Source organism: Ursus americanus, chromosome 8 (genome assembly GCF_024610735.1).
Source record: "Ursus americanus isolate L20-20 chromosome 8, mUrsAme1.1.p, whole genome shotgun sequence".
In the NCBI taxonomy this organism is placed as follows: Eukaryota; Metazoa; Chordata; class Mammalia; order Carnivora; family Ursidae; genus Ursus; species Ursus americanus.
Window position 1 is genome coordinate 47530345 of NC_142134.1, and position 72089 is coordinate 47602433.

Sequence of the window (72089 nt, forward strand, 5' to 3'; positions counted from 1 at the left end):
GACTTGTGAGTTGCTCTACAGAGAGGCTCACACAGAAGGAACTGATGGTACTAGATAGCACCTAGTGAGGACCTAAGTTCTGCCAACAATTCTGCTTGGAAATGAGACTTTTCATATAGGACCTCAAACCCCATTCTTTCAGTCTTGCAAGACACCTTGAGACAAAGCTAAACAGTGCCCAGATTACTGACCCAGAGAAACTGTGAGAAACTGATAATAAATGTTTGTTTTAAGCCACTAATGCGAGGAGGGGTGATTTGTCACATAGCAATAGACAACTAGTATAAATCCCAGCTGAAGTGATATTTAATTTATAAATTCAAGATAAGTAACTTTGTGATATTCTAGATGGTGTTATTTTACTCTAATTCACTTGTGTTTGTTCCATGGCACATAATTCATGATCAGTAAATATCACTGATACTCACTAAAGCCAAAAAGCGTAGAGGGACTCGGTTTTACCATAAATTAGGCAATAATTATTCTGAAATGTAATGTTTATGTATGATATTTAAAAGGCTGAGCCAGTATATATTTAGAGACTGATATTAATTATGAGAATGGAATAGTATAAACTTTTAAAAGAAACAGGATACTACTAAGCAAATATTGGCTAGCAATAAAACTGTATTGCATTTAGAGTGGACATAATGAATGTCTCTGTAATTAGAAATTTTGTTTTATTTTCCTAGTATATTTTGGGATAGTGTGGTTTATTTATTAAACATACACAAAGGAGAAATGATACAATCAGATGTGCTTTCAAAATACATTATTACAGGAAAATATTAACAAGTGTGTGCTGTGCCATTTTTCCCTTGTGACTTATCAAAAATCGACTAATCATTATGACTGTGATGAGATATAAATACAAACTACTTGGAGGAACCAGGTTAAGGGTTAAGGTTTGCCCGAACCCTGCAAGCAATGCAGATATATTTCATGATCCTTTTTTCTCTCTGTGGGTTTATCCACATTTAAATTTTTAATATCAAAATATTTAAGTATTTTTAAGTATTTAAATCCACATTTAAGTTTTAAGTATCTAGTGTGTGCCATAAATTTCTTCTGTCTTTGTGTGTCCAGAACAAATCTCCCTAATTTACAGCTTTGATTTATGTAATGAGTTCAAATGTCTGTTTTCTACTTTCATGTTTTTAATGATATTATCATTTCTTAGTTTTATATGGTTAAATAACCAAACAGGTCATAATATGATGTGAAAAAACAGAAGTAAATTGTATAAATATCACCAGAACACCAATCTAAGATCATTAATTCTTTCCTATAACTCCATTATAAGTTTTTAAAATATCTGTATACTTTAAAAAATATACTATATGTTATGAATTTCATCAGTATTAGTCAAATTCATACTTTTAGATTTATAATACATGTATCATCTATTTACCATCATTCCCTTTTTAGTTCTCCAGATGAGGATGTAAGCCTAAGGAACCAGGGCTTATGAGTGGTAGAGACAGAAATTGAACCCATTTCACCTGCTCCCAATTTGGTGCATCCTATGCATGGCTTTTATTGTACCTTCTTTTAAATATCTGTTCCAGTAAGTCTCAGTAGATAAGGACCAAATCATATTTTTAGTAGAAAATCATATAAGGAACTGAGAATATAACATTTGCCAAGCGTTTCTCAACGTACTTACATGAAAAGATATGTATTCATGTAGCTTGAAATTAATCTTGAAAAGAAATTATGGGACATTTACTATAAACCAGAGCATGTTCTAAGTACTTTGCATGGTTAACTATTTAATCCTTACAACAACCCTATGATACACATACAAATGTTATGCACAGTTTTCAGGGAAAAAAAACCAAAACAGATAACTTAAACAACTCCGAGGGTTTGTCAGTTATTACATGGCAGCCACATACTTTGAGCCTGGAAGTCTGGCTCCAAAACCCATGACCTTAATCATCATACTGTTTTTCTCATTCTTGAGGGTATTAATTTCAGGGCAACGCATATGATAGCCTGAATAACTTAAGGGTCAAAGAAGTCAATATTTTCTTTTGTTTATTTTGCTTTACTATGTTGGTGTATGTGCCAACATAGTATTGTTATGTGTTATAATGCAAAAACTAGAATTGTTCAAAATTTCCTGAATTATGGGCTTAGAATTCTGTACTTTTTATGATTATGTCCTTTCACTCAAATTTATAGCACCTTGAAATAGCAACAAGAAAAGAAATACAATGAATACATATTTTATAAACAGTTTAGAAAATTGAGCTAAAATTACCTTCTGTTTTAATCTTTCTGGGTTCCTGATTAAAACAATGTGATTTGGGATTTTTCCCCTATTAGGAAGTAATTAGTCCTAATTTGAAGCAGTTACAGTGAATGCACATGGGAAACATGGGATTTTGTATTTACTCTTGATAAATACAGCTTCCTACTCAGCATGTATGATATATTTTTCAAATATTACTTTATGTAAACACTTATTATGCCTAATGACTATAGGTTTGAATCGTTTTCATTTAAATATGTAAAACAGAGACCACTATCTTTTAAAATATTAGTCCTAAATTAAAGAGAAATGACATTTAGATGGCTAAGGAGGGAATATTCTCAGTGAAATCTAGGTTGGATTCTTGTTAGAATAGACTATTTCATATAGAATGGAGCTGCTGGTGAAAGCCTAATGTGAACACATGGCATTTAATTTCTGTGAAAGTTTCAGTAGTCTGAGTAAAATGTGGCTATGAGTAAAATAATAAAATATAAGTGGAATGGCATGACAATAGTGCCCTTTTGGGATTCAGGCACCAACAGTGGAAGGGGCTGTTCCAAGAGCATCTGTCTCTTTGGCAGAATTCAAAGGCAGTTGCTCTGGTTACTTTCATAATGCTCCTGAGATTTCCATTTTATTACATAAATGATGTCTACCCTCTGTTGCTAGACCTGAGTCATTTGCATTTGCCCTACCTGTGATACTGGGTTATTTGTTTAATTGCTCTTGATGGTCAAAAAATATTTCCCAAGGAAGGCCCAGTGAAAAGCTTTAGCAAGCCCTTATAATTTAAACCCACTTTGCCTGCGCATATCCTTTTCCTAAATCTCATCCTTATTTTTATTCCCAATATGATAGATGACAACAGTTGCAAGCTCATAATATCCCTGTTCTTATCATGTCATGGTTTCTTGTAAATGCTGTCCTTTTCTGAGGTGACCTATTATATCTCTCTCTGCTGTTCAATTATTTTCTTGTAAAGGACTGATAAGGTAAATATATGCCTCTATTTTTCTTTCCAAGAGCAGATGGTCCTTTTAACAAATATTTAGAAACTCAGGACTTTCTTATCATACCAAAATTGAAGTCTTACTAATATGTTAACCTCTAAAACTGAATAAAAATCTGTATATATTCATCTTAAAATTTTATACAATGATGTGGATGCAAACTCTGAAGTAAATATGGGTGGAATTGCTATTTTGTCATTTTTTAGCTTATGATCTTGGACAATACATTTATGATTTCTGAGTCTCAATTTATTCACCTATAAAACACTGAGATAACACATATGTTGAGAAGATATAATATATACATGCATATTAAAATTTCTACAAAGAGAAAATATGTGCATTAATTTGCTGACATTTACTGTATTCCTGAGGACACTAAAGAAGTACAACAAACTACTAGGTAATAGAAATGACATATAAATGGTATGTCTTTTAGAGCACATTTTCTACCAAAATATCTCATTGCAGTTACCTAAAAAAAAAGTGACTTGTGAAAATATTATCTCTTGAAATATTTGTTTTGTTTTAGATTCACTATTTTTTTATGTGACAAAGGGAAAAATATGGGACAGATTAAAATTTATAAATAAAAGTGAGCATAACTAGTCAGAATTATAGGCAGAACATTACCCAATAGAGAAAATGAAAGTTAGTTATGGTACTTGAAAGAGCAACATGGGTACAGAGGTTAAGTGGAAATTATGCAGCTGAAATTTAAAAGAAACATGCAAGATATGTTTGAAAATTAATGGTGGTTATGGCAATTCAGCATGCTGATAAGAGTATGATCAGTGAACTCATTATATTATGTAAATTAAAGGATAATGAATAAAAGAAGGTTCTAAAGCTAGTTTATTTTCAAAGAATGTAAGAGGTGGTCTTTGGTGGATTATATGAAATGACATCATAAATGCATAAAGTATTGAGAGTATCACATCCCTGTAATTAGCAACTGTGTTGAGCATTTTTTATTTGCCCTTCCTGATCCATTTTCTACATTTCTCCTCTCTATTCTATGCTCTAGGAACACCGATCTCCATGGACCAGATAATTAAAACTCTCTTGCCCACTTCTAGTTAGATTTAGCAATAGGACTTGGCATGTTATCAGAGGATGGGAAGATGTGAGGTCAGAACGTGTTATTTACCCAGCTCCTTCTCTGCCATGTTGTAGGTTGGTAGTGGTTCCTCTCCTTGACTTCAGCCCTCAGTTATTGAGCTACAGTATTTAAAGCATGCATATGCAAAATGGGAGAAGCTACTTGCACTAATGTAATCATTGATATTATCCCATATGTGCTAGATTACCTTAATATATGTAAACCCAGAAACAAATATTACCATAACAATTTAAAAAGGTAAATAATAAATTAGAGGATATTAAGCAGGAAAATGACATAGTTAGATTTTTATTTTAGCAAAATATTGGCTAGATACCATTATCGTAGAGTGGAAAGATCACAGCTTTTGGATTTAACACACAAAAGTACAAACTGTTGCTACATTAATTACTTCCTATGCAACTTCCACATCTATTAACCTCAGTATTCTAATCTGTAAGAAAAGGCTAATAATATCAAATTTCCATATTACTGTGTAGAGATCATGTGAATAGGACTTAAGAATATAATACAGAGAGCTGGGAAGCATATTCTGGTGCACTGTAGGAAACCCTATGCCTGAAACTCCTAGGGCCCTTTTTACTTAAAATAATTTTAAAGAAATTAAATTCTCGTTTCTCTTTTCATTTCTTCCCTTTATTTCTCTTGGAAACTTATTTTTAATAATCTTATGTTAGGTATTTATTTGTTTTTTTGTTGTTGTCCTTTAAAACTATGTGAACAGTCATCAATTTTCCTCTAAAACTGGCTATATAGAATTTCTTTGAAATATACAATTCAAATTTTATTTACTTGTTTATTTATTTTTAAAAAGATTTTATTTAGTTGGCAGGGAGATAGAGAGCACACAAGCAGGGAGAGCAGAAGAGGGAGAAGCAGGCTCCCCACTGAGCAGGGAGCCCGACGTGGGGCTTGATCCCAGGACCCTGGGTCATGACCTGAACTAAAGGCAGCAGCTTAACTGACTGAGCCACCCAGGTGCCCCTACTACTCAAATTTTAATTCATTTACTCCCAGATTTTTTCCAAGATAAAATTACTTTTTATAAGATATATTTTTAGAATAGTATTTCTCATTTTAAATTATTTTTATGGATGAATTAGATACATTCATGGGATTATAATTTATTATGGCTGCCATAACTTTTTTTTTTTTTTTAAGTAATGATTTTTTATTATATTATGTTAGTCACCATACAGTACATCCCCGGTTTTCGATGTAAGGCTCGATGATTCATTAGTTGTGTATAACACCCAGTGCACCATGCAATATGTGCCCTCCTTACTACCCATCACCGGTCTATCCCATTCCCCCACCCCATTCCCCTCTGTAGCCCTCAGTTTGTTTCTCATAGTCCATAGTCTCTCATGTTTCATTCCCCCTTCTGATTACCCCCCCTTTCTTTATCCCTTTCTTCCCCTACTGATCATTCTAGTTCTTATGTTCCATAGATGAGAGAAATCATATGATAGTTGTCTTTCTCTGCTTGACTTATTTCACTAAGCATTATCTCCTCCAGTGCCGTCCATGTTGTAGCAAATGTTGAGAACTCATTCTTTCTGATAGCTGAGTAATATTCCATTGTATATATGGACCACAACTTCTTAATCCAGTCATCTGTTGCAGGGCATCTCGGCTCCTTCCACGATTTAGCTATTGTGGACATTGCTGCTATGAACATTGGGGTGCATATGGCCCTTCTCTTCACTACGTCTGTATCTTTGGGGTAAACACCCAGTAGTGCAATGGCTGGATCATAGGGTAGCTCAATTTTTAACTTTTTAAGGGACCTCCACACGGTCTTCCAGAGTGGCTGTACCAACTTGCATTCCCACCAACAATGTAGGAGGGATCCCCTTTCTCCACATCCTCTCCAACAATTGTTGTTTCTTGCCTTGTCTATTTTTGCCATTCTAACTGGCGTAAGGTGGTATCTCAGTGTGGTTTTGATTTGAATTTCCTTGATGGCTAATGATTTTGAACATTTTTTCATGTGTCTGTTAGCCATTTGTATGTCTTCATTGGAAAAGTGTCTGTTCATATCTTCTGCCCATTTTTTGATTTGTTTATTTGTTTCTCGTGTATTGAGTTTGAGAAGTTCTTTGTAGATCTTGGATACCAGTCCTTTATCCGTAGTGTCATTTGCAAATATCTTCTCCCATTCCGTGGGCTGCCTCTTAGTTTTTCTGACTGTTTCCTTGGATGTGCAGAAACTTTTAATCTTGATGAAGTCCCATAAATTCATTTTGTCTTTTGTTTCTCTTGCCTTTGGTGATGTATCATGAAAAAGGTTGCTTTGGCCGATGTCGTACAGGTTGCTGCCTATGTTCTCCTCTAGAATTTTGATGGATTCCTGTCTCACATCGAGGTCTTTCATCCATTTGGAGTTTATTTTTGTGTATGGTGTGAGATAGTGGTCAAATTTCATTCTTTTGCATGTAGCTGTCCAATTTTCCCAGCACCATTAATTGAAGAGACTGTCTTTTTCCCACCGGATGTTTTTTCCTGCTTTATCAAATATTAGTTGCCCAAAGAGCTGATGGTCCATTTCTGGGCTCTCTATTCTGTTCCATTGGTCTATGTGTCTGTTTTTGTGCCAGTACCATGCTGTCTTTGTGATCACAGCTTTGTAGTACAGTTTGAAATCCGGCATTGTGATGCCCCCAGCTTTGTTTTTCCTTTTCAACAGTTCCTTGGAGATTCGGGGTCTTTTCTGGTTCCATACAAATTTAAGGACTATTTGTTCCAGTTCTTTGAAAAACGTTCTCGGTATTTTGATCGGGATAGCATTGAAAGTGTAGATTGCTCTGGGTAGCATGGACATTTTAACTATGTTAATTCTTCCGATCCATGAGCATGGAATATCTTTCCATCTTTTTATGTCTTCCTCAATGTCTTTTAAGAGTGATTTATAGTTTGTAGAATAAAGGTCCTTTATGTCTCTGGTTAAGTTAATTCCAAGGTAACGTATGGTTTTTGGTGCTATTGTAAAAGGGATGGATTCCCTGATTTCTCTTTCTTCGTTCTCGTTATTCGTGTACAGAAATGCAACTGATTTCTGAGCATTGATTTTGTATCCCACCACGTTACTGAATTGCTCTATAACTTCTAATAGTTTGGGAGTGGCTTCTTTTGGGTTTTCCATATAGAGTATCATGTCGTCTGCGAAGAGAGACATTTTGACTTCTTCTTTGCCGATTTGAATACCTTTGATCCCTTTTTGTTGTCTGATTGCTGTTGCAAGGACTTCTAGTACTATGTTGAATAATAGTGGCGAGAGTGGGCATCCTTGTCATGTTCCTGATCTTAAGGGAAAGGCTTCCAGCTTTTCCCCATTGAGAATAATATTTGCAGTAGGCTTTTCATAGATGGCTTTTATGAGATTGAGAAATGTACCTTCTATTCCTACACTCTGAAGGGTTTTAATCAGGAAAGGATGCTGTATTTTGTCAAATGCTTTTTCGGCATCGATTGAGAGGATCATATGGTTCTTGAGTCTTTTCTTGTTGATATGATGTATCACGCTGATTGATTTGCGAATATTGAACCACGCTTGCATCCCAGGTATGAATCCCACTTGATTGTGGTGGATAATCCTTTTAATGAACTGTTGGATTCTATTAGCAAGTATCTTGTTGAGGATTTTGGCGTCCATATTCATTAGGGAAATCAGTCTGTAATTCTCCTTTTTGATGGGGTCTTTGCCTGGTTTGGGGATCAAGGTAATATTGGCCTCATAGAATGAGTTTGGTAGCTTTCCTTCTGTTTCTATTTTTTGAAATAGCTTTAGGAGAATAGGTATTATTTCTTCTTTGAATGTTTGGTAGAATTCCCCAGGAAAACCGTCCGGGCCTGGAGTTTTGTTATTTGGAAGGTTGTTTATCACTGACTCAATTTCTTCATAATTAATTGGCCTGTTTAAGAAATCAATTTCTTCCTGTTTCAATCTTGGTAGTTTATAGGTTTCCAGGAAGGATTCCATCTCTTCCAGATTGCTTAGTTTATTGGCATATAGCTGTTGATAAAATTTTCTACTAATCCTTCCAATTTCAATGGTGTTCGTCGTGACCTCTCCTTTTTCATTCATAATTTTAATAATCTGGGTCCTTTCTCTTTTCTTTTGGATAAGTCTTGCCAGTGGTCTGTCAATTTTATTGATTCTCTCCAAGAACCAGCTTCTAGTCCTGTTGATCTGCTCTACTGTACTTCTGGTTTCTGCTTGATTGATTTCAGCTTTAATTTTGGTCAACTGCTTCCTTGTGCATGGATTAGGCCTGTCCCTCTGTTGCTGTTCCAGCTTCTTGAGGTGAGAATATAAAAACTGCATTTTAGATTTTTCTATTCTTTTGAGTGAGGCTTGGATGGCTATGTATTTCCCCCTTAGGACTGCCTTTGCAGTATCCCATAGGTTTTGGACTGTTGTATTTTCATTCTCATTGGTCTCCATAAATTGTTTAATTTGATTTTTGATTTCCTGGTTTATCGAGTCATTCCTGAGCAGGATGGTTCTTAGTCTCCAAGTGTTTGAGTTTCTTCCAAATTTTTCCTTGTGGTTGAGTTCCAATTTCAGAGCGTTGTGGTCTGAGAATATGCAGGGGATAATTTCAATCTTTTGGTATCGGCTGAGACCTGTTTTGTGTCCCAGAACATGGTCTATTCTTGAAAATGTTCCATGGGCATTAGAATAGAATGAGTATTCTTTGGTTCTGGGGTGTAGTGTTCTATATATATCTAAGAGGTCCAACTCGTCGAGTATGGCATTCAAAGCCTTTGATTCTTTGCTTAGGTTTTGCCAGGGTGTTCTGTCTATTTCTGAGAGTGGAGTGTTGAGGTCCCCTACTATTAATGTATTTTTATCTATATGTCTCTTTATTCTGGTTAAGAGTTGGCTTGTGTATCTTGCTGCTCCCCTGTTGGGGGCATATATATTTATAATTGTCATATCCACTTGTTGAATACTTCCTTTAAGAATAATATAGTGCCCTTCTGCATCTCTAACTATAGTCTGTAGTTTAAAATCCAATTTATCTGATATGAGAATTGCTACCCCAGCTTTCTTTTGAGGTCCATTTGTGTGAAAGATGGTACTCCATCCCCTTACTCTCAGTCTGAATGCATCTTTGGGTTCGAAATGAGTCTCTTGTAGACAGCAAATGGATGGGTCATTTCTTTTTATCCAATCTGCAACCCTGTGGCGTTTGAAACCAGAATTTAAACCATTAATGTTCAGGCTGAGTACTGAGAGATATGCTTTTAATTCTGCCATGTTGTCAGTAAAGTCTTTGTTTGTATTGGCTGTGACTTTCTGTTTTGTATCACTCTTGGGGCCTTTTTACTTTTATAGAACCCCCCATAATACCTCCTGTAGGGCTGGTTTCGTGGTTACGAAATTGGTTAGTGACTGTCGATTCTGAAATGTCTTTATTTCTCCATCAATTCTGAATGACAGCCTTACTGGATAAAGGATCCTTGGCTGCATGTTTTTCTCCGAAAGAGCTTTAAAAATGCTCCCCCAACCCTTTCTCTCATTCCAGGTCTGTGTAGACAGGTCTGACGTAATTCTGATGCCTTTGCCTTGGTACGTGAGAAATTTCTTTGCCCTGGCCGCTTTCAATACTGTATCCTTGGATCTCATATTTGCGAATAGCACTATGACGTGACGTGGTGTAGGTCTGTCATGGTTGAGCTTGGGAGGGGTCCTCTCTGCCTCTTGGACACGAATGTTTGTTTCCCTTGCTAGATTAGGGAAGTTTTCAGCTACAATTTGTTCAAATATCTCTTCTAGACCTCTGTTTTTCTCCACCCCCTCGGGGATGCCGATGATTCTAACATTGGATCGTTTCGTTGAGTCAGTAATCTCCCGTAGCCAACATTCGTGGGCGTGGATTTTTTTAAGACCATCTTCTATTTTTATTTTTTGCTCTATTAACCCATCCTCCAATTCACTAACCATTTCCTCCGCTTCGGTGACCCTGGCTGTCAGAGCCTCTAGTTTTGCCTGCATTTGGCTCATAGAATTTTTAATTTCTGTCAAATTCGCTCTCATTTCCGCCCTTAGGGATTGTATATTCTCAGTAATATTTTCCTGAATACTTTTTTCAAGTCTACTCATTATCTTGACCATTGTTACTCTGAATTCCATTTCTGATAATTTGGTTACATCCATATCCGTTACTTCTGTGGCAGAGGCCACTGACTCACTGTCTTTTCTTTGCTGGGGGGGGGGGGGGGCTTCTCCTTCTTGTCATTTTAATGAGGGGAGGTTGCGGGGTTGTCCAGAGCCCAAAATTATTGACTGGGTCCCAGGCCGTGCCCCTTGTTTTATAGGGATCTTAGAGATGTGGGCTTCTTCTTTAAAGATTTTATTTATTTACTTATCTGAGAGAGGGAGACAGTCAGCAAGAACGGAACAGAAGCAGGGGAGTGAGAGAGGAAGACGCAGGCTCCCAGCGGAGGAGCCCGATGAGGGACTCCTTTCCGGAACGCTGGGATCACGCCCTAAGCCGGAGACAGGCGCTCAATGACTGCGCCACCCAGGCGCCCGGGTTGTGGGCTTCTTGATTTTTCAGCCTGCCTTCTGGGGGAGGGGCCTGCCGCGCCGATACTCAGGCAACCCTGTTTGGTTAGAGTCTCCGTGTCCCCTGCGAGGGAGGATGGGGATGGGCACTCTCTGAGCCGGTATTTCCAGGCTTTTGTTCTCTGGCGGCTTTCCCTGGCGGCCGGCTATGCCTCTTCTGAGGGTCAGAGCAGCAGAGGCTGCATTGTCTCAGAACAGAGGGATTGCGGCCCGTTCTCCACTGATGTTCTGGCCACTTTAACTCTATTACTGTTGGTGCTGCTCAACCCTGCAGCATCCCGGGATGTGCGCACCAACTCGGCGACCCTGCCCTCACTTCCAGGGCCGGCGCGTCTCTGTCCTTTGTGTTTCTAATGCCGCCAGCCACCGGCTGCCCCGCGCGCTCCCGGGTCTCCCGGTCTCAGTCTATGCCCGGTGAGCACACCGCGATTCCGGAGTTTCGTGAGAAGCCTGGTGGCGCGCGCACCCGGTTCAGGGTCTCAGTCTGCTGTTTCGCGGGTGCCGACCGCGAGTCCGCCCGCTCCCCCGTGCAGGTGGCCCGCCAGCCGCCAGCCGCCCCGCGCGCGCTCCGGGAGTTCCCGGTCTCAGTCTGGATCCCGTGAGCACACCGGGATTCCGGTGTTCCGGGAGATGCCTGGTGGCGCGCGCGTTCACGGCTCACCGGTCTCAGTCCGCTCTCTCGCGGGTGCCCTCTGTGAGTCCGCCCGCTCCCCCGTGCAGGTGGCTGCCGCTTCCCGGCGCCCAAACACGGCGGCTCCCTCCCCCTTCCGTTTATCTTCCGATATCCGTGCACGGTTTACAGCTCCCCTCTTCGTACCTCAATACTCAGCGCTGGAGCTGTTCATTTGTAGAGATCCAGATGCATCATCCTGCGTCTCAGGCTGATTCCGTGGTTATTTAGGCTGGTCTGGTACCTATCCAGCTCGACTCAGGGGACCGGCTGAAAAAGGGGTCCCCTGCTCCTCCGCCATCTTAACTCCCAACCTGGCTGCCATAACTTTTTGATTTTGAGTTACATACAGTTAATGAAAAAGCCAATATGTACTAGGATTTCCAATTCCATTCACCAATCAAAATAGGACTAAATCATTTCTGAATCTGGAATATCTACAAATGGAGCTATAACCCTAGCTTTCCAGTAATCGTAAGTGCAGTATCTAATTATTTTTTCTTCTTGATGTTTATAAAGGTAAATGATACTGCTATAACGTCTGAATACTAAAAATTTAGTGGTAAAACAGAAGTTCTAAAAAGATATTCAACTGTTGTGACAGCATGGATGTACCTAAAGGGTATTGTGCTAAGTGAAATAAGTCAGACAGAGAAAGACAAATACCATATAATTTCACTTATATGTTAAATCTAAAAAAGGAAACAAATGAATACACAAGCAAACAAACAAAAAGCACAATCAGACCTACAAATACAGAGAACAAACTAGTGGTTGCCAGAATGAAGGGCTCTGGGGGGTTTGGGCAAAATGGGTGAAGGGAGTGGGAGGTGCAGGCCTCCAGTAATAGAATGAATAAGTCATAGTAATGAAAGGCACAGCACGAGGAATATAGTCAATGATATTTTAATAGTGTTGTATGGTGACAGATGGTAGCTATACTTGTGACGAGGATGACTTAACATATAGAGGTTTTGAATCACTATGTTGTACACCTGAAACTAATGTAACATTGTGTGTCAACTATACTCAAATTTTTTAAAAAGATTTGTCTAAGAATAGTGCCAGAGGGAATATATTATGGGACCACTATTTTATTCTTCTAAATGGGCTCCTCTTCCCATGCTCCTCACTCAATGCATTTCTGTAGACTGTCTTATTTTTCTCCCCTTTTCTCTCCCTCTCTTTTCTTCCTTCATATTCAGACTGATCTCATCAATTTTCATGACCTCAATTGTCAACCATATATACATATGTATATATGTGTGTATGTATATATGTATACATGTGCACCCATAACATGGAGATATGTCTTCATCCAATGGTCTGTTTATCTATCTATATTCATCTCTTTCCTGATTCATGGACCTATAAATTGGTCTAACCAGTATCTCTACTTGAGGGTCCTTGGGGACCTCAAAGACTCAGCATGTGTCAAACTGAAATTATTCTACCTGAACTTATATTGTAATACCACTCTCACTTTACTGTCAAGCCAAAATCTAGTCTTCTTTCTTGATTTGCCCCTCTTCCTTATCTTTCCTGTTGCCAGTAAAGCACTCCAACACTCTAATCCCCCCATCCAAATACCCTTTTGAACCTGTGCACTGTCCTATCTCTCCCCCATCTCACCCAGTATTGCCACTGTCATGATTTAGATCACACTTGGAGTAATGCTTTAGACTTCGATTGATTCTTCCTACTCTAAGTTGTGTCCATGTCCACAAATTCTCCACACAGTAGGCCATTTTTGGTGTTACTCTTAAATTGCTGTTTGTTTTGAAGTTAAAAGGAAGCCACTATTGGACTTTAATATCTCCAGTTATTAAAAACTACTCTAACATTTGTATAGAAAAAAGAATTGGTCAAAACTTTTGCCTAAACTATTTTCCAATGATTCTCAGCATAAGAGATACCACAAAGCCTATCCAGAGGCTTTGCAAGGTGGGGTGGAGTGGTGGCAAAAGAATCTGAGCCTTTGAGGTACCCAGTCCTCCCTTCCTGATCAACTAGGACAGTTCTGAGTTTATCTGCTTTATATATCACAGTTTACATTATCTTCATAGAAAGAAAGTTGTAACAACGTTTGGAAGCCATTATTATATAATTTTTCCAAATAAAGATTTTTCATTATTGCAAATTCAATACAAATATTCTTACTACAGAATATCCTAATAAATAAATCCCTAAAAACATGCCCATCCCCCCAGAATCCAAAATTTCTCTGGAAAGTATTTTTGTTCTCAACAGAATGTAGTTTACTCATTTATTTGCCTGGGCTTTTCTCTCCAACTTCTGATAAGTAGGCTTAACAGACTGAGACAAAAGTCAACTTCCTAATCAAATTAAATAAGTAAAAAATAATATAACTTACTAAATGTGTTCTTAATAGGTAACATGAAGAGAAAAATTGTTTTAACTTTTTTCACACACATACACTCAAAATAGGAGTAATTGATTTTGTAGCTACAACCCTATAGTTAGTGCAGTGAGCTAATTTCTTATACTTTTTTCTCTTCTTCAAAACAAGAAATTTCTTCTTTTTTGTTTGGGTGTTTGTATATTGGTATTTTGGATGTGAATAACTTCAGGCTAGAAGCACTGGATTATACTAAATTGGTTGGGCTTTTAGAATCTTACGTACACCATTAGTTCAGTTTTGCTAGTTCGCATTGTTGAAGAGCCGTTTGATTCTTGTGTGCTTTCCCTGGCTCATGTCCCTAAAGCAGACAACAGGAATACTTGCACACTTGTTCCCCAGGATCAGTGACTTATCCCTTAACCATATTCTTCTCTACTGAATCTATAACAGGGGGCTGCATTACCATTTCAGGCATCCACAACCAAATCAATTAAGGATAGCACTCAAGATGAAATCTATTTGTCACCTCAGCTCAACTTTTAAACATTGATTAAGTATTTGCCCCATCACTTGAACTACATAGATTCAGAGTCACTTTCTGCTAATATTTGCTAGATTCAAAAAGAATTTTCCCATTTGTAATATCTTCAGATCCATCCCGACCTTCAATCTCTCCATCTTTTACTAGGACAGAAAAGTTGGCAAGCAGAAAGATTTCCAAAGATACCATCCTCTGTGGCCTGTGTTAATTCTGAGATATGTTCCTTTCAATCAACACCAGAGTAAATGTATCTCGTTACTATAGCAACTGTCTGCTTTCAGTTATTTCTACTATCTGATTTTCATTAGAGATTATATTTTAATTCTTTGCTAAATTAAGCCTGCCATATTTTGCATATTCTGAGTCCTCTTATTTCTTAAGTCTGTTACTTTCAGCTTTTAAGTAATTCTAAATCCAATTTTACCTAAGTAACTCAAGATTTTAAACAGAATTTTCTTAAAAGGTCAAATGCACTGTGCAATGACACGGAAATAGATGATACTTGGACTAAAAAAAAAAGATGGATTCAGTGTTTTGTTGGAAGTGAAGACATTCAAACTATGTCATATTGATTTCATTAAGTATTTCCACTAACTCCTACCCCAATTTTAGAGTAACATTGTCTCCTTCTCTAAGTGACATGGCTAGATTTATTGGCTATTTATCGATCGGTTAATAGCTGAAATTTACAGATGGTTTCTCAGAGGGAAAACTTAGAGATGCTTTATGGGAAGTACAAAATAGGAGTTAGTCAAGTAAAATTTAGAGAATAAATTATGTCCAATGAAAATACTTAATAATGGAATTAAGATATATATTTTAAAATATAAACAATCATGGATGTGAAGTGGTTTTATTTTTTTTTTTGAATGATCGATGAAGAAAAAGCAAAGGATAGTAATCAATGGATTTTATTACATGTAATTTTTATATAATTGTTTTCTTTTTAGAACCTCCATTTTCTCCAAGCTCAGCATCAATAGATGCGAAGATATTGCAATCTCTCTCTCTGTTACTACAAATGATCATGATTCTTAGTAGCATGACTTTGTTTTATAATGATTGGAAATCAAAATTTCCAATTCTATTTGAATGCTTCTTTTAAAAATTATTCAGCAAACACTGGGGCACCGGGGTGTCTCAGACAGTTAAGCATCCAACTCTTGGTTTTTAAACAGGTCATGATCTCAGGGTTGTGAGATTGAGCGCCGCCTTGGGATCCACACTGTTGTGGAGCCTACTTAAGATTCTCTCTCCCTCTCTCCTCCCCCCTTTCTCTCTCACCCTAAGAAAAACAAAATTAAAAATTTTAAAATAAAAATAAATAAATAAATAATCATTGAAACACTATAATACCCCATTTGGATTTTATGAGTCTAAATACAGTGTGATTTAACATTAATATTAGTTCATATATTACTCTCACTGGGTAATTCCTATGTACATTGGTACATCTGTAGCATTTTTAATTCTTGGATATATGTATTAGAATATGTTACATTTACAGCTAGAAATATGCCTTAGGCAAAAGTCAATGAGAAGCGAACAATTATATTGAATAAAAGATTATTGAATTCTATTTCTCTGAGCAGTGTTTGGGATATTTGACTTAATAAATAGTAGGGAAATCAATTAAGTGAATTATGTAAGTGACAGCAAGTTTCTTTAGCATGTGATTCTTATAGTTCTTATACAAAATTACATGCTTCTGTGCTTTTCTTCAATGTTAATGTGACTAGAAGGAATTAGCTCTATATGACTGTACTTCATAGCATGGTGTGCTATGGGAAATGATGCCAAATACATGACAAGTTGAATTAGTAATTAAAATTAGGCATATAACTCTCATAGTATGAATAAATATAGCTACATTTTAATGGACAAGCATCAATGAAGATAGCACTGGGAATAGGTGAAAAGTTTATCTCACAGTTTAAGACAAATATAGTCTTCACTGAGGTTTGCCTGTGTGTGTGTGTGTGTGTGTGTGTGTGTGTGTGTGTGTGTGTGAATGTTTGTGTCTTGATTTTCCTAGAGGAGAGCAATAAAAGTAGTTACCTGATTATGCTAATTTATGAAACCAACAAAGAGAAATCCTTCACACAAACTAAGTGTTGCATTCAGAAAACTTAATTTCTGTATGTTCATTTACTAGCTAAGTGGCAAATTCTGTCACACCACCTCCTGGCATTTACCAGTTGAATCTGTGCCTCAGCAGAAACAACAATCACTATAGGATTAGCAACTTTGGAGTTTCTCACAACAGTCAAACCCATGGAATATTAAATACCTGATTTCCACCACTGTCCTCTATCATCATTTTTGGCACTGCCTTAAACAAAACCCACAGTAGATACTATATCATATAGGAGAGAATGAGAAACAGAGAAAATATTAATGAAGTTCATTAATCTTTACACTATAATTTTTCAGGGGATATACTCAGCCAACTCTTCAGACTCACTTCAACACACCAAAAATATATGCTGTTTATGATGTGAAACTCAAAAGATTAGAACTTTGTTTCCCTTGGGTATTTTTATTTAACAAATATTAACCAAAGGCTTACCATAAGCCTTTATGTGAATTTATAGAGACCCTGAAAAAAAAATCTGTGAAAATATGTGAAAAGTAAACTGGTAGGAGCATTTATTTTCATATACCTATTACTGCACACATATACACACATAGAAACATACATAGACACACACCTCCATATGCACACATAAATATTGATACTTTACACTTTCTGTATTACTTTACTCTTTTAAAAAAAATCCCCATTACTGTATCATACATCTGATCTTCAGTCTGGTTTTGCTCTCTTTCTGGGGGTAATTGTTTTCTATTTCAAAAGAAGAGGTAGAACTTCTACTCACAGGTTGAACTCTTCAACGGGATTGTGGCCTAACCTTGGATACAACTGAGAGATAAGTACTAACAGAGAGACATACTTAAAAAAGAAATAAAACAACAGAAAAAGTTTCCTTTCTGTATGCCGTGGTAGTGTAGCTAAAATAATTTTCCTGTCAGCAGTAACTTGTTTAAAATACAATAGAAATAAAATCTAATGTATACCATTAACAGTATGTAAAATATCTAGAAAGAAAATAATAAGTTGCCTATATGATGAAAGCTATAAAAGTTTGAGGAACAGAAAAAAAAAAAGAAAAATGGCAGAATGCCAAGATAAATAATGTAGTAAATACATTAAAAGTATAAATCTGTAAATTTATTGCAATCTCAATAACAAAGGTATTTTTATTTATGTTTTCCAAAATTAATGCAGTAAAATACATATGTGAGAAACACCTCAAAGTCTGTGATTATTGAAAATGATGAGGTGCTTTTTCAATTATTTAAATATATTCTATATGATGATAAAATACAATCATTCTACCATCAAGATACATAATCAGTTTAAAAAATTCACATAAAGTCTAGAATCAAGACTAAGTACATGTAGAAATATAGGAAGCGAGGCATCTCTTTATAACATCTACATCAGAAATTAATATTAAAAATATATCCTTGCCTCATTTTAGGGAGTACTAAAATGCCTGATGGATTTAAAATATTAATATAAATATAAGCTTTGAAAAAGTTCTAAAAGATTAAACAGGTAGATGAGGGGCACCTGGGTGGCTCAGCTGGTTAAGTGTCTGCTTTTGGCTCAGGTCATGATCTCAGGGTCCTGGGATTAAGCCCTACATCTGGTTCCCTGCTCAGCGGGGAGTCTGCTTCTCGCTCTCCCTCTGTGTGCTCTCTCTGTCTCCCTCAAATAAAGAAATAAATCTTTTTAAAAAAACATAAACAGGTAGTTGAGATATGTATAGTATTAGTGAGAATGGGGACACAGAAGTAGAAAAAAATAAAAAACTGATATGTGTTCTACATAAAAAATTGAAGTTACTAAACAAGATTTAAATGACAAAAAATAATTTGGAAAAAAGTTTTGTAAATTATGACCCAAATAAAGAATTTATACACATAATACCTAACTCTTATAAATCAATACAAAACAGACACAGGAACTTCAAAAAAGGAGAAAAATAAAATGTTCAATAAGAATAAATTTAAAAAAAAAGAATAAATCCTAGAATAAATCAAATAAAGGTACAGATAAAACAATGACAGAACATTTACCCCATTAGTAAAGATTTACAGGGAATGAGAATAAGCACGCTGGTAAAGTGGGGAAATTGAATCCCTGTTAATCACTGGAAAAGATACAAGTTGCGGGTACCTTATAATTATCAATACATTTAAAATATACATGTATTTTTGTCTAATCATTACTGTTGTAGAAATGTGTCCTATTAGAAATACTGCTCAAATAAGGAAGCAAAATAAGCTAACTGAATTTTAATATTGGTGTATAAGCATAACTGTAAAGGATCAATAGTCAAATTATATAATTGTGTAAAGGAATAGTATGAAATTTTTAAAAGCTGGGCTGCTGTTAGAGGAGAACAGGAGAGATTGTACAGTGAGCACACATGAATAATAGATTCTTTCTATAATCAAGAGAATAACAATGTAAACCAAAACAGGGATAGGGATTTTATGTCTTTGCTTTCATTTACATTATGAATGGCCTCCATGGCATGAAGCAATAGATGGCACACAAAAGGATTAACATACCCACCATGAAAAACCAGTGACCATGGAAAAAACAGAAGGAAAATCAAGGGAAGTCATCTATAAAACTCAAAATTTGAATGGCTGTATATTTCATAGAAATCTAAACTGTACTTTATTAAAAGTATTTATTAGTAAGGATATAATAAACTTCTGGTTGCTACATTTACTAGGATATTTTCAGACTTTCATTTCCCACAATAGTTGACATGGTGAGAACATCCTACATCATAATATGGCTGTCCACCTTTCCAACAGTCTGCATCTCTGACACTTTTGTATTAAATATTTTATCCTCTTCTGTCACACCTTAGTCTTCTTTGTCCCTAATCTTCATCCAAATTTTTTATTTTTTTATTGTATTTATTTATTTTTGTTTGTTTCAAGTTTTTATTCAAATTCCAGGTAGTTAACATATTGTATAATATTAGTTTCAGGAGTAGAATTTAGTGATTCATCACTTACATACAACACCCAGTGCTTATCACATGTGCCCTCCTTAATACTCATCACCAGTTTAACCCATTCCCCTGACAACCTCCCCTCCAGTAACCCTCACTATAGAGTCTGTTCTATGGTTTGCCCCTCTTCTTTTCTGTTTTCCCCTATGTTCATCTGTTTTGTTTCTTAAATTCCACACATGAGTGAAATATGGTATTTGTCTTTCTCTGACTGACTTATTTCACTTACCATAATACACCCCTAGTTCCATCTACATCATTGCAAATGGCAATATATCATTCTCTTTGGTGGCTGAGTAATATTCTATTGTACATATCATTCATCAGTTAATGGATATTTGGGCTCTTTCCATAATTTGCATATTGTTGATAATATTGCTATAAATATTGGGGAGCATGTGTCCCTTCAGATCAGCATTTTTATATCCTTTGGGTAAATACCTAGCAGTGCAATTGCTGAGTAATAGGGCAGTTCTATTTTTAACTTTTTAAAAACTTTCTGAGGAATTTCCATACTTTTTTCCAGAGAGGCTACACCAGTTTGCATTCCCACCAACATTGCAAGAGGGTTCCCCTTTCTCTGCATCCTCACCAACATCTGTTGTTTCCTGTGTTGTTAATTTTAGCTATTCTAACGAATGTGAGATGGTATCTCATTGTGGTTTTGATTTTTATTTCCCTGATGATGAGTGATGTTGAGCATCTTTTCATATGTCTGTTTGACCATATGGATGTGTTCTTTGGAAAATGTCTATTCATGTCTTCTGCCCATTTCTTGACTGGATTATTTTTTTGGGGGGTGTGGACTTTAATAACTTCTTTATAGATTTTAGATACTAATCCCTCATCAGATATGTTGTTTGCAAATATCTTCTCCCATTCCAAAGGTTGCCTTTTAGTTTTGTTGACTGTTTCAACAAAAATCATCCAAAAATTTTTAAATTGATTTCCATAAGATTTCAACATAAAATATCCAAACCTAAAATATCGAAACTTTGCAACTATTCTACTTCCACAACTTTCTAACCACCTTTTTACCACTAATTATTCAATTGATTTCTTTGCTCTAGACTCACTAGTAAGAGTTGGTTATATATTTCCAACTACTGGTTTTTAAAACCCAGCTCAAAATTCTTTATTCTGAAAAGACTGACCCCCTAATTTTCATGTCTTATACTTTTAGTCTTTCTTTCTTCTGTGATACTATAATGCTTGGAACATATTTTAATATAGTCTCATATAACTTGAAAATTACACATCTATCTCCAAATTATATAAGATGACTTTTCTGAATGAAATGCCCTCCCCCCTTTTTTTGGTCCTATACACAGGCTCAGATCACATTAAGTCATTAATTTTTTAAACAAAAATAACTTCCTTAGTGAAATAATATCAGTGGATAACAGTCATTCAGAGACAACATAACTTCCTATGTTTATTTCACTAGAAGAAAACTTAAAATGAGTTTTTACCTGGGAATCAGATTCTTTGACATGTTAAAAGTAGAAGTGCTTTCCCAATAAATCATAGTTCAAGAATTTAAATTCATACAAAGGAATTTAATGCCCAGAACTATGGAATGAGAACAAAGAATATTTTCTTGCTAAAAACTACTTTTTATTGGTTTCTGGTGTAGAATTTAATGATTCATCACTTACATACAACACCCAGTGTTCATCAACACTACATCAGAAACCAATATTATACTGCATATTAACTAATTGGAATTTAAATAAAAATTTGTAGGAAAAAAAGAGACTAAAAAAAAGAAAATACAACTTTTTTTTTTTTTAGTGTCACATATAACTTGAGTTCCTTTCAGAATGCATAACTCTAAAAGAAAATGAATTTTGATTGTTGGAGAAGTATCATTCCAGTGATTTACTTCCAAAGTTTGTGATAATTATCATCAGTAGTGGTCACAGAGATCTGGGAAGGTAGCAAGGAGAGAAAATAGGTTTGCATAGTGAATGCTTAAAATGAATGCACCATGATGAATACAACCCCTGAAAAATACTAACTATAGTCTATTTTATAGCCAACCTTGAAGAAGTCAAAGCGGTGCTGTTAATCTTCTGCCAGATTCCACTTTCCTCTCCCTGGCTTTTGCTGGATGAGATAAGAGAACAGACTGGAGTGGGGGAGGGGGAAAAAGACAGTCTCCACTGGGCCAAGGACTGTACAATATTAAGAAATAGAGTGAGAAACAAAGGAGTACCCGTGCCTAATACTCTGCTTGCTAATAACATGTGCCAAATGTAATGGTCCATTAACTACCAAATAAAATTATTCCCAAATGGAGATATGTGTCATTTATAATGTAGAATTATATAATAGAGTAAGTACTCAAGCAATAAGAGTAATCAGCTGGAGAATTACTTGTAGGACCTATTGAAAGGCAGTCAAAAATGAAATAATATAAAATGGAAGAGAAAAGATCAGCACAAAATATTGCTTTTTCACCAATATTTTGGGACATTCTGATCAATTTTGTTTATATATTCTTCTAGTACCTATTACACAGATAAAATGAGCCAAAAAATATTAAGTGATCCCTTTACATTTTAGGTTTAATATTAAATCATCTTTTTAACTTTATCAGCCATTACAATCAAGTAAGTGATTCATGAACATTTGAACAAGTAAAAATCAAAGTCAGCATTCTGAAGAGTAGTTATATTCCTAGACATGATAATAGAGTCAAATAAAGAGAAAAAAATTGTGTTCACATATGTGCATGAACAATTCTTTAGCATATCAAATGTTGAGGGATTGAAAAGCAAAGTCATGTAGACTTGATTAGATTCATTGTCAAAGCATCTTGGAGTTATCTTTCACTTACAAATCATTACTTCAGGATCAATGTGGGATAAGGTTTCTGTCAATCATACTCTAGCAGAATTTCATCAGGCAACTGGGCTACCAAATAGGATATTATGCATAACTATTTCATGGCAATTAATGGAGAAAGCAAGTATAACATAAGCAGAGTCTTTATATAGTTTTTATTAAAGGACCACAACTGTGGTAGAAAATAAAAATGTGCTGGGTTCATTGGGGTATTTATACAGATATAGTCAAAGAATATAATAATTTTTTTACTTCCTAAGTGAAAAGTTTCATCTGGAACACATTAAAGAAGTAACCAGAAACTTAGTGGTGGTAAGATCCAAAAATTTTCACTAGAAAATAATCTGTAAAAAAAAAACATTATTGAATCTATTTAGAAATTAAAATAAATTGAGACACAAAACATTTAAATCTCCTATCTCAAAGAACTGCTCTATAAATGTGACTAAGATTATTGAAACAATGATCTCATGCTAAGTGGGTACTTATACATTTTCCTGACAAAGTTATAGCTTTTAACACTGTGCAAAGCACTCTGTAAAAATGGCAACTCAAAGATGAATAAAATCTATTTCTTGTTCTTACAGAGAGAAAAAGTAAGGTTAAATCCATATATTGTCACATTACTGTATCTAACTTGGAAATACGCTCATACATATGTAAGTTATAAAAATGAAAACTATCTCTTCCCTATTTTATGAATAAAAGAATCTATAAATATCACTTTTACGCCTGAGCATTTCTGAAGAAGCTCAATACTGTGGAGAGAAAGTACCCTTCAGTACTGCTTTTCATATTCCTGCAGATGTATAAAACCAACAAAAGCTTCAGCAGTAGAGGAATATCAATAGGTGACCAGGAAGAAACTGGCATGAGTGGAATACATGTCACATGACAGGAATTAGTGGGATTTGCTGTTCTTGAGAAATGGCAGGAAAAATAGAGAGGACTTTGAAGTCCATCTGCACAAGATTGTTTTATGTTTTATGTGGATTCTATGTTTTATAAATAAAATAGTGAGGTGGCTAGGGGGACATGCGATAGATTTGTTTTTGGCTGAATTTATTTCTAAATGCAGTGCCCCATCATTGTACATTTATTATTACTTTATTCTCATCCTGAATTTCTAAGTGTAGCCAATTTTTTCTTTTATTATTCAGACCTGTGGAGGGGAGGATTTGAATAGACACAGCAAATTCAAGAAATATAAGCTTTTTTTATACTTAGCTTTAATGTGATTTTGTTCCAGCCCTAAGCTGAAAGTTTCTTAATTTTATTTAGCTTAGACAATATTCAAATTATTTGACATTCATTGAAAACACATAAATCATCTATGGTAGCCATGATGCTTCCTGAGAGGCAGGAGAAAATCAGTTGTTGATATTTTATAGTTCGTTACATATTGATTTTTAAAGCAGAAAACAGAGCATTCTCTTTAACCACTAATATGAGCACACATTCTATTTGTGTGCCAGTTGCAAAAATATTGATAACATTAACAGTGTTTTACACAATATAAAATTTAAAAAATTGAGTTTTATATTGACTTTCATACCTGACCAACCTAAATTACCAGCAGCGGGTAACAATAAATTATGCTATCTCAGTAGCTAATATGAAATTATCAGAAACTATGAGAACAATTTATATACATATATAATGACAGATATCTATTAAATACCATTAACTATAAATGAAATAATAAAATATTATGATCAAATATGACTTCAACCATATAAACATCTCTGTAGTACATATGGTACCTATAGACAAGAACAAAAAATAATTTAAGAAAATAAAGTTAAATTCTAGAAGTATTGTTGACATATCAGCTTTTCATTAGATGTCTGTATTTCTTTGGTGTGTTATGCTGCCTAAGATGGGACCTACTGGAAAGAGATTTTATATTCTAAAATACAATTTAACTAAGCAGTGGTTCCTTTATAATGCCTTATATTTTAAATTTTAAGTAATTCAAGTAAATATTTAAGTAATAGTAAACATTAACCTAGATACTAATGGACTTATGGATATGTCCTTATGTTCATAGCCTTTATGTTATATAATTTAATAACTATAGCATTAAAAATAATAAACACAGGAAATAAATTGATATACTTCAGTAAATATAGTTAAGTTTAATCAAAGGAAACATAAATGAGATGTGACTAGCACAAAACTTATTTATTCACTATTCCTGTGTTTGATACTAGATTTTGGAAAAGAGATTTGCTGGTGAGATACAATCTGTTGGGTCTTTCTAAGATGAGTCAGAAGTTAGGGAGATATTTTTTTAAGTTATGGTTACAAAACATAATTAAGAAATCTTTCACTCATTCATTCACTCCTTTTATCCCTCCTCCATTATTTAACACTTTGAATACCAAGTTAGTGCATAAGAACTATTTCCAAGCATAAGCAGACTTTCATATAAACAAACTTACTGGTATATATTTATCTATATAACCAGTGAGATACAAAAAAAGTCCACATAGCTACATTGTAATCTAAGTAACATATTTGAAACGATTCAGGGGAACCCCTTCTTTAAAGGTATCCTGAGGAAAAGCATATTTTGCAATGTAAATTAAAACTTCTTATCAACACAGACTATTTATATGTGGTGTTTCTTTTTAACACAGAACATTTGTTTTTATTGTAAAAAAATGCCAGGATTAACAGATAACCCTTACCTTAGAAGTGCTTGAATTTCCCTGGTGATGAGTGATGTTGAACATCTTTTCATGTGTCTGTTAGTCATCTGTACGTCTTCTTTGGGAAAATGTCTAATCATGTCTTCTGCCCATTTCTTAACTGGATTATTTGTTTTTTTGGGTGTTGAGTTTGATAAGTTCTTCATAGATTTTGGATACTAATCCTTTATCAGATATGTTATTTGCAAATATCTTCACCCCTTCTGAAGGCTGCCTTTTGGTTTTGTTGATTGTTTCCTTCCCTGTGCAGAAGATTTTAATCTTTATGAAGTCCCAGCAGTTTTTTGCTTTTGTTTCCCTTGCCTCTGGCAATGTGTCAAGTAAGAAGTTCCTACAGCTGAGGTCAATGAGGTTTCTGCCTGTGTTCTCCCATAGGGTTTTGATGGTTTCCTGTCTCACATTGAGGTCTTTCATCCATTTTGAATTTATTTTTGTGTATGGTGTAAGAAAGTTGTTTGGTTTCATTCTTTTGCACGTGGGTGTCTAGTTTTCCAAACAGCACTTATTGAAGAGATTGTCTTTTTTTCCATTGGGTATTCTTTCCTGCTTTGTTAAAGATTAGTTGACCAGTAGTTGTGGATCCATTTCTGGGTTCTCTATTCTGTTCCACTGATTTATGTGTCTGTTTTTGTGCCAGTAACATACTGTCTTGATCACTACAGCTTTGTAATGTAGCTTGAAACCTGGACTCGTGATGCCTCCAGCTTTTCTTTTCTTTTTCAGGATTGCTTTGGCTATGTGGGTGGGGTCTTTTATGTTTCCATGCAAATTTAGGATTCTTTGTTCTAGCTCTGTGAGACATGCTGGTCTCACAGCATATTTTTATAGGGATTGCATTACATGTGTAGATTGCTTTGGGTATTATAGACATTTTAACATTGTTCTTTCATTCCATGGGCATGGAATGCTTTTTCATTTCTTTGTGTCCTCTTCAGTTACTTTCATAAGTGTTCTATAGGTTTCAGAGCACAGATCTTTTACTTCTTTGGTTAGGTTATTCCTAAGTATTTTACTGGTTTTGGTGCAAAGGTCCTCTATTTTTAACAACTCATATGATTAAATTGGGTCCACAAAGATAATCCAGAATAGTCTCTTCATCTCAAGGTCAGTAAACTTAATTACATCTTCAAAGTACCTTTTGCCATGTAAGGTAACATATTTATAGGTTGCAAGGATTCGGTGTGGACATCTTTGAGGAGAGCATTATTCTGACTCCCTCTGGAGACAATACAGAAGAACTGGAATGATGGCTCAGATTTGGAGAACTAGGCACATTCATCTTGATCTGAAATGTAGTCACCCACCAGAGAAGAAACTGGAGTAAGCACAGAAGACACCTTTGCACTCCTGAGAACAGATAATAGAGTTTACTGTATTTTAACAAACATCTGCTTTTCAATAAGCCTTCAAATATAGTTGCTATCAGTGTTTTACTTATTTGTTTTCAAACAATCTGCCATTTCATGAGTGTGGTTATGAATGTAAATCAATTTTATCTATAAAAGTTAACATTCTTTCAAATTGATGTCTGTTTGAGGAAAAAAATACAAAACATTCTGGTAAAGAGAAAGTATTTTTGTATACTGGAAGCTCACATTAATTTTTTTAATTCCTTAATTTAAAAATTAATTTGTTTTCATTAAAAAAAGCCATCGTGAAGGAGGTAGGAAAGCTGTACAGGGAGAGACAAGCTGGTCTTTCACGTTTTAAAAAACACATATTCCTTTTAGCTGATTATATGACTTCATAATCTAGGAGTGGTATCGGTAAATAGGTAGGCTGGTATCTAAAAGATAACAGTAAAAATAAGCAACTTAGATAACTCTTGTGAGTCCAAATCTTTTTTTCCAAGGATATTTTACTAGATGTTCATTATAGATCTGCTTTTCTGGACTTTGCCCATTGTTCTTCCATATTTCTCTCTTTTAGTAGGCATAAAGACCCAGATCTCTTTGCCTCACCTTTTCTCTTCACTCCCTTGAGGAGGAATAACCTACTGCCCTTTGTTTAGATGGTGGTATTCCAGCACAAATCCTAAATGTGGTAAATCTGATGCTTTGTTATTACTTCTTCATTGTGACCGGGGCAGATAAAAAAGGGAGAAACAGAGACAGACAAAGAGAGATAGAGAGGAAGAGATTCAAGCTTTCTGTTTGTTGTGTTTTTATCACATCTGGATTGGGGGGTTTAGGAGAAACGGTGGGAAGAGAGAAAGCAAGTCTTTTTTAGCCTTTGGAGCACCTATGTCCTCTAGCCTTGATTTGTATGTAATATCCAAAGCTCCAAACTCATTCTAATTTAGCTTTTGGTCACTGACTGAGAATATCCTCAGATAATATCCTCACATTGTCCCCTATCCATCCATTTCTCAAAATGTCCACCCAGTTCCTCTGCTTTTCCTCCAATTATCTTAAATGGCATAAGCATGTGTTTATTATATTGTTAATATATTATATTGGTATATAATATATATATATATATATATATATATATTATACAGTAGACCATATATTGTCTCATGTATTCAAGATCTTACTCCAGCAATTCTCCCTGGTTTATCCTAAATGACTATCTTTTGCACTTTACTGTATTAGTTCCATCACCTTACAAACCTGCTGGTGTTTTTCCTCTTAAAACAAACACACCACAAATAGATAAATTATCTCTTGACTCCATTCTCCACTTTGTGCCCACCAGCTACTGCCCCATATCTGTGTTTACCTCCACAGCAAAATTCCTCAATTTGTCCATATTGACTTTTCCAATTCTTCCCTTTCATTTCTTATAAACCTACTCCAATTAAGCTTTCTCACTCACCACACTACCAAAATTGATCTCATCAAGACTATTATGATCTCAGGACACCTGAGTGGCTCAATAGGTTAAGTGTCTGCCTTCGGCGCAGGTCATGATCCCGGAGTTCTGGGATGGAGCCCTACATCGGGCTGGGCTCCCTGCTCATCAGGGAGTCTGCTTCTCTCTCTGCCCTTCAGCCCACTTGTGCTCTCTCTCTCTCTTTCAAATAAATAAAATCCTTTTAAAAAATTAAAAAAAGAAAGACTATTATGATCTCACTTTGTAAAATCTAAAGAATAAACTGTTCTACCATTATGAAACCTATCAGTAGGATTTGAAAATACTGATCATTCCCTCCTCTTAAATACACATTCTTAATCTGGCTTCCAGATTAACATGATTTTCTTTCAACCATACCCGTAGCTCTTTCCTAGTATTGGAGAAATCAAATTCAAAAGCTTCTTTTAAATTGCTATAAAAGGGAAGGAACCATAACTATTTGATTCAACATTGTGTATATAAAGCCTGTAATGAATGTTCTGGATGCAGAGCCCAATAATAAAGGGAAAATGGGAAATGCTTACTCTAGGAAAAAGAGCCATGACAAAATATTAAAACAAAGCTTAAGACTTTATGATTAGTGAAAGAGGCCTTTTCTTCCTACGTAAGTAGACTATTGGTTCTGTCATCCTTGTAAATGATCATTATTGATGTTGGAAAATTTGTGTGAGTAACTACAAGTTTATACAGACTGTTCTCATTTTCATAACTCAGGCTTAACAATTTATAATTCTATCAAATCTACTGTTTTTTCTATGTAGGGCTTATCCTAGCATTTAGCAAAATGCTAGAGATCAGACTATGAAAAGAATTACATGATTTTTTTTTCTTCCATTAGACCATTTTTGAGCACATTTAATGCAGAGTCAGAAAATTGGACCAAAGTCACAACTGTTAAAGAAAAAATTATTCTGACACTGTTAAAATTGTAAGAAAAATCTGAATCAGGACTATTTCAATAGGTGCAAAGATGATCACAATAGGGGAGAGAGATGGGGCTCAATTCTTAGTACAGCAAAGACAGCAGGTAATTTATAGTCAACAAGCAAAATGAGGAGCACTCAGTAGATGGAAAATTACTAAAAGAAGACATCATGAGTGTGGATATTCTTGCTAAACAGACTTAGCAGGATTCTTGCTAAACTGGGGCTCAACAGACTGAAGACAAGGCCTTAGGATGAGGCCAGTCAAAAAGAGGGCACTTGGGAGCCTGTTTAAGATTTGGGTAAGGAAAGTTTGTCACAACCTTCCTTCATCTAAGATTTAAGGGCTTCCAAATGTCCTATTGTTTTTATTGTTTCATAATACTACAACAAACCCGAATTATCCATTGTGATGACTTTAAGGGCTGTCTATGAACAACTGTGTTTTGCATTACTTCTGTCTTCTAACCTGTATACATCACTTCAGGATAAACATTTATCAGCTTTTCCAAACCCACTCCATCTACTTATTGTTCAGTTGTATTCCTGATGTTCACTCTACAGTTTTTAACCTTTGTTGTATCTTAAGATTACTGCTTACTTTGGTCTCTACCTGGGACTTTTCCAAATTGCTGGATTTATTATGCTATCATAGATCAGCATGTTAAGTGTTCTCAGTGGATATATCCCTCATAAATCCTGTCTTATTTCAATACCAAGGCCTCCCACTGGTCTACAGAAATGTAGTTTGGCAAAATCTTTGGACTTTCATAATATTTCAGTTCATTTAAGCTAATAGTGTTTTAATTATAATAGTGATTTTTATTGCTGCAATATCAATTGATTTTAAATTTTCTTTATTAAAAAATCCCCTAGTTAACTGACTTCCTTGATATAAAATTTTATTCATTTTTTAAATTAATTATGAAAACAATATTTTGTCTATCCCTAATTTCATAGCTGCTTCCCTCACCCTGCCAAGCTATAATCCTGGAAGGTGTGTCAATAAGTTCAGCCCCACCTTAGCTGTAATAGAAAACTTTGTCAGAGAAAGAAGTACGTTAGGAACTTCATTCAGATTTGAAAGATCTGGATCTTTTTTCTAACATGGTTCAATTTCCAGTGTGCCTACTGCAACTTGTAGGCATGAAATATGTTCCCAGTTGCTACTCTTTCTTCCCTCCCATGTTGATTTAATCTCTGAGTGTGATTTTTATATCAAATACCTCACTATACACTGAATTCTTACTATGAGCAAAGGTATTTTCTGAACCACAGACCGTATTTTTAAGACCCTGACAACTTTTCCAGTTGTTTCTTCTGGTTCTTTCCTACTATAGAATAGAATCTGTTCAATATCCTAAATGATTGTCTTTGGAGTCTGGCTATATAGTGGAGCATATCTAGGCTCATGATGCCACTGCTCACCAGACAATGCTTCTCTTAGCCTATATCAAACTGTTGTTTAAGGGCCTATATCCTCTAGCTATTTCTCCAATAAAATGTCATTTTCTTGAGAGCAAGATATTTTTGTATAATAAAATTCAACCAAAAAGTAACAGATAAGCTTAATATTCCTATAAACATTTTAAAATTTGAATCCGTACTTAAAAACCTTCCAAAAATAAAATTTAAGACCCAGATATTTTGACTGGCAAATTTTATCAATTGTTAAAAGAAGAAATAACACCAATATTTGTTAAGAGAAAATAGAACAGAGAACACCAACTTCATTCTAAAACCTGATGCAGGCAGAACAAGAAATGACCAATATCCTTTTTGAACATAGATTCAAATATACTCAACAAAAAATTTTCAAATAAAATCCAGCAATATATAAAAAGACTAAATCAAAAGTGAGTGGTTTTGATTTGCATTTCCCCAATCATTAGTGATATTAAGTACTCTTTCATATATCGGTTGGCCTTTGGTATGTCTTCTTTAGAGAAATGTCCATTCAGTTTCACCCATTTTTTTAAACTGGTTTACTTTTTTTTTTTTTTTTTTGCTAAAGAGTTGTAGGAATTCCTTATACACTCTGTATTTTAACTCTTTACCAGATAAAGCATTTACTAATATTTTCTCCTATTCCATAGGTTGCCTTTTTGCTTTGTTGATTATTTCCTTTGTTGTGCAGAAGATTTTTAGTTTGATGCAGTACCACTTACTACTTTTGCTTTAGTTACTTTATCATATCCAAGAAATCCTTGACAAGACCAATATCAAGAATGTTTTCCCCTACGTTTTCTTTTAGGAGTCTTACAGTTTTAGTTCTAACACTTAAGTTTTTGATCCATTTTTCAGTTAATTTTTGTGTATGGTGCATGATAAGTGTCTAAATTCATTTTATCGCGTGTGGATATCCAGTTTTCCCAACACCATATCCTTTCCCCATTATGTATTCTTGGCTCCTTTGTCAAAGATCTGTTGACCATGTATGTGTGGTTTATTTCTGAGTTCTTTATTTTATTCCTTTTGTCTATATATCTGTCTTTATGCCAGGAAATATAAAATGATGCACCTTCTATGAAAAACAGCATAGAGGTTCCTCAGAAAACTAAAATAAATAAATAAATAAATAAATAAATAAATAAATAAATAAATAAATAAAACTACCATATGATATACCAACCCTACTTCTGGGTATAAATCCAAAATAATTGAAATCAGGATCTCAAAGAAACAGTCTGCACTCACATGCTGCAATATTTACTATTGCCAAGATAAGGAAACAACCTAAACATCCATTGACAGATGAATGGATAAAGAAAATGTGGTATATAAACACAAAAAATATTATTCAACCTTAATTAAAAAGGATATACTGCTATATGAAACAACATGGATGAACTTGGAGGACATTACGCAAAGTCAGTTAAAGGACAAACACTGCATGATTCCACTTATCTGAGATACCTGCAGTAGTCAAACTCAAGAAGCACAGAATAGAATTGTAGTTTCCAGGGGTCAGGATGAGAGAAGGAATAAATGAGGAATTGTATATCAAAGGAATAAAGTGGGGTGCCTAGGTGGATCAGTCATTAAGCATCTGCCTTCAGCTCAGGTCATGATCCCGTGTCCTGGGATCGAGCCCTGTGTTGGACTATCTGCTCAGCGGGAAGCCTGCTTCTCCCTTTCCCACTCCCCCTGCTTGTATTCCTTCACTCGCTGTCTCTCTCTGTCAAATAAATAAATAAAATCCTTTTAAAAAAGTATAAAGTTTCAGTTATGCAAAATGAATAAGTTCTGGAGATCTGTGGTACAATACAATGCCTATAGTTACCATTATTGTACACTTAAAATCTTGTTAGGAGGTAATATTACACTATATGTTAACTGGAATTTAAATAAAAACTCGAAGAAAAAAATTGTTAGGAGGATAGATCCCATGTTAAGTGTTTTAACCACAATTAAAAAAAAAAAAAAAGACAATGGTGGGTTTATTCCAGAAATACAAAGCTGGTTCATTCAAAATCCAGTCCATCATATTATTCCATATTCCATAGTATTAGCAAACTAAAGAGGAAATACTATATTTTCTTATCAGTGGATCCTAAAAGTTTTCCATAAGATGCAACATTCACTCATGATAAAAACCAGCAAGAAATCTAATAAAGGGCATCTACATCAAACAAACAAACACTATAGCAAATGTACTTAACGATGAAAGACTAAATGTTTTTCCCCTAAAATTGGGGAAAAGGGAAGAATGTCTACTCTCAACTATCTCATTCAATATTATAATGGAATTTCTTGTAAGAAAAAGAAAGCCCTAGCCAAGAAGAAAGGAAGAAATAAAATTTTCTTATTCACAATTTTTGTAAAACTATATGATGCTAATGAAAGATACCAAAATGGACCTAAATAAATGGAGATCGCTTATTGGAAGATGGCAGTTTCAGCAACCATTTATCACAAATTGACATGCAGATTTAATGCATTCAGATCAATTTCCAGAAAGCTTTGTTGGAGGTATCAACAGGCTGCTGCTAAATTTACATTTTAAGTTAAAGAAACTAGAGAAATGAAAGCAGTTTGAAGAAAGAAGAACAAAGTTGGAGGATATAAAATAACCAATTTTAATACTTGCTACAAGCTAATAATGATCAAAATAGTCTGGTCTTAGAAAAATCATAAACACAATGTTACAGAATACATAGTCCATAAGCAGATAGATATATGCAAATATGGTCAATTGACTTTTGACAGTGGTGCAAAGGCAATGCAGAAAACATGTTTCCTTTCATCAGATAGTACTGGAAAAATTGTACATTCAAATTTAAAAAAAATAAGCCTATACCTACACTTCACACCTTACACAAAAAGAAAAAAAAGAAAAAATCATATATATAAATTTAAAACATAAAACCATGACTATTCAGAAGAAAACCTAGGGAAAAATCTTTATAACCTTGGGTTAGGCAAATAATTCCTAGATACAGCAATGAAAGTTCTTTAAAAGAAAAATATTAATAAATTAGACTTCCTTAAAATTAAAACCTCTGTTCAATGAAAGACAATATAAAGAGAATGAAAAGACAAGATACAATGAGAAAATATTTGTAATCACATATCTAATAAAAGATATATCCAGAATATGTAAAAAAAAAAAAAAGTCTCAAAATCCAATGATAAGAAAGTAAACAACTCAATTTAAAAATGGGCAAAAGAAGGACACCTGAGTGGCTCAGTCAGTTAGGCACCCAACTCTTGATTTTGGCTCAGGTCATGATCTCAGGGGCATGAGATCGAGCCCCACGTCAGACTCCGCACTGGGTATGGAGCCTTCTTGGGTTTCTCTCTCTCCCTTTCCTTCTGCCCCTCCCCACCATGTGTGTGCTCTCTTTCCCTCTCTCTCTCAAAAAAAAAAAAAAAAAAAGAATGGGCAAAAGACTTGAGGAGTTATTTGACAAAAAAAAATGTACAGATGGAAAATAAGTACATGAAAAGATGCTCAACCTTAACAGACATTAGGATGATGCAATTTGAAACTATAATGAGATACCACTATACATCATTTAGAATAGCTAAATTCATAAAATCTGACAATATTAACTGCTGTTGATGATAGAGAGCAACTGCAACTCTTATACTGTTGCTAGTGGGAATGTAAAATTGTACAACTGCTTTAGGAAAGATTGAGGATTTGTTATAAAATTACACATGCACTTACCGTATGACCCAGCAATCCCACTCCTGAATACAGGAGTGAAATGAAAATTCTCTTCAAACAAGAGCCTATAAACAAGGCTAATACCATCTTTATTCAAAATCAGAAAAAAACCCTGGAAGCTATCAAAATGTCCTTCATTAAATTAATAGATAAACTGGTACATTCATACAATGGAAGACCTACTCCACAATGAAAAGTAATGTGTTGCCAGTAACATGTAACACATGGGTGAATCTGAAAGACATGTTGAATGAATAAAGCCAGTCTCCAAATGTTATATACCATATGGTTCCATTTTATATGATGTTCTAGAAAAGACAAACTTCAGAAACAGAGAAAATACTGACTTCCAGGGGTTAGGGTAGGGGAGAATGTTTGACTACAAAATGAAATTAAGAGGGGAACTTTGGAAATGATGGGAGTTTTCTGTAAAATAACTGTGCTGATATTTATACAGATTTATATAAACTCATAAAACTGCACACCAAAAAATGTTAATGTTACTGCATGTTCCACATACATGTGGGGTAGCAAAGTGCTTTGCTTATTCTATCACTCTGTCAGTTCGTATTGAAAGAACAGCCACCATCTGTAATAATGTTAGTCACCATGTCAAGGGAAGATATTAAAAAAAAAAAAAAGAGGAAGCATGCACTGTTGCTTAATGCTTCATCCTGAATGTTAGACATGTCATTTCTGCTCCATATGTTCTTAAGAAAGAAAAAAAAAAGTTATATGGCTGTATCTGACTCCAAGCTTGGGGGAAGTTTGTTTGTTTATTTGAGAGAGAGAGAGAGAGAGAGCATGAGTGGGAGGGTAAGAGGGATATGAAAAAAGAATCTCAAGCATACTCCCCACTGAGCATGGAGCCTAATGCAGGGCATGATCTCAAGACCCTGAGATTACGACCTGAGCCAAAACCAAGACTCAGATGCTTAACTGACTACACCACCCAGGGGCCCCACTGGGAGAAGTTTAATATAGCCTTGTCACTGGAAGGACACAGCTGAACTATTGAAAACAAGCTTAAGGTCTACCACACTTGCTAAATAGTGGAAATGCTCAGAACAGATATCTTATTGCATTCTACCATTCAAAAACAATGTGTTTCTAACAAATGGAGATACCCGATGTTCATGGACTGGAACAATTAATACTGTTAAAATGTCCATACTACTCAAAGAAATCTACAGAGTCAATGCAATCCCTATCAAAATACCAACAGAATTTTTCACAAAACTAGAACAAATAAAACTAAAATATATAGGGAACCACAAAAGAGTCAGAATAACCAAAGGAATCTTGAGAAGGAAGATTTTGCTATACATAAGGCCCATAGATCAATAAAACAGAATAGAACCCAGAAATAAACCTATGCTCATATGGTTAATGAATCCATGAGAAAGGAGGAAAAGATACACAATGAGGAAAAGCCAGTCTCTTCAATAAATGGTGCTGGGAAAACTAGACAACAACATGAAAAAGAATAAAACTGAACCACTTTCTAACACCACACTTAAATACACACCTCAAAATGGATTAAAGACCTATGAGACCTGAAACCATAAAAATCCTAGAAGAGAACCCAGGCAGTAACTTCCCTGATATTGTCTCTAGCAAGCTTTTTCTTTTTTTTTTCTTTTTGTAATTTAAATTCAATTAGCCAACATATAGTACATCATTGGTTTCAGATGTAGAGTTCAATAATTCATCAGTTGCATATAACACCCAGTGCTCATCACATCATGTGCCCTCCTTAATGCCCATCATCCAATTACCCCATCCCCCTACCTACATCCCTTTCCTAAACCCTCAGTTTGTTTCCCAGAGTCAAGAGTCTTTCAAGGTTTGTCTCCCTTTCTGACTTCTTTTCATTCTGTGTTCTCTCCCTTCCCCTACAATTATCTGAGCTATTTCTTATATTCCACATATGAGTGAAACCATATGATGAATGTCTTTCTCTGACTGACTTATTTCGCTTAGCATAATACCCTCCAGTTCTATCCACGTCGATGTAAATGGTAAGCATTCATCCATTCTGATGGTTGAGTAATATTCCATTGTATATATATATATACACAACTTTTTTATCTATTCATCTGTCAATGGACATCTCAACTCTTTCCACAGTTTGGCTATTGTAGACACTGTTGCTATAAACATTGGGGTGAAGGTATCCCTTCAGATCACTACATTTGTATTTCTGGGGTAAATTCCTAGTAGTGTAATTGCTGGGTTTTAGGGTAGCTCTATTTTTAACTTCTTGAGGAACTTCCATACTGTTTTCTAGAGTGGCTGCACCAACTTGCATTCCCACCAACAGTATAGAAGGGTTCCTTTTTCTCCACATCCTTACCAGCATTTGTTGTTTCCTGACTTGTTAATTTTAGCCATTCTGACTGGTGTGAGGTGGTATCTCATTGTGGTTTTGATTTGTATTTCCCTGATGCCAAGTGATGTTGAACATTTTTTCATGTTTCTGTTGGCCATTTGTAATGTCTTCTTGAAGAAATGTCTGCTCATGTTTTCTGCCCATTTCCTGACTGGATTATTTGTTTTTTGGGTGTTGAGTTTGATAAATTCTTTTTTTCAATTATTTTTATTTTTTTAAGATTGTATTTATTGGGGCGCCTGGGTGGCTCAGTTGTTAAGCATCTGCCTTGGGCTCAGGGCGTGATCCCAGAGTCCTGGGATCAAGCCCCACATCAGGCTCCTCTGCTGGGAGCCTGCTTCTTCCTCTCCCACTCCCCCTGCTTGTGTTCCCTCTCTCGCTGGCTGTCTCTCTCTCAAATAAATAAATACAATCTTTAAAAAACAAAAAAAAATAAAGATTGTATTTATTTATTTTAGAGAGAGAGAAAAACAGAGAGAGCACAAGTGGGAGGAGGGGCAGAGGGAGAGAGAGAAACAGACTCACTGCTGAGCAGTGTGTCTCTTTTTGTGCCAGTACCATACTGTCTTGATGATTACAGCTTTGTAACAGAGCTTGAAGTCTAGCATTCTGATGCCCCCAGCTTTGGTTTTCTTTTTCAACATTCCTCTGGCTATCGGGGTCTTTTCGGTTCCCTACAAATTTAGGGATTATTTGTTCCAGCTCTATGAGAAATGTTGATGGTATTTTGATAGGGATTGCATTGAATGTGTAGATTGCTCTGGGTAGCACAGACACTTTAACAATATTTGTTCTTCCAATCCATGAGCATGGAATGTTTTTCCATTTCTTTGTGTCTTCCTCAATTTCTTTCATAAGCATTCTGTAGTTTTTAGAGTACAGATCCTTTAACTCTTTGGCTAAGCTTATTCTTTTTTTTTTTTAAAGATTTTATTTATTTATTTGACAGAGATAGAGACAGCCAGCGAGAGAGGGAACACAAGCAGGGGGAGTGGGAGAGGAAGAAGCAGGCTCATAACGGAGGAGCCTGATGTGGGAGTCGATCCCAGAACCCTGGGATCACGCCCTGAGCTGAAGGCAGACGCTTAACCGCTGTGCCACCCAGGCGCCCCTGGTTAAGCTTATTCTTATGGTTTTTGGTGAACATTTTTCTATGTATGTCTCCTAAGGCAAGGGAAACAAAAGGAAAAATAAACTATTGGGACTACATCAAAATAATAAGATGATGCATAGCAAAGGAAATCATCAACAAAACATAAAGGCAACCTACTGAATGGGAAAAGATATCTGCAAATGAAGTATCCAATAAGAGGCTAATATCCAAGATATATAAATAATTTATACAACTCAACACCAGAAAAAACAAAACCAAAACAAAACCGAAATAATCTGAGTAAAAACTGGGCAGAGGAACTGAATAGACATGTTTTCCAAAGAAGACATACAGATGTCAACAGACACATGAAAAGATGCTCAACATAATTAATCAACAGGGAAATGCAAATCAACACTGCAGTGATTATCACTGTACACCTTTCAGAATGGGTAAAATCAAAAACACAAGTTGGTGAGGATGTGAAGAAAAAGGATCCCTTGTGCACTGTTGGTTAGAATGTAAATTGGTAAAAAAAAAAAAAAAAAAAAAAATTGAAAGAAAGAACACTGACCAAAAAAAAAAAAAAAGAATGTAAATTGGTGTAGCTACTGTGGAATACAATATGGAGGTTCCTCAAAAAAATTAAAAATAGAAATACTATATCTTATACATGCACATGTGTACAGGCATGTGCACACACACACATACACACACAGTGGAATATTACATAACCAAAAAAAGGATGCAGTTTTGCCATTTGCAATAACATGGATGACTTGCGGGTGTTATACCAAGTTAAATAAGTCAGACTGAGAAAGACAAATACCATATGATTTCATTCATAGGTAGGATCTATATACCAAATGAATAAACAAACAAAAAGCAGAATCAAACTTACAAATACAGAGAACGAACTGATGGTTACCAGAGGGAAGGGGTGCAGAGAGATAAGCAAAATGGATGACAGGGAGTGGGAGAAACAGAATTCCAGATATGGAATGAATAAATCATAGGAGTAAAAGACACAGTATAGGGAATATAGTCAATGATATTGTAATAGCATTTTACGGTGACGGATGGTAGCTACACTAGTGGTGAGCATAGCATACGATAATGTACAGAGATGTTAAATCCCTATGTTGTGCACCTTGAACCTAATGTAACATACAGTGTCAATAATACTCAAAAAATAAAATAAATTAGTTTTAAAAACCAAACCATTTCTTTTAATTTGCTCTTCTATTTGGAAAAGGAATGTAGAGATAATTTTGGCCATTGTCTGAACACAAATGCACATTAGTACTTTTTGTAAGCAGAATTGGTGCTTTGTGATGAAACTAAATGTTTGGTCATATCTCACCTTGAAAATTATCATTGGTCTGGGGTAAGAACAACCTCAAACTGGCCTCAGAATCTCCTTTATTAATTGAAAATGACTATTCTTACTCTACTTCCTGCAATGCAGAATTATTCATAGTGAAATTTTGCTATAATAAAATTGGAAAATAATTAGAATTTATTAAGTACTATGCAATTATGGGGGTTAATAATCAACATTTTTATTATAGAATTATAATTATAGTCATTTTAATCTTAAAACTTGCATAGTGCTTGAAGAGTTACAAGTAGTTTTACCTATCTAACTTCTTCACATTTCAAAACAGTAAATTCAATTGTTTTTTCTTTATAAGCACAGAAAATTAGATTCTTTAAAAGCAGATTTTTTTGTGAAGATTTTTACTTCTAAGCTTATGTAAAGAAAGTTTCTTTGATTTCCTTAGGGAAATCCTTTCAATTTAGATCCTAATAAACATTCTCTTTTTGGTAATGTATATTCATTTCCTACTTATATTTATTAGTTATCTTTGGCTTCATAATACCAGTATTTGATATCTATAATCTCAAAAAATCAATTTCCTTTCCTCTTTGCTATCCAAAACTATTGCACTCTTAGAAAATATTTTCTAGTAAATGGAAAATGAATGATTACACAGAGACAGAGGAAAAAGCATATCATAGAATTGTACGTCCTTTAAAAATGACAATTGAAAGAGATTAAAAGCATTTATGAAAACACTTTTTTAGGGAATTTAATCATATTGATAAGTATCACATACAAATAAAACATTTGAGAATGACTTCTCCATAGGCTTTGAACTTAGATTGCAGAAAATTTTCAAGTCTCTCTCTCTCTCTCTTTTTTTTTTTGTATACACCAAAGCCATGACTCTGCGATTGAACTGGACAACAAGAGGTGATGAATTTTCTCTTCTACTGTATAAAAACCACTGACCTGAAAAGCAATAGTAAAACTCAGCTTTGCACCAAATAATGTTTCTTTTGTGTATTTTTCTTTCTCTGTAAGATTGGTTTCTTAAAATATAACAGTGTTTGCCTTATAAAATATTGCTGGTTTATTCCTAGAATAAGATTTAAACAGAATCTTATGGAAAATCGATTTCTTGAATAGGAGATCCAGATAATGCTTTTATTTACTGTTGTTGATCTACTGTCACCCACGGTATATTACTATTAAAACAAGAATCTTCCATCAACATAAAGTAATCAAATAACATTTCTAACACAAACCACATAGGTCAACAATGACTTTTTTATTAAAGATCAAATTATTTAGTTTAGAGATTACAGAAAATATACAATGCACAAAGAATAAATCCCAAATATACGGCTGAAGACATTTTTTTCAATAGAATGACTTGAGTATATTAGAAGCCAAGGGTTCAACATCCATTAGGACAGAGGCTAGAAGAAATGATGGTATGAACCATTTACAGAAAGATTTTAATTGCTGGTCTTTGCTTTGTGTTGAGCTAGTTAGTTCTAGTATCATCATGCTCACCAGCAATAACTTTAACCCAGAAGTTGCCTTCAAATATCTACTCTTCCCTAATATCCTGACCCTTGTGACTATTGGTTGAACTTTATAGCTTACTCAGGAGCTACCAAATCACAGGAATTATAAACTAATTTTCCTTTGACTATAGATAGTGAGACTAACTACTAAGGAAACAGTCAACCAGGCACAGCAAAGCTCATAGTATCAAAAGTCAAAAATAGTGCCAACCAGAACTTGAAGGAAATTGCCACAATCAAGATTAGAAACAATGCTTTATAACTATGAACTAAATTGATTACATAGCATGTGCCTCATCTAAATACAGGTGACTTTTAAATATACCTCATAAACAGACATTTCTGTATTTTCATCTAAAGTACCCAAACATTTTCTATGCAGGCAACCTCTACATAATCTTATAAACTCTTGACAAAACACTTTATTTCTTTAGGTCTTAATCCTTACTCCCATGAAATGGTGACAAAATAAAAGATAATCTCTTAAATTCCCTCTAGTTTTAACTCTTTTTAGATTTATTTATTTATTACAGAGAAAGAGAGCAGGGGGAGGGGCAGAAGGAGAGAAGCAGACTTCCCACTAAGCATGGAGCCCAACATGGGGTTTGATCTCATGATCCTGAGATCACCACCTGAACCTAAATCAATTGTCAGATGCCTAACTGACTGAGCCAATCAGGTGCCCCTAACTTGTTTTTTTAATTCTATGCATTTTTATTATGCTAAACAGATATGGAGTGATGACTCAGTTCAACCTCAAATACACTAAGCATAATAGGAAAAAAATGTAGCAACACATGTCCTTATTTATCATGAATTATATAAAATTGAATGGAAATTTAAAATAAAACAAAATTGTGTAGAAATTTGACAGAGGAAAACTACAGATATGTAGGTGATACACTTTGTTTTTTTTTTTTTTTCTAAAAACTAAGTTGGCTTAGATAAACAATTGGCACAGACAGCTAATTATGGTCAGAATGACGTATCACTAACAATCCACCCCCAATGATCATTTTGATCAATTTCATCTAATATTTAACTAATATACTTTTAGCAATATTACAATAAACCTAATAATTAATGGATCAAGGATAGTATTTTTTTCTGTTTTACCTTGGGAGTTTTGACAAAGGGCATGTAGTTCAAACCTTATGGACACCTAGTTCATTTTCTCTTGTTCTTTTTCCTCCCAGCCCACCCCCCACACCCCCATTCCTACATTCTCCCTCCCGTCACCATTCACTATTAAACTTTAGAAATGATGAAATGCTCTGTGAAGGTATGGAAGCATGTCTGTTTTACATGTCACTATATGTTCAATTCTTAGCAAAAGATGTAGATAATGAAGTACTGAAGAAATCAAGCATATACTTCTCTGTGAGCATTTCTAAAAACAGACAAACAAATACAAAAGATTTTAATTGCTTACCAATATTGGCTCAGCTCATCCTCCATGGGAAAGGTATATATTTTCATTTAGGGATATGTGCTTATCAGGACTTTCAAATTTGAAAAGTTCTTATCATGCCTACCTCTAATTCAGCTTATTTTTTTTTTTGCCTTTTTAAGGTTTATTTATTTATTTGAGAGAGAAAGAGTGATGGAGAGGGAAGGGCAGAGGGAGAGAGAAACAAGCAGACTCTGCACGGAGCACAGAGCCCAACTCAGAATTCGTTCTCATGACCCTGAGATCACGACTTAATCCGAAACCAAGAGTCAGATACTTAATGGATTGTGCCCCAATTCAGCTATTTTTAAAGTAAATATTTATTTCCCTTTTTGTATTTTTGAGGTTTAGCATCAGTCTTTAATGCTGTCATGATGCATGTTGACAGGTCACACAATTTGTTCTTGTGTTGGCAGTGGCAACTTAAAATGAGTATAAAAGTCTAAGCACCAGATTGGCCTGCAGGGAACAGACACTTGTTCCAACTGGGCCCCCTCCACAAATACCAAGGTTCCTTCTGAATTCCATCACGGCCCTATACAGAGAGGAGCAGCTGCCATAGACTGCTTTCCTTTGAGTGTACACCAACATTACACAGAATTATAAAAACATATTTACAGGTGTTCCACAGTGCTCCTGTAATGAGACAAAGACCTGTTTATGAAAAGGGATTATATCTAGGGCTGTGCAAAATTCAAAAGGATCAGATCCTTTTGAAAGAGTCTAGAGTCCATTAAACAAAAAATTACCTGGGGTTTACAAATGCCAAATTTTGTCTTACAGATAAAAGGAAAAAAGTGTGTGACCCAAGTGAGTACAGTTGGCTTCAGAGTCAGAGTTGGCACAGTCTCCCTGATCTGTCCAGGCCCATAACCCTCCAAGCGAGAAGCATCTATGCAACTCATTGACATAAGGCCAGATCCTTTGGTCCTGCTGGAACAAGAGGTATTGCTTTTGGGCTGGCCAGAAAGTCTTGCAAAAATAGTCTAAGCTGGTTCTCAATTTGAGATGGCAAAAGGGAAAATAGGGTTCTTCAGGGGAAGAGAAAGACATGGGAGAACAATGGAGAACAAAACAGGAACCAATCACACAACAGAAACTGAGGAGTGTACAGGGTCTGCTAAACCAAGACACCAGGATGACAACACCTAATGGCCACAAGCAAAGGGACTACAGATGGATCAAGTTCAGTTGTGGGTCTGCCTCTTGTCCATGGGCAGGGCCTGGAGAAGGGTGTGGGTCCATTCTGGGAGGGCTGTAGGACCCAGTGGGACAGACTGGAATGCCTCTTCCTGCTGTCCCCACCTGTTGTTCCCATTTGTATGCCACATCTTTCCAGGAAATGTGATTTCAATAGTGCCCAATGATTACAAAATGTCAGATATAATTAGATATAAACCTCAGTGTTTATGGGATATTATCTAAAAATAGATGATGATCCTTGCCTTTTATCAGAGGACAAAAGCCTGGAGTGTAGGTTTGATTTTGATCAACAGACCTTTTTGCATGTGGGTTACACAGTATTTTAAACCTTCTGAGTTAACATTTAAAAAAATGGGTTAGTAGCTGCATTTTGTTTCTTATTAAACTACGGAAGATCAGCAATACTGGGTCCTCACCTCCATGTTGGGAACTATTATCTAACTGCAGCTATCATAATTCCCTCCTAGAATGAAGCTAGATAAAATGAGAGAGAGAGGGAGACAGAGAGAGGACCCTTTTAATAAAATATCCTTTTCCAATCTGCTAATTTCCTCAGTATTGATGGCTTTATTACCTTTTTTTCCTTAATTTTCTATATTGTATTTTCTTCTTTTTTTATTAGAACAGTAGATGTATTTGTCTGGGTTCTCCAAAGGGTAAAAGAATATATATATATATTATATATATGAGATTATAAGGAATTGACATGCACGGTTATGGAGAATGAGAAGTCCCAATCTCTGCAGCCTGCAAGCTAGGAGACCCAGGAGAGACAAGGGTATAGATCCAGGCTGAAGGCAAGAAAGGATTGATGTCCATCAGGCAGATAGAATGGGTGAGAAGGAAGCCCATCAAGCAGACAGAAATTTCTTTTTATTTGCAGAAGGGTGGTGGAAATCATCACCCCTGAATCTTTCAAGCACTTTATAGTATCACTAATCTCTGAGATTCCTCCAAAAATTTAGTATTGCTTTTGATTTACTGCTTTCCTCGGCAAAGGCAGTTCTATTGGCTTCAACTTGACCATTCTCACCATAATAGCCCTTACTCCACAGGTCAGGGAACCAATGAAAGGATTCTGCCAGCTTCCAGTAACTCATTCTGGAATTGGGGAAATAACCACAGGATAGGTTGGGGATCCCATCAGGCCACTGTGAGATGGACTTGAGCTAAAACTCCGGTGATCATCTGACCTCCATAAAGTACCACTCCTACTACCAGACCACACAGTAAAGTTTTAGGTCTGCTGGAATTACTGTCAGTTCAGAGCCAGTGTCTAGCAGTCCCTGAAAGGTCTGATTATTTCCTTTCCCCCAGCATACAACTATTCTGGCAAAAGACTGTAGGTTTTTTTGGGGAAGGGTGGGGTCAAGATCAACAGTATAAATTTTTTGCAGTGCATCAGGGTCCTTCCTCAAGGGGACCTGGCCTTCTCTTAATCCAAGGAGATCTGGGTCTCTTTCAGGGCACTTTGTAGAAGGTTTCAGATAATTTTGGTGGGGGGAGGGGTGCTTAAGCTGGGTATATTCAAATCCCTGAGTTCATCATTTTCTTTCACCACTTGGTTGAGTGACATTTAGAATGACCAGCCAATCTCATTATATTTGTTAGTTTTCCAAAAATGTTTGAAATATACACGATCACCCAGTTCCTTGCTTCTTGTACGTAGTTAAGAGTATCCAGTGAGGTATTTTGCATACCTCTATTGACAAGTTATTCCACGGATATCAGTACTCTCTCTATTACTGAAAATAGAAACAATAGTGTTTTTAAATCTAATCAATCAATTTCAGAAACCCCAAAACTAATTCAGAAAATTCATCCATAAAATTCTGTTCCTCTTAACTGCTCTTCATATAAAAATCTGTATTAGTATGGATTCTCAAGAGACATAAAACATATACAAAATATGTGTATTTATAAAAATACACAAATATATAATACACACACACCTCTCTCTCTCATAAGATATAAGAAATTGGCTTATGTAATTATGGAGATTGAGAACTCCTAAGATCTGAAGCCAGTAAGCTGGAGACCCAGGAGAGCCCATAGTATAATTCCAGTTAGGACTCAAAGGCAGGAGAGGACTGATGTCTTTAGAAGGGATGGGAGAGGATGGAAGGCCATCAGGTAGAGAAGAATTCGTATTTGTGGGAGAATCTGACTTTTTGTTGTATTCAGGCCTTCAGCTGATTGGATATGGGCCATCCACATTAGGAAGGACAATCTGCCTTACTCAGCCTATAATTCAAACATTGATCTTATTCAAAAACATACTCACAGTCAAACCCCAAATAATGTTTGGCCAATATATCTCAAAATCTCATTGCCTAGTCAAGTTGACATATACATTTAACTATCACAGCTTGTAGTTTTTGCTTATTGCACTTTTAAAATAAACCAAAACTTCAAAGACTACGATTTCATTCTAAGACTGTTTTTAATTTCATTTTATTCCTCTTTACATTCCCTTTTTCTTCTGAGTCTAATAATGCACTTGTTAATGTCCATAATTTTATCCTCAGTAATGAAAACATTTAAGCATGTGCAGGTTTCCTATGGGTATAGCATGAACTCAGTTATTTTCTGGATAGCATTCTCTTTATTACTATTTTTAAATAGTGATTACTATAATATTGATATTCAGTTCAACTATAGAGTCATTTATAGAAGTGTTACTTTACCATTTCCAAGTAAAATTTTTGGTATATTCTTTTAAGATTAATTTCAACTTTATTATATTGCTTATACAACGTGGTTTATACTATTTCTAAAGTAGGTCTTCATTCAGTCTTTCCAGGAGACTTGATACACCCTGTTTTATAATTAGATGATAGCAAATAAAATTTTTCTTTGTAGGATTTAACATTTGAGATAATATTGTTTGGTCAAACTGAATTATCTTTTGTCTACCTGATCTCTCAAACACTAGGAAAAACATTAAAGTTTCTCACTTCATATAAAATATATTAGGTATATGTAATAGATATATTCATATATATATATATTAAAATAGTATACCATGTATTTATTTCTCCTTGTATTTTTAATGAAGTTTATTTCTAACAAGTTTTACCTGACCAATACAATTTAGTCATTAAGAGAAAGTGACTGAACTGGAAGTAAAATGCCTGAGTGTAAATCTAGCTTCTGTTCCCTATTTTACCCAGGTCAAGTTATTTAACTATTTATGTTCCCCTTTACTCCTAACTAAAAGAAAATGATAATTATAGTGCCACTTTCATAGGGCTATTGGAAGTATTCAGTCAGTGATAGTTGCAAGTGCTTAGTACAATGTGTTAAGATTATACTAAACTATGCTACAGTATAGATTAAGTGCTCCATGTATGTTAATGATTAATTAATTTGTATGTATTCCACAGGTATGGCTCATGGTTTTTCAGTGTTGCTGAGTGCCAGTTTGAAGGAGACAATGTGTACGTGTGAGTGTGTGCATGCATTTGTAAACCATTGAAGAGACTGTACTTCAATATCAGGCTTTATCGAAGGAAGAAAAAGGGGGGAGTGAGACAGAAAGAGGCAGAGGGGCAACCTGACCTAACTCAAGATACAGGAAAAAAATATATAAAATAGAAACCTTTAGTTTTTAGAAGAAATCATAGGAAAACTTTGAACATTCAACGATCACGGAACTAGGAGTTTTAGCCAAATGTACATATAAGGGCTAAGTACTGTTGTGTTTTCAATGCAGACTCTGAGCCAGATTACCTGCATTTGAATTTTGAGTCTTGTCATTTTACTAGCTTTGGCAAATGACTAAACATCCTTGTACCTCAGTTTCCAACGTGTAAAATGGGGATAATAATAATCCTCACCTCATAACAATGATCTGAGGTTAAAATGAGTTACTATATGCTTAGACCGTTATGGGAACTTTGTAAATGATGTGTGTTTAAGTGTTATTAGTTTAGTATTTTCAGTAATTTATTGTTGTATCTCTGAGGGAAAGAGGAGTATCAACAATGACTAAGGTAAAAACAAACAAACAAACAAACAAACCCACCATTCTAATCACCATTGACTGCTTCCAGAATCATTAAATTTCTATTGTCCTTAATTACTCCATGTTGATTTTTGTAAAAACAAAAACAAAAATCTTATATCTCTTCCCTATAAAAAACACTCAATTAATTCAAAAATTATGTAATTAGGACTTGCTACATATAAGGCAATTTTTGAGATGCCAAAAATACAGGGGAAAAAAAGAAAAAAATCTCCGACGTTAAGGATAGGAGATAAAAACAAGTATAATTAATAGGTAAAACTTGGGATATATTAGATAATGATAAGTTCAAAGGAGGAAAAAATAAAGTATTGAGAAATTATAAAAGTATATGTAGGATGGTCATAGAAGTGTTTATAAATAAGTGATCTTAAAATAAAAACTTAAATGAAAAGGTTACATGCATGTTTGAAGGGAGAGCACTCCAGGTACAGGGAACAGGAAGTACAAAAGCCCTGAAATGGGAAAAGTGTGGCTGGAATAGAATGAAGGAAAAGAAGATACATTCAAAGTAAAAAGAATCTAAATGAATGAGGGCCTTGTAGGTCATTTTAAAGACTTTTACTCTGAAATGAGAACCACTCAAAGAATTCTGAACAGCAATGGCTATGACCTGACTTATATTTTTAAAAGATTACTCTGGCTACTAGATTGAGCCTAAGCTACCATGACACATAATCAGGATAGTAAGAATGCAGGTAAAAGGTAATCACAATACACCAGGAGAAAGATAATGGTTGACTGGACCTAGGTGGTACCTTTGGAAGTGATGAAAGTGTTCAGATGCTTGAATATTTTGAAATTACTGCCAACACTCTTGGTGATGGATTAGGTATGGGGTTATTAGAAATGAGAACAGTTGAGGTTTACTCCTTCAAATATTTTACATGAACATCAGGAAAAAAAACAATTCTTTCCTATAATTTTATTTCACTTGAGCCAATACTGTCACCAGCTAGACCCCAAGACCTGGCCTTTACTTCCCACTGGTTTACAATCACTAACTTTTGTCTTACATCTTCCCCTAAGCTCTTCTTTCTGGCTTTCCTCTTAACTCAGGCAAATGAAATCCAAAACCACCCCCCAGGTGATGGTGACTGCCCTAACAATATCTTCCACTGGCCCAGACCACCCAGACAGTTAGTTTGAGTTAAAACTGACCAGCACATGTGCGGATAGACCATGGAATGACCTCTGAAATGGCCTAACATTACCTTTACCTCATTATAATACTAAACTCTCTTCCCAAGGAGGAGCCTCAGCATCATTTATACTAACATACCATGTATATATAGGCATGTTCCCTTAAGGCACATGTGTGATCTTATACCTGCCTCTACATAAAATGATGAGGCTTCCCTATCTAAATATTCATTCTAGGAGAGAGTTAAGATGGCAGAGGAGTAGGGGAACACTTTTTCAGCCAGTCCGCTGAGTCGAGCTGGATAGGTACCAGACCAGCCTGAACATCCACGGAATCAGCCTGAGACGCAGGAAGATACATCCAGATCTCTACAAATGAACATCTCCAGTGCTAAGTATTGAGGTACAAAGCGGGGAGCCATGAAACCACGCACAGATATTGGAAGATAAACGGAAGGAGGAGGGAGCTGCCGTGTCCAGGCGCCGGTGAGCGGTAGCCACCTGCACGGGGGAGCAGGCGGACCGTGGACCCGCACCCTCGAGGCAGCGGACTGAGACCATGAGCCAGGAGCGCGTGCCACCAAGCATCTCACGGAACACCGGAATTCCGGTGTGCTCACTGGATCCAGACTGAGAAAGGGAGCTCCGAGAGCACGGATGGGGCAGCTGGCGGGCCACCTGCACAGAGGAGCGGGCAGAATCGCGGATGGCACCCGCGAGACAGCAGACCGAGACCTGGAGCTCTGGGAGCGCGCATGGGGTGGCCGGCGGCTGGCGGCAGGCGGTGTTAGAAACGCAAAGGACAGAAACGCGCCGGCCCTGGAAGTGAGGGCTGGGACGCCGGGTATGGGGCGCACAGCCCGGGATGCTGCAGGGTTGAGCAGCACCAACAGAAACAGAGTTAAAGTGGCCAGAACATCAGTGGAGAACAGTCTGCGATCCCTCTGTTCTGAGACAGAGGCTGAGATTCAGCCGCTGCTGCTCTGACTCTCAGAAGAGGCACAGCAAACCACCAGGGAAAGACGCCAGAGACCAAAAGCCTGGAAATACCGGCTCACAGTGTGCCCATCCCCATTCCCCCTTGCAGAGGACACGGAGACTCTACCCAAACAGGGTTGCCTGAGTATCGGCGCGGCAGGCCCCTCCCCCAGAAGGCAGGCTGAAAACTCAAGAAGCCCACAACCCAGGGTGCCTGGGTGGCACAGTCATCCAATCTGCAACCCTGTGGCATTTATGGGAGCATTCAAGCCATTTACATTGAGAGAGATTATTGAGAGATATGATTTTAATGATGCCATGTTGCCAGTAAAGTCTTTGTTTGTATCGGTTGTGACTTTCTGCTCTGTATCCCTCTTGGGGCCTTTTTACCTTTATAGAACCCCCCTTAATATCTCCTGTAGGGCTGGTTTCGTGGTTACGAAATTGGTTAATGATTGGAGATTCTGGAAGGTCTTTATTTCTCCATCAATTCTGAATTGATAAAGGAAGAATGGAGAAAGAGAGAGGTCTAGAAGAGATATTTGAACAAATTGTAGCTGAGAACTTCCCTAATCTGGCAAAGGAAACAAGCAGTCGTGTCCAAGAGGCAGAGAGGACCCTTCCCATGCTCAACCATGACAAACCTACGCCGATACCAAAAGATTGAAATTATCCCCTGCATATTCTCAGACCACAACGCTCTGAAATTGGAACTCAACCACAAGGAAAAATTTGGAAGAAACTCAAACACTTGGAGACTAAGAACCATCCTGCTCAGGAATAACTCGATAAACCAGGAAATCAAAAATCAAATTAAACAATTTATGGAGACCAATGAGAATGAAAATACAACAGTCCAAAACCTATGGGATACTGCAAAGGCAGTCCTAAGGGGGAAATACATAGCCATCCAAGCCTCACTCAAAAGAATAGAAAAATCTAAAATGCAGATTTTATATTCTCACCTCAAGAAGCTGGAACAGGAACAGAGGGACAGGCCTAATCCATGCACGAGGAAGCAGTTGACCAAGATTAGAGGAGAAATCAATGAATTAGAAACCAGAAGTACAGTAGAGGAGATCAACAGGACTAGAAGCTGGTTCTTTGAGAGAATCAATAAAATTGACAGACCACTGGCAAGACTTATCCAAAAGAAAAGAAAAAGGACCCAAATTATTAAAATTATGAATGAAAAAGGAGAGGTCACTACCAACACCAATGAAATTGGAAGGATTATTAGAAACTATTATCAACAGCTATATGCCAAAAAACTAAGCAATCTGGAAGCGATAGAGGCCTTCTTGGAAACCTATAAACTATCAAGACTGAAACAGGAAGAAATTGATTTCTTAAACAGGCCAATTAATTATGAAGAGATTGAGTCAGTGATAAACAACCTTCCAAATAACAAAACTCCAGGTCAGACGGTTTTCCTGGGGAATTCTACCAAACATTCAAAGAAGAAATAATACCTATTTTCCTAAAGCTATTCTAAAAATAGAAACAGAAGGAAAGCTACCAAACTCATTCTATGAGGCCACTATTACCTTGGTCCCCAAACCAGGCAAGACCCCACCAAAAAGGAGAATTACAGACCGATTTCCCTAATGAATATGGACGCCAAAATCCTCAACAAGATTCTTGCTAATAGAATCCAACAGTACATTAAAAGGATTATCCATCATGACCAAGTGGTATTCATACCTGGGATGCAAGCGTGGTTCAACATTCACAAAATGATCAGCGTGATACATCATATCAACAAGTAAAGACTCAGGAACCATATGATCCTCTCAATTGATGCAAAAAAAGCATTTGACAAAATACAGCATCCTTTCCTGATTAAAACCCTTCAGAGTGTAGGAATAGAGGGTACATTTCTCAATCTCATAAAAGCCATCTATGAAAAGCCTACAGCAAATGTTATTCTCAATGGGGAAAAGCTGGAAGCCTTTCCCTTAAGATCAGGAACACGACAAGAATGCCCACTCTCGCCACTACTATTCAGCATAGTACTAGAAGTCTTTGCAACAGCAATCAGACGACAAAAAGGGATCAAAGGTATCCAAATCGGCAGAGAATAAGTCAAAATGTCTCTCTTCGCAGATGACATAATACTCTACATGGAAAACCCAAAAGAAGCCACTCCCAAACTATTAGAAGTTATAGAGCAATTCAGTAATGTGGCGGGATACAAAATCAATGCTCAGAAATCAGTTGCATTTCTATACACGAATAACGAGACTGAAGAAAGAGAAATTAGGGAATCCATCCCATTTACAATAGCACCAAAAACCATACGTTACCTTGGAATTAACTTAACCGAGACGTTAAGAATCTATATTCTAGAAACTATAAATCACTCTTGAAAGACATTGAGGAAGACACAAAAAGATGGAAAAATATTCCATGCTCATGGATTGGAAGAATTAACATAGTTAAAATGTCCATGCTACCCAGAGCAATCTACACTTTCAATGCTATCCTGATCAAAATACCGAGGACATTTTTCAAAGAACTGAACAAATAGTCCTTAAATTTATATGGAAACAGAAAAGGCCCCGAATCTCCAAGAAACTGTTGAAAAGGAAAAACAAAGCTGGGGGCATCACAATGCCGGATTTCGAGCTGTACTACAAAGCTGTGATCACAAAGACAGCATGGTACTGGCACAAAAACAGACACATAGACAAATGGAACAGAATAGAGAACCCAGAAATGGACCCTCAGCTCTTTGGGCAACTAATCTTTGATAAAGCAGGAAAAAACATCCGGTGGAAAAAAGACAGTCTCTTCAATAAATGGTGCTGGGAAAATTGGACAGCTATATGCAAAAGAATGAAACTTGACCACTCTCTCACACCATACAGAAAAATAAACTCCAAATGGTTGAAAGACCTCGATGTGAGACAGGAATCCATCAAAATACTAGAGGAGAACATAGGCAGCAACCTCTACGACATCGGCCAAAGCAACCTTTTTCATGACACATGTCCAAAGGCAAGAGAAACAAAAGATAAAATGAACTTATGGGACTTCATCAAGATAAAAAGCTTCTGCACAGCCAAGGAAACAGTCAGAAAAACTAAGAAGCAGCCCACGGAATGGGAGAATATATTTGCAAATGACACTAGGGATAAAGGACTTGTATCCAAGATCTACAAAGAACTTCTCAAACTCAATACACGAGAAACAAACAAATCAAAAAATGGGCAGAAGATATGAACAGACACTTTTCCAATGAAGACATACAAATGGCTAACAGACACATGAAAAAATGTTCAAAATCATTAGCCATCAGGGAAATTCAAATCAAAACCACACTGAGATACCACCTTACGCCAGTTAGAATGGCAAAAATTGACAAGGCAAGAAACAACAATTGCTGGAGAGGATGTGGAGAAAGGGGATCCCTCCTACATTGTTGGTGGGAATGCAAGTTAGTACAGCCACTCTGGAAAACAGTGTGGAAGTCCCTTAAAAAGTCAAAAATTGAGCTGCCCTATGATCCAGCCATTGCACTACTGGGTATTTACCCCAAAGATACAGACGTAGTGAAGAGAAGGGCCATATGCACCCCAATGTTCATAGCAGCATTGTCCACAATAGCTAAATCGTGGAAGGAACCGAGATGCCCTTCAACAGATGAGTGGATTAAGAAGTTGCGGTCCATATATACAATGGAATATTACTCAGCTATCAGAAAGAACGAGTTCTCAACATTTGCTGCAACATGGACGGCACTGGAGGAGATAATGCAAAGTGAAATAAGTCAAGCAGAGAAAGACAACTATCATATGATTTCTCTCATCTATCGAACATAAGAACTAGGATGATCAGTAGGGGAAGAAAGGGATAAAGAAAGGGGGGGTAGGGGCGCCTGGGTGGCACAGCGGTTAAAGCGTCTGCCTTCGGCTCAGGGCATGATCCCGGAGTTACGGGATCGAGCCCCACATCAGGCTCCTCCGCTATGAGCCTGTTTCTTCGTCTCCCACTCCCCCTGCTTGTGTTCCCTCTCTCGCTGGCTGTCTCTATCTCTGTCAAATAAATAAATAAAATCTTTAAAAAAAAAAAAGAAGAAGGCGGGTAGTCAGAAGGGGGAATGAAACAAGAGAGACTATGGACTATGAGAAACAAACTGAGGGCTTCAGATGGGAGGGGGGTGGGGGAATGGGATAGACCGGTGATGGGTAGTAAGTAGGGCACATATTGCATGGTGCACTGGGTGTTATACGCAACTAATGAATCATCAAACTTTACATCGGAAACCGGGGATGTACTGTATGATGACTAACATAATATAATAAAAAATCGTTAAAAAAATTTTTTTAAATAAATAAATAATCATTCTAACCCTAAACAAAAGGAACCCATTCAACCTCTCTCAAAGAGTCAGGGCTTTGGAAACCATTCCTCATGATTTCCTTATTTGCTACAAATAAAAGCTTTCTTCCTGTGACAACTGAACCCAGCACAGTTTCTGACTCAACAAGGAATGAACTCACATTGGGTTTGGTTACGATACTGGCCATTGATGATGTTATGTATTTTGAAAACTTGTAGTAGTTCAAGTATATGTTTATTTTTTGTCAATTGCCCCTTTGCCAAATGTGCATATCATATATATATTTATATATATATGAGAGAGAGAGAGAGAGAGAGAGAGAGAAACAGAGCCTTACCTAGCAAAATCCAAAACCAAAATTCTAACGGATATTTTTAGATTAAATTGGTCCTTGAATCCACTTATTGGTATCCTTGATGTCCTAGGCCCATTCCTTACCCCTTTTTCTTCTATATGTATATTAAATTTAACAAATTGAAACTCTTTCTTGAGGCCTACATACTGACATAATCACAGGTTTTAGAGATTAGGACATGGACATTATTGGGGCGCTATTATTTTCTTTAACACTACATTATGTATTGGCATCTTCCTTTTTCTCTCTGAATTCTCGACTTTTTAAATAGTTTCCCCTGGGGTTATCTCCCCAAAAAATCTTCCATTCAAATTCTAGTTTCGGGATCTGCTCTGGAAGTTTACCTAAAACAATTGTTACTGAAGAATTAAGTTAATTAATATTCAGTCAACAAAATTCATTGAGCAACTGTTAAAACTTCTGGGAATAGAACAAAGAACAAAATAAAAAAGGTCTCTATACTTTTGGAGTTCATATTCTAGTGGGAGAATAAGCAATAAATATATATAACTTTATATAAATTTATAAGTATATAACTTTATGAAATAATCAAGAAAAATATCAAATAGTGGCATGTGCTTTCCATGGAATTAAAATAAGTGAATGTGATTGCAATGAAAATAAATAGTGGTTGAGCAGCTACTTTTGATCAGGTAATCAGAGAACTCTTTGTGGAGATGGCACTTATACTGAACTCAAACAACCTGAGTGTGTCAGCACTGAGAGAGTTTTTTTTTAAAACACGTGATATTTAAAAGGAAGACTCCTTCCTGGCAAATGAAAAAGCCCACTTTAAAGTCTTTAAGGTAGGAATTATATTGGCTTCATCAAGGACCAGAAATGTACTGCTAATGGGACTGTATTATACTGGTAAAAATACGTACTGGAAAGAAATGTAATCAGAGAAATAATTAATGGCAAGGTAATGTGAGGTTGTGTGTTTTAAATGTGTTCGGAAACTTGCAGAAGGTTTAAATCATAGATGAGACTTCTTTTTTAATTTTAATTTGGGGGAAACATCACTTTGGCTCTAGGGAAGCAATGGATTTTAGGAGTTAATAGTGTAGGCAGGGAGACTATTTAGGAGGCTATCATAAGAAATGAGAAAAGAGAATTTGGGAGCTTGAGTTAAGCATCCAGTGGTGGAAATAAATAAGCAATGGAGTAAGGGAAGGCCAGGGAATCAAAAGTTAACTGACAAAAAAAAAAAAAAAAAAAGAGATGGTTGAAATGGGAGGGAATGAGCCATTGGTGCTGCTACTAAAGATTAAAGTAAGTTTAAAAGGAGTAGGAGAGTAAAATTTAAACAGCTTGGCATCAGAGAGAGTTTAGTCAAATTTGAAGATTAAACTATTAAAATAGTAAAAAAAAAAAGTTAGTTATGAAATAAAATGCATTGGTGACAAAGTATCAAGCAATCTCCTAATCAGTTACATATTGGGTTATGAACACATAGTTTTAAAGTTAGTAATAATTTAATATATCAATATCCTAAAAGACATAGAAAAAAATCATGGCAATTCATTTGTGCTTCTGTTAAGCTGTCTTGTAAATTAGGCCATAATTAGTTTTTCTAGAATCCATGCTGTGAATCTAATATTCTCACAACACTAATTAAACACAATTTTTGACATTTCCAAAACTTACTAAATGTAACTTTTATATTTACTCCAGTGTGTTCTGTAACACCAGTTTTTAGATAAAAGTTTAATAGTAGCACCCAAGGTCAGTAAGCATAAAACATAAAATTTCTCAAGAACAAAAGCTTATCTATAGATATAAATACATATTCTCCTGACAAGACCCACCAACAACATATTACTAGGGATATGTATACATACAGTAAAACTATGAAAAAAGCAAGGGAAGGATAGAATATTCAACTTGAGAATAGTGGTTACCTCCGAATGAAATAGTTGCCAATGTGAACTTGAAGGAGGTATGTACCCCAAACTACAATAATATTGATATTACTGTATTCCTTAAATTACCTGGTGGCTACAAGGGCATCACTTTTATTTTTATACTATATAATTTAAATGTTATTTAAATATTTGTTTTAAATTCTTCAAAATTTAAAATTTAAAAAATAATACAAGGACTTCAGCTTTGATATACAGAAAACGTTAAAGTCATCACTATCATATTTATGACAAGAAAAAGCAAAACAAACAATATCAATGACTTCTTTTGAACCATCACAGGCCTGAAGTCAGAGGACAAATCACCATTCCCCCAAAACGAAGAAACTGACTACTTGGAACAGAAGCCACTGAAACTATAAAATGGTAGGAACAGTTAAATGATAACTTTGTGTAATTGTTAGAGGTTTAGCCTTGACCAGTTGAGAATGAGAAACTCCTCTGATCCACAGAATTAATTCCCTGCCCATACCTCTGAATCCTTCATGAGTTTTTATTCCACCAAGTTCTAATGGTAAAGAGCCAAGAAATATACCGGTATGGCTCTGGCAGCGGAAGAGAGAGATTAAACTATGTGAAAGATGCCCCTTAGCCTTTCCGTCTCCCTAAGGGATGGCGTTAGTGTGTGAAGGTGGGAAGTAGCAGGGGTGCCAAAGAACTCTTTGTGATAGTTGTAGTCCAGGGACATAGCCACACCATATGTATATATATTGCAAAATTATATGTATTTGCAAAATTATACACTACTCTTTACCCACACCTTACCTCTCCAGAATAATGCCAGTGAATTATAATTAAAAGAGCTGCAAAACAGAGTCTCTCTGAGGAGCAGTTTTAAGGAAGAAACAGGAGAAACACCCCCCCCCCCCAAAAAAAAAGACAGTAGAGAAATGTGAAGCCTCTGGCACTTATACTTATAGCAAACATTAAACATAGTCCAAATCCTAGCCAGATTAGCATAAAACCTCACATTGAAGGTCTACTTAATTCAGTTCCCAATACATCATGTCTGGCTTTCAACAAAAAACTACAAGGCATATAAAAGGCAAGAAAAACACAGTCTGAAGAGACAATTTAAATCATCTGAACCAGACTCAGATATGAAACATCTTTTAAAATTTTTAGAGAGGGAATTTAAAACAATGACGATTAACAGGTAAGAGATCTAACGGGAAAGTAAACAACAGACAAGAACAGAAGGGTAATATAAACAGAGTGATAGAAACTCTAAGAAAGAATTTCAAGGAAATGCTAAAGATATAAAACACTGTAAGACAAATGAAGAATGCCTTTGATGGGTTTCTCAGTGACTGGTAAAGACTGAGGAAAGAATCAGTAAGCCTGAAGATAGGTAAATAGAAACTTGTAAACAAAAGTACAAAGAGAAAAAAACACACAGACACACACACACACACACAGACACACACACACCAGAAAACCCAAAAATTGTGGAACAATTTCAAAATTGTAACATACACATAGTTTATCAGCAGAAGCCAAATAAAGAGAATAGTTGAAACATTTCAAGCATGTTTAACCAAGAATTTTCAAAAAATAGTACCAGACACCAAACCACAGATCCATGAGGCTTAGGGAACACCAAGCAGTATAAATACCAAAAAACAAAACAAAACAAAACCCCTACATCTAAGCATAGCATATTCAAACTGCAGGAAACTAGGACAAATAGAAACTCATGAAAGAAAACAGGATAAAAAACTTATCTGCATAGAAAAAAAGATATGAATAATAGCAGACTTCTTATCAGAAACTAAGCAAACAGAGTAAAGTGAAATACTAAATTATTCAAAGAAAAAAGCCCACCAACCTAGAATTCTATATTTATTAAAATTATCCTCTAAAAGTTAAGGAAAACTCAATCCATAAATCAATGAATGAGAGGATAAAAAATCATATTATCATTTCAATAGGCACAGAAAAAGCATTTTTTTTGTTATGTTCAGTTAGCCACTGTATAGTACATCATTAGTTTTTGATGTACTGTTCAGTGATTCATTAGTTACGTATAACACCCAGTGCTCATCACCACATGTGCCTCCTTAATAGCCATCACCCTGTTACCCCTCTCCTCTGAAACCCTCAGTTTGTTTCCCAGGGTCCATAGTCTCTCATGGTTCGTCTAGCTCTCTGATTTCTCACCCTTCAGACTTCCCTCCCTTCCCCTATGGACCTCCATGTTTTGCTTATGTTCCACATATGATTGAAACCATATGATAATTGTCTTTCTCTGCTTGACTTACTTCACTTAGCATAATCCCCTCCAGTTCCATACATGTCAATGCAAATGGTGGGTATTCATCCCTTCTGATGGCTCAGTAATATTCCATTGTATATATCTACCACACCTTCTTTATCCATTTTTCTGTTGAAGGGCATCTTGGCTCCTTCCACATTATGGCTATTGTGGACATTGCTGCTATGAACATCGGGGTGCATGCGCCCCTACTTTTCACTACATCTGTGTCTTTGGGATAAATACCTCGTAGTGCAATTGCTCGGGTCATAGGGTAGCTTTATTTTTAACATCTTGAGGAACCTCCATACTGTTTTCCAGAGTAGCTGTACCAGCTTGCATTCCCACCAACAGTGTAAGAGGGTTCCCCTTTCCTCACATCCTTGCCAACTTTTGTTATTTCCTGTTTTGTTAATTTTTGCCATTCTAATTGGTGTAAGGTGGTATCTCATTGTGGTTTTGATTTGTATTTCCCTGATGGCTAGTGATATTGAGCATTTTTTCATGTGTCTGTAAGCCATTTGTATGTCTTCTTTGGAGGAGTGTCTATTCATGTCTTCTACCCATTTTTTGACTGGGTTATTTTTTTTTAATGATTTTTTATTATATTATGTTAGTCACCATACAGTACATCCCCGGTTTCCGATGTAAGGCTCGATGATTCATTAGTTCTGTATAACACCCAGTGCACCATGCAATACGTGCCCTCCTTACTATCTGTGGCCTCTGCCACAGAAATAATGGATATGGATGTAACCAAAGTATCAGAAATGGAATTCAGAGTAATGATGGTCAAAATGATGAGTAGAATTGAAAAAACTATTAACGAAAAGGTTACTGAGAATATAGAATCCCTAAGGACAAAAATGAGAGCGAATCTGACAGAAATTAAAAATTCTATGAGCCAAATGCAGGCAAAACTAGAGGCTCTGATGGCCAGGGTCACAGAAGCAGAGGAACGGGTTAGTGAATTGGAGGATGGGTTAATAGAGGAAAAAACCAAAATAGAAGCTGCTCTTAAAAAAATCCAAGCCCACGAATGTAGGTTACGGGAGATTACTGACTCAATGAAACGATCCAATGTTAGAATCATCGGCATCCCCGAGGGGGTGGAGAAAAACAGAGGTCTAGAAGAGATATTTGAACAAATTGTAGCTGAAAACTTCCCTAATCTAGCAAGGGAAACAAATATTCGTGTCCAAGAGGCAGAGAGGACCCCTCCCAAGCTCAACCATGACAAACCTACGCCACGTCACGTCATAGTGCAATTCGCAAATATTAGATCCTGGGTTATTTGTTTTTTGAGTGTTGAGTTTGAGAAATTCTTTATATATCTTGGATATCAGCCCTTTATCCTTAATGTCATTTGCAAATATCTTCTCCATGGGCTGTCTCTTAGTTTTGTTGACCGTTTCCTTAGCTGTGCAGAAGCTTTATATCTTGACAAAGTCCCAAAAGTTCATTTTTGCTTTTGTTTCACTTACCTTTGGAGATGTGTCTTCAAAGAAGTTACTGTCACTGATATCAAAGAGGTTACTGCATATGTTCTCCTCTAGGATTTTGATGGATTCCTGTCTCACATTGAGGTCTTTCATCCATTTTGAGTTTATCTTTGTGTATGGTGTAAGGGAAAGGTCCAGTTTCATTGTTTTGTATATAACTGTCCAATTTTCCCAGCACCATTTATTGAAGAGACTGTCTTTTTTCCACTGGATATTTTTTCCTGATTTGTCAAAGATTAGCTGACCATAGAGTTGAGGGTCCATTTCTGGAGTCTCTATTCTGTTCCACTGCTCTATGTGTCTGTCTTTGTGCCAATACCATGCTGTCTTGGTGATCACAGCTTTGTAATATAGCTTGAAGTCAGGCAACGTGATGCCCCCAGGTTTGTTATTCTTTTTCATCATTCCCTTGGTGATTCGGGGTCTTTTCTGGTTCCATACAAATTTTAGGATTGTTTGTTCCAGCTCTTTGAAAAATGCCAATGGTATCAGTACCCATTTATGATTAAAAAAAAGAAACTTCTCAAGAAACTGGGTATAGAGGGAACATAATAAAAGCCATATATGATGAGCCCACAGTTAACATCATACTCAACAGTGAAGAACTGAAAGTTTTCCCTCTGTGTTCAGGAACAAGACCAGCAATAATAAAATTATTATTTTATAATAATCACATCACAGTATTAGAAGCCCTAGTTAGAGCAATTAGGCAAGAATAAGAAATAAAAGGCATTCAAATCAGAACGAAGTAAAACTATATTTACAGATGATATTGTATCACTTACAGAAAACCCTAAACACCACCAAAGAACTAAAAACATTAAGTAACATTGCAGGATACAAAATCGATATGCAAAAATCTGTTATGTTTCTATACACTAATAAGTTATAAGAACGAGAAATTAAGAAAACAACTCCAATTACAAATGAATCAAAAAGTATACAATACCTCGGAATCAATTTGACCAGGAAAATAAAAGACCTCTATACTGAAAACTATAAGGCATTGATAAAAGAATTTGAAAAAGACAAAAATAAATGGAAAGGTATTCTGTGCTCATGGGTTGAAAGAATTGATATTGTTAAAATGTCCATACTACCCAAAGCAATCTTCAGATTCAATATAACCCTAACAAAATCCCATTGGCATTTTTACAGAAATAGAATAAACAATCCTAAAAATTATATTGAACCACAAAAGACCCAAATAGCCAAAGCAGTCTTAAGAAAGAAGAACAAAGCTGGAGGCTTTCTGATTTTAAACCATATTACAAAGGTATATTAATGAAAACAGAATGGTATTGGTAAAACAAAAACAAAACCAGACATACACATTACTAGTACAGAATAGAGAGCCCAGACATAAATCCAAGCATATATGATAAATTAATTTATGACAAAAGAGCCAAGAATATACAATAGGGAGAGGACAGTCTCTTAAATAAATAGGGTTGGGAAAACTGGAAAGCCATGGGCAAAAGAAGAAAACTGGACCACTATTAAACACCATACCAAAAAATTAACTGAAAATGGATTAAAGACTTGAGTGTAAGACCTGAAACCATTTAACTTTTAGAAGAAAACATAGGCAGTAAGGTCCTTAATCTTGGTCTTGGTGATTATTTTTTGGATTTGATACCAAAAGCAAAGGCAATAGCAAACATAAACAAATAAGACTACACTAAACTATAAAATTTCTGCACAGAAAAGGAAACCATTAACAAAATGAAAAAGCAGCCTACAGAATGGGAGAAAATATTTGCAAATCATATATCTAATAAAGGGTTAACGTCAAACTATATAAAGAACTCATACAATTCAATAGCAAAAACAAAACAACACAATCCAATTAAATAATCAGCAGAGTATCTGAATAGACCTTTTTCAAAAAGCATACAGATAGGCAATGGGTCCATGAAAAGGTGCTCAACATCACTAATCATCAGGAAAATGCAAATCAAAACCACAATGAAATATTGCCTCACACCTTTTAGAATGGTTATTATAAAAATGACAACAAATTACAAGTGTTGGCAAAGATGTAGAGAAAAGGGAACATTTGTGCACTGTTGATGGGAATATAAATCAATGCAGACACTAGGGAAAACAATATGGAGGATCCTCAAAAATTAAAAATAGAACTATCATATGATCCAGCAACTCCACTTCTGGGTATTTATCTGAAGGAAATGAAAACACTAGCTCAAAAAAACATATTTGCACGCCCATGTTCATCGAGGCAATATTTATAATACCCAAGACATGAAAACAACACAAGTGTCCATTGATGGAAAAATGGATAAAGAAAATGTGATATATACCCACATATGGTGGCATATTATTCAGCCATAAAAAAGAAATCCTGCCATTTGCAACAACATGGTGGAACTTAAGAACATGCTAAGTGAAGTAAGTCAGACAGAGAAAGAAACATACTGTATATTACTTATGCGTAGAATTTTAAAAACAATAACAACAACAAACTCATAGATACAGAGAAGAGCTTGGTCATTACCAGAGATGGGGGTGGATGGTGGGCAAAATGAGTGAATGGAGTCAAAAAGTAAGAACTTCCAGTTATAAAATAAATAAGTTTATGGGGTGGTAAGTACAGCATGGTGACTATAATTAATTATACTTTATTGTATATATGAAAGTTGCTACAGGAGTAGATCTTTAAAGTTCTCATGATGAGAACAAATTATAATTATATGTGGTGATGGATAGTCACTAGACATATTGCAATGATCATTTTGCAATATACATATCAAATAATTTTGTACACCTGAAACGTTTTATCTCTTTTAAAATCTTTTTACCTTTTTTTTTTTAAATCTTGTTTTTTTAGAGAGGGAGAAAGAGAAAGCACATGCGAGAGGAGGGGGGGAGAGGGAGAGGGAGAGGGAGAAAGAATCTGAAGCAGGCTCTATGTCCAGTGTGGAGCCCTATGTAGATCTCACAACCCTGAGATCATGACCTGAGTGGAAATCAAGAGTAGAACACTTAATTGACTGAGCCACCCAGGCACCCCAACAACTCTTTTTAATAAAACAATGTATCTACAGAACAATAGTTCAAAAACTATGCATAATTTTCAGAATATTTTAGTTCTCATGTACTAATAGAAAATGAAATACTTCTTCATGTTAAAAAGCTTATGAATGTGACAGCAAGTGTGCCTTATTTTAACCCTCATAGCTATAGAGAGCAAGGTGTTGAGCTTCACAACATGCCTTAAAACTGCTGAAATATTCTCAAATTGATTATATTTTAAAATTCATTTACTTGTACTTAATAAATAACTATATAATACTTTTTATGTATCTGGTATTCTAGGAAATTTATAAATCTTACACACTTAATAAGTCTCTACACTAGTCATTACTACTATTCTTAATTCACTAACGCAGAAATTGAGGCACAGAGTTTGAGTAATATTTCCCAAAGTATAGGGAGTATGTGATATAGCTGGTATTTGAACCCAGTCTCCAGAACTTGTTTATTAACAATATATTAATATGTAAAAGAAAACAGGAAAATTAAGGTTGATAAATGATTATTTTTATCAAATAACATTATTAGACTTTCATACAATAAAATTTCATTATATATATGTTTATTGATTTTTTTCTTTGCAAGCACTCCCATGTTTATATAATGATTGCTGAAAAGTCATAACTAAAGGTAAACTAAATTATTAGATCATTATACTCAAATAATTTCAAAAGCAATATTATAAAAAATATATTTTTTTGAAAATATTCACAGCAAAAATATGAATATAGTTATGAATTGGAATGGGATCTCTGGAATAAGTATTTTAGGGCAATAAATGTATAAAAAGTCTCTGAGAATTAAATAAAATTAATTTCAATAGATCTGGCATCAGCTATTAACAAACCTCTAAAAGTATTAAAACATTGCTACTTTTACTTGAACTTGCTATTATTTCTGTGAATGTTTATGTATCTTGTAAGTTTAGCATTAATACAGACCTGAAATAAGAAAAAAATGAAAGAATAAAATAATACTAAAATATTAAATATATGGGAGTGGTTTTGCATTCTTTGGAAACACTATTAAGCAGGAAAATAAGAAGCATTTCATTAGGAGGCAAACATTAAAAATTAAAATATAAGATTAAAAGGAGGTGACACTTTGTAAGTATTTAAGATAACACATTGTACATAACATGATAAGAGGTCAGGATTTTCAGAATAATAAAGATCAAAATTAAAATTACATAAAATGTTAACAATAAAATTTTAAATCCTATATTGACAAATCTTTGAAATAAGATGTAAAGCAGTAGTGATTATTCCATTATAGAAAAGAAGAAAGAATAAACATTTTGCAAAAGATATTGTCTCACAAACACACACAATAAAGAAAATCAACTGAAAATTTATAAGAATTCAATTTTTTTCTTGGTGTTTTTAGGATGTGTTAATGAAAAGTAAATATTTCAGAATTCTGGTACATTTCCTTCATACCAGACATATACCTTAAAATACAATAAAAACAAATAAGAATCCTTGTTCACAATAAAAATAAATGTATAATACATATATTTTAAAAAACATTATGCATTTATAATATAAAAGAAAATATACCCTTTTAGCAAGAGGCAAAGAAAGTCTGAATAATTTTTTTAAAAAATAATGTTCTTAAACAGGAGCTTAATAAATTAAAGGTGCCAAATGTTCCCAAAAATATTTTGTGTATTTAATGAACATATTATAATTTTATCTGATAGTATTGTCATTATTATCATGTAATTTTTAGAATTTGAGAGTCATTATATAGTTCAAGTACTATATTTATAAATGTTGAAAATAATTGAGAGATTATATACAAAATTAATAATAGGCTGCTTGTTTGACATCAGCATTCTAGCTCATGAAGAGGAGAATGAATCTGAGACTGTCCTACTGGATGAAGGGAGATACATTTTGTGTTAGACTGCATTGGTGGAAGTAGAGATGGGAAGTGATGAATGAATTGAAGGGTGCTAGAGATGTATTTGTATTTGAATGCAAATGAGATGCAAAGAAAGTAAAATGTTAGGAATATCTTCTCAATTTCTTATTTGAGGAATCAGATGGAGAGCACCATCACTGAAAGACAATGTGAGAAATAATAAATCTGGTCATTTGAAGGAGGTATAGAATATGGACAGAATTGAGAATTAATGTAAAATGATTGATCTATCTTCTGAATCTCAATTGAAAGAAATGTTTTAGATGCTAGAAGCTTATGCATGAATTAACTGTTATTAATGAAATGAGAATATTGAGCCGTTTTATTATTTTTTAATTTTTAACTTATTTTATTTAAATTAAATTAGTTAATATATGGTATATCTTTAGTTTCAGATATAAAGTTCAGTAATTCATCAGTTGCATCTAACACCCAGTGCTCATTACATCACATGCCCTCCTTAATGTCCGTAACCCAATTACCTCATTTCCCCTCTCACCTCCAAATTATTCTCAAAGTGGTCCTGCCCATCCACATAATTTTATTGCTCTCTATATGCTGATAAATGAAGTAATTATATTGAACAACCTAATTGGCATGCCTGGTTGTTACAACTTATATTAAAAATGTAACTTTGTGTAGTTTCTTGGTTGGCTGATCCCCTACACTCTCATTAAATTATACTGTCCTTGAAACCAGGAATGTTTTATTTCTAGCTCACCTATGAATACTTGGACATAGCACAGTGTCCAAGAAATGATATAAAAGAAATATTCTTTAATAAAATACAGGAAGGAAGAAGAATCTAAGTGTAGATGATCAGATGCAAATAAAATTCAGTGTGGAGCTACTGAATACTAACATAGATATAGCTGACTACAATCAAAGCCATGACAATGTTTAAAATTAACCTGCAAAATATTAAAGCTAAAAAAGGGGTTGATAAACCACCCGTTGATCAAATATAGCCCACCACCTACTTCTACAAAGTTTTACCAGAACACAACCACACCCATTCACTTACTTATTGATTATGACTGTTTCAGCACTACAATGGCAGAGTTCAGTAATCATAACAGAGACTTTAGGACCTTCAGAGACTTTACCACCTGGCTGTTTACATAAAAAGTTTACCAATTCTTGAATCAATCAAAAGGTTTCAGACAGACCAAAAAAGCCATTAACCTGTTATGAATAAGAAATAGTCACAGTAAATGAAGACTTAAGAAGACACAGAATGTAGGAAGATCAATACAGTGTGACTTAAAGGAACCATATATTCTTATTTTAAGAAACAAAGGTCGATTAACAGCCTCAGACACTATGTAGAAAGCTCTCAGGATCAGGTATAAATAGTGTTCACAGGATTTAGCAATTTCTGAATCATCACTAGCATGGAGAGTTGTAATGGGATGCTGAAAGAAGTAGCTATCAATTGATTGTTATTTCACAAGTGTAAATGATCATTGAGAAATACGTAATTGGCAATTGAATTCAAATGATTGAAAAAAGAGAGGTTACATAAAAACTTCTGCAAAGAAATTTTCCAAAGTTTACAGTGGTAACAACAATATGTACATTACACATATACATATATGTCATTCGGTTCACTGAATCTTGGATATTCATAGTATTTGACAACTCATAGGGCTCAAACTATTATCTAAAGAATCATCTTTGAGACAGATTAGCACCTCCTCTCTGCTTAGGAGGCATTACAATGTAGTAGCTTAAGTATTATATTCAAATCCTCATCTTCCATTTATGAACTGTGTGCTACTTAATCACTTTTGAACAATTTCCTCATCTGAAAAATGTAAGGGAGGACAGCAATAATAATGCCCTTGAGTTGTCATAAGAAATAATAATATGCTTCCAAAAGACTTGGTACAATGTTTAACATAAAACACCTCATTAAATGTTGGTTCTTCTTATTGACTTATTGAAGTAGGTAGAAGGGAGCAAAATGTTTCATAACTTTCATGGCATTCAAAATACAAAAAATATAAATTAAATAAACTTTCTACGTAATATACATAGCATGTATTTTGTTGCTTCCAATCTAATATGCAGTCTGCATTCATTCTTTTCCCCCTCACAAAATGTTATACCTATCCAATCAATGAATATTTTGGAGAATGATTTAGACTTTCCAAAGAACCTAGTTCATTGTGTGTATGTGTGTGTGTGGGAAAGAGCTTAGGTGTATAAATGTGTATATTTGGAATCCACCTACTTTGCTTACTACCAAAGAACACGTATATGTATTCTTCAAAAGATATTTTTGGTTTATTAGTTTATTCTGAAGCAATACCTTAAATTGATCAAGTCTTCTATTTATAGCTATGGAAGTTAAATGTTTGCAATATTAACCAAGACAAAGCATTATGCATTTTTAGGGCTTTTCATGATTTTTAATGTCTGTTTTCATTCTAGAGAATGTTAACAGTAATTCGTAAGAACTGCTGACTTTTCTTTGACTCATGGCAAAACAAAAAATACATATTTTTGTGAAATAAATAGAAAAGCTTAACAGGATTATAACTATTTGAAATGTACTTTATTTTCATTTTGAAGATTAGTGTCAAATTATTTTTAATACCTCTTGAGTATCTTAAATATTTAATGAGCAAATACAAGAATACAATGTGTTGAGTCATTAGTTCTTTATGACTTTTAAAAGCATCATAAAAGCATGTATTTTTTAGGTGTTAACTTGAGATATTCAATTTTCTTATACTTTTAAAAATGTAGGGGGATCTCTTTGTACCATATGGCTCTCAGGATTTCATACCCATGCAAAGGGATAAAAGATTTGTACTACTTATTTACACTTTTTTACTTAAGATTGAGCAATTAATTTTTAAATCATTTATGCATACATTCTTAGTATTTCAGGATAACGGGCTCTCTACACAAATTAACACATCCCAAATTACTAAGAAAATATTATTAAACATCTTACATTTTGTCATATATTTTCCAAATATGCAACAAATTTCACATACAATTCTAATTTCCATGTTCTAAAAGGAAATGATAAAATAAATGTCAATTTATTTCAGCAAAATCATGCCTGTCAACAACAGCTCTCCTTAAATATTCCCCACAAGGAAGAACTAAAATCTTTCTATAAATTAAGATTCAAAAATTAAGTTACACAGTTTTTGGATTTTTTTTTAAATGGAAACTTAATAAGTGTAATTAATGTCCTCTATATAGTTGTGGGTGAATCTTAAAGAAAATAAGTTAATTGTTGGTGGTTAATTTTCCTATCTCCTTCCTCTGCTATAAAGGCCAAGAATGTGTCCTGTTGGGTTGTAAGAGATTAACAGGAGACATGTAACTTATGCTTTTTATACCGGAATACTCTGAGAAATGAATCATTAAAGAAGACCACATGTAAAGGTGATGATGACCAGAACTCCCTATAAACAAGTTAATGATGTTTGCTAGAAGAAAGATACCAAGAAATCTCTAACTTTGAAATATTTTTTCTGGGATCTATCTAGTCTTTCTAGATTGCTTATTGCCTTTAAATAGGAATATATGTGTTTATGGGGCATGGCTGGATGGAGAATGGGAGGGTTCACATACCTTTTCCTATCCATGTAATTAATGGAGTATAAAATGGAGAAATTACAAAATAGAAATGGCTTTGTAAACAGTATTTTCACGTGTTGCTCAAAACATGCCCTTTAATCTGAAACTAAAACATATCTTACATAGGAGAAGAGAGAAACTTGAAAAGTGTATCTGATAGTTTAGCACTCCTCTAGGAAAAGACTGTTTAATCTGTGTCTGCTGCTTGCCTCTACCTTTGAATCATTATTAAAGTTATCAGTTGAAAGAGATCTATCACCAGAGTCTGCTTTGACATTTAGACCTCTGTTGTAAAGAAAACAAAAACAAAAATATAGGTGGCAGCTGTAGGATTAACTTTTATCATGAATTAAAATGGCAAAGGCACTCTTTGGTAAGAAAGGGGATCAGTTTGGAAACATGATGTTAGTTTGATGCTCCCTATACATCCTTGGTATGAAGTGGTAAAAGTCTTAATGCTATCACAGCGGACAAGTCTTAACAACAGAATAAGGAATAAATGAATTAGACCCAGAGGTATTACCCAAGAGATGATAATCAGAGAATGCTGAGCAGAAAAGTTAGCACTCACTATTATTTCATGGTTATTATTAGGATTCGGGCTGAAAACTAGATTTCCTTTTTTTTTTTTTTAAAGATTTTATTTATTTATGTGACAGAGAGACAGCCAGCGAGAGAGGGAACACAGCAGGGGAGTGGGAGAGGAAGAAACAGGCTCCCAGCGGAGGAGCCCGATGTGGGACTCCATCCCGGAACGCCAGGATCACGCCCTGAGCCAAAGGCAAACGCTTAACGACTGCGCTATCCAAGCGCCCCAGAAAACTAGATTTCTATAAGAGGGAACTAGGACCATGCCATGGCCAAATGGGGAGAAGATATAATCACTTGCAAAGTAACTCACCTACAACCTTTAAACACCCCAAATATAGGTAGCTGGGCCATGATCAGGAGACTCTGAAATCCACGGTGTATTCTGATAAAAAGCTGAGGTACTCAACAGAGAAACTAGCAGATGCCTGATAAATCCCTGCTAGCATGGAGTCTAAGAATAAATGAACAGGAGGACACAGCACTAATTGTAAGTGCTGCCAAATAGTATATTATTTTGTAGGGTGTATTACTTAGGGTTCGCCAAAGAAACAGAACTAATAGGATGTGTATATAGAGAAAAAAAGATTTATTTGAAGAAACTGATTCATGCAAATTGAGGGTTACAGAAGGTAGGGGAATGGGGGATGGAGTAACAGGGTGATGGGTATTAAGGAGGGTACATGTTGTGATGAGCACTGGGTATAATACTAATAAATCTTTGAACACTACATCAAAAAGTAATGATGTACTATATGTTGGCTAACTGAACATAATAAAAAGAGTACACTTACCATGATGAGCACTGAGTAATGTATAGAACAGTTAAATCAGTATATTGTAAACTTGAAAATAATGTAACACTGTGTTATTATACTGTAATTCATTATTTTTTAAATTAAAAAGACTTTTAGCTATCTTAGATGGTGTGCTAATTGTTGATGTTGGAGAAGCCATCAGATATGTTTGCTCCACTTAAGGGAAATTGACTCATGCTGACTTACAGATTTTGTCTTAAAAAATCCACCGGGACAATCTGGGGAAAAGTAACACAGTATTCCCCTGATAACTTAATCGACCTTATATGGCCAAAACTACCATTTGGGTCATAATTCGTAGCCTATTTTACCATTTTTTTTCATCAGGCAACAAAAAATCCTACCTCTGAACTACCTAGGGCAAAGGTTATTGAACATCAAAGCACGCTATGTGGTTATGAATCAAGTTTATTCATTAAGACAGCTGCTTGGGAATGGTAAGAAGATTGCTGGCACCTGTCATATTTGTCACAGCTTAATGTGTTTTGTGGATATAACTCCTTTACTTTAATAACATCACTAATGAAAACTGTGGAGTTTTGTGGGAAATGGTTTTATGGGTGGTATGGTAGCCGTGTATCATTTGCGACTATCTTTGGTGCTTTAGAGGGACTGCTATTGGGAGCCCTTTGGCATACCCAGTCTAAACTATAGAATACATCCAAATTGTATTTCCATGTAGCTCACAATATTCTTGAGTGAATATGTGTACCTAAATAATGATTCCTCAAAGACAACAACTAGTTCTGTGATGTAACCTCCAAAGACCACATTACCTTTCTTTTTTTTTCAAATCCTTATCTTTAATACTCAAAGTGATATCTACTAAAATAGAAGGAATTGTAAAACTATAGGGGAGGGAGACACTTCAAAGTTCATGTGGGCCAATGCCATTTGAGAGATGAATCAACTGAATCTTAAAGACAGAAAGTGATACTTTCAAAATTAAAGTGAGTTTATCAGCTCTTCTTTGGCTTCCATAAAAATTTACCACAAATTAGTGGCTTAAAGCAACACATCACTATGCTACAGTACTGAAAGCCAGAAGTCTGAAACAGGTCTCCCTAGGCTAAAGTCAAGGTGTCAGCAGGGCTATTTTACTTTCTGGATACTCTAGGCAATACTCTGTTTTCTTGTCTTTTCTAGCTTCTAGAGGTCATGTACTCTTCTCAGCTCACATCCCTCTTCCATATTCAAAACCAGAAATGGCTAGTTGAGTAGGTTTTACATTTGATTCTGACCCTGACTCCCTCATCCACATTTAAGGTTCTTTGTGATCACACTAGACACACCCATAAAATCCAGGACTAGGTCATGAAGGTCGGCTAATTACCAACTTTACTTCCATCCACAACTTCAATTCCCCATTGCCATGTAATATAACACATTCACAGATCCTGGGTATTAAAGCATTTTGGAGGCAGTCATAATTCTGTCTACTACAGTAGTACATAACGTCTGAAGGTACCCCAATTTTATACTCATCTTTTCTGATTTTAAGGGCTTTGTTCTATTTATTTTTTATTTAATAGCCACATAATATGTTTTTATTGTTTCACACTGGGTGTATTATACAAGTTAAATCAATAATCTTAATTTCAGTGACTATAAATTACAATTTGTATTCTTGCAATTCATGTCTTGCCAACACCATCATCACGCTAAGTGACCTCAGTATAGCACCAGCAGTAAAAGTCAGGATGGTATTTTTGTCTGTATTTTGTGAAGGAAAAAACAACTATGGCTTAAAAGAGTTCTCTGACTATCACAACTCACACAATTAGACGTATTAGTGCTAAACACTTTTCTGTTTTTAGTGTTTATATTCCAATGTAGCTTCAAATGTTCTCTATACTTTCATAGATTGATTTTGAATAATATTTATATGATTACTAAAGATGGTAAATCATAGCTACAAGGGAAATCCATACTAATCAAGTTCTTCCTCAAAGGGTATCTCCTCCAGATAAATTTCCCAGATCCTACCCACCCAAAGTTAGCCTTTAATTTTCTTTTTTTTTTTTTTTAAAGATTTTATTTATTTATTTATTCGACAGAGATAGAGACAGCCAGCGAGAGAGGGAACACAAGCAGGGGGAGTGGGAGAGGAAGAAGCAGGCTCATAGCGGAGGAGCCTGATGTGGGGCTCAATCCCACAACGCCAGGATCACGCCCTGAGCCGAAGGCAGACGCTTAACCGCTGTGCCACCCAGGCGCCCCTAGCCTTTAATTTTTCTGAAACCCCATAGTTTTTATACTTATATAAGGGTACATCTGATTAATGTTGATCTTATTGTTTTCAAGGTTTTCCTTACGACTCCACTGAGTTCATATACCCACAGCAATTGATTCTGTACCCCCCAAAAAAGGAAAAAAAAGAATTGAATTGACAGTGTTT